Source organism: Bos indicus x Bos taurus, chromosome 23 (genome assembly GCF_003369695.1).
Source record: "Bos indicus x Bos taurus breed Angus x Brahman F1 hybrid chromosome 23, Bos_hybrid_MaternalHap_v2.0, whole genome shotgun sequence".
NCBI classification, from domain to species: Eukaryota; Metazoa; Chordata; class Mammalia; order Artiodactyla; family Bovidae; genus Bos; species Bos indicus x Bos taurus.
In genome coordinates, this window is record NC_040098.1 from 3078305 (window position 1) to 3150393 (window position 72089).

A 72089-nucleotide genomic window follows, 5' to 3' on the forward strand; every position below is an offset into this window, starting at 1 on the left:
CAAAATTTTTTTAAAATAAGTACTATAATAAAGGGAGTTTTTAAAACAACTAATGCTTTCATTTTGTTTCATTAGTTTTCGCTAATGTTTCAACTAATGTTGCACTTCATGGTTTTAGGTATCCTGTATCATTCATCTGGAGATACATATATATATATATATATATATATATATATATATATATATATCTCAGATCAGATCAGTCACTCAGTAGTGTCCGACTCTTTGTGACCCCATGAATCGCAGCACGCCAGGCCTCCCTGTCCATCACCAACTCCCGGAGTTCACCCAGACTCACGTCCATCGAGTCGGTGATGCCATCCAGCCATCTCATCATCTGTCGTCCCCTTCTCCTCCTGACCCCAATCCCTCCCAGCATCAGAGTCTTTTCCAATGAGTCAACTCTTCACATGAGGTGGCCAAAGTACTGGAGTTTCAGCTTTAGCATCATTCCTTCCAAAGAAATCCCAGGGCTGATCTCCTTCACAATGGACTGGTTGGATCTCCTTGCAGTTCAAGGGACTCTCAAGAGTCTTCTCCAACACCACAGTTCAAAGGCATCAATTCTTCAGCACTCAGCCCTCTTCACAGTCCAATTCTCACATCCATACATGATCCAGAATTTGAGGAAGAGCATCATATTAGAAGTTAGGAGGTCAGGATTCAAGCCTCATTAAGTTACCAGCTGGATGATCTGTACAGATTTGTGCCATTATCACAGCTGTCAAGGATGCACCCTCCCCATGGAAAAAGGGGCAATGGAGCCATAGTTTTCAACAGGATCAATTCCTCCCCCAAAGGGTATCTGAGAAAATTGGGGGTGGTTCAGTTGACATGATAATTGTAAGATGCTGTTGAAATGCTAGAGGCCTTGCAATTCTCAGGATAGTTCTACACCAGGAACATCCTGAAAGATTTTCAGTGCCCTACCAGACATTCACATAGGTGTAAACCTCTTTGTGTTTTTCTGATCTAGTCGTGTTTTGTATGATATTAATAATACATGCATTGGGTCATTTGCAGAGACGTGGTTGGACCTAGAGAGTGTTCATAAGTAAGTAAGCAAGAGAAAAATAAATATCATATATTGACGCATAAATGTGGAATCTAGAAATATGGTATAGATGATCTTGTTTGCAAAGCAGAAATAATGACAATATGTAGTGGACAAATATATGGATGCCAAGCGGGGAATGGGTTAAGGGTGGGAGGAATTGGGAGACTTGGATTGACACATATACATTATTGATACCATGTATAAAATAGGTGATTAATACGAACATAATACATAGCACAGGGGAGCTCCACTTAATGCACTGTGGAGACCAGACTGGGAATGAAGTTCAAAAAGAAAGGGATATATGTATATATATATGAATTTCCCAGGTGGCACTGGTGGTAAACAACCTCCTGTCAATGCAGGAGACCTAAGAGACTCAGGTTCAATCCCTGGGTCAGGAAGATCCCCTGGAGGAAGTCATGGCAACTCACTCCAGTATTCTTGCCTTGAGAATCCTATGGACAGAGGAGTCTGGCAGGCTAGAGTCCATAGGGTCACAACTGAAGTGGCTTAGCACATATGTATATCTACACCTGCTTCACCTTGCTGTACAGCAGAAACTAACACAACATTGCAAAGAAACTATACTCCAATAAAACTAATTTTAAAAACCCTTATAAACATTAATGATTCTCAGGTTAACAAGGAAATCAGAAGAACTCTAACCTGTGTATGCCTAAATGACAAATTAAATATAAAGACATGAAAATTATATCCAAATTTATAGCATAGTTATTAAGAAAACAGTAAGAATAAAAATAAATTTGAATGTAAAAAAAAACAATATGTGTGTGTGTCTGTGTGTATTGGGCATAGTTCTCTGAAAAACTTCTTAATCACATGTTTTTGTTTTAAATTAATTAATTTATTTTAATTGTAGGATAAGTACTTTACAATATTGTGATGGTTTTCACCATACATTGACATGAATCAGCCACAGGTGCCCACATGTCCCCCCATCCTGAAACCCCTCCCACCTCCCTCTCCTCCCCAGCCCTCTGGGTTGTTCCAGAGCAGCGGCTTTGAGTGCCCTGCTTCATGCATCGAACTTGCACTGTTCATCTGTTTTACATATGGTAAAATACATGTTTCAAGGCTATTTTCTCAAATCATCCCACCCTCACCTTCTGTGTCTAAAACTGTATCACTATGAGTTTGCTTTCATTATCTATTTTCTCTTTTGATCCCATTAGTTAATATGCCTGACTAATGGGATAAGTATAATTTTTTCTTGAATGTTGTGCATTAGGTTGAAAGTTTGTAGAGATGCTTATCATTGTTATTTTTCTCCAGAGAGGATTTATTTTAGCATTTGGCCATGTGTCCAAGGCTAGGGTGCAGGGGGAAAGCAGCTGTTTTCTCTAAGGCTGGCAGGTGGTTGGGGGGAGGCATTAGGACAGCATTCAGCTTAGGAAGAGTACCTACCAAGGCAACAATGTATGGAGCATGTTCAGAGGAGCCGGAAACAAGGGACAGATGCCCACACAGGCCCCCAGAAAGCATGTGGTCCATGTCAGAGAGATATATGAGTCTGGAGCTCCCTGGATGGGTGGGAGACTTCTGTTACACCTGCTAAGGCAGCCTGGGAAAGAACCACACATGACCAGTGGTGATATTAGATTCTAATGAACAACCAGGTTAAGACCCAACCTAATATTCTAGTTATCTCCATTCTGGTGAGTCTAAGGAGCCAGAAGCAACAGCTAACACATCTGTGGCACAGAGACACAGAATCTGTGAGGCAAAAGGTGGTGCCATTCCCAGGCCCCAGGCTGCAGGTTGTGGAATCTGGTTACCCCTGTGCTGGAGTTGAAGCGTATGAGGGTATAATCAGGGAGAAGATCCAGGTGGCTCCAGTGGTAAAGAACCTGTCTGCCAATGCAGGAGACATAAGACACTCAGGTTCGATACATGGGTCGGGAAGACCTCTGGAGAAGGACATGCCAACCAACTCCAGTATTCTTGCCTGGAAAATCCCATGGATAGAGAATCCCAGCAAGCTACAGTGCATAGGGGCTAAAGAGCCGGACATGACTGAATCTACTTAGCACACATGTGGAATGAAAGTTTTTATTTGGATTATGCAGGACTACTTAATACCTATAAAACAGACTATTTCATATTCCAAACCAGGTAAAAAGCAGATAAATTTGCCAGAGGTCTCATTTAGAGACTTGAAATGAGCACAAGCTATGTATATCTGAAGACAAAAATGGGGAAGGTAAAGGTATTTCCCGACCAGCTGGAACTTCAGTATTTTGAAATGATAGACAAGTCAAAGTTGCCCATGTTGTTCAATATATGAGACGAGTCAGTAAGCTTGGGAGTTGAAACGATATTGGCTGCATAAATAAGATTGGAAAATAATTGATACAGGATGAAAAATCTTCTCAGAACTAAAGTTTAAGTAGATTAAATATTTATTATCTCTCCTACATATTAAAAAATACAGAACGCTGTTCAGTTCAGTTCAGTTCAGTTGCTAAGTCATGTCCAACTCTTTGCTACCCCATGGACTGCAGCACACCAGGCATCCCTGTCCATCACCAGCTCCTGGAGTTTACCCAAACTCATGTCCATTGAGTCGGTGATGCCTTCTAACCATCTCATCTTCAGTCATCCCCTTCTCGTCCCTCCTTCAATCTTTCCCAGCATCAGGGTCTTTCCAAATGAATCAGCTCTTTGCATCATTGGCCAAAGAATTGGAGTTTCATTGGTCCTTCCAATGAACTTTCAGAACTGATTTCCTTTAGGATGGATTGGTTGCATCTCCTTGCAGTTAAAGGGACTCTCAAGAGTCTTCTCCAACACCACAGTTCAAAAACATCAATTCTTTGCCGCTCAGCTTTCTTTATAGTCCAACTCTCACATCCATACATGACTACTGGAAAAAACATAGCCTTGACTAGATGGACCTTTGTTGGATATTAATGTCTCTGCTTTTAAATATGCTGTCTAGGTTGGTCATAACTTTGCTTCCAAGGAGTAAGTGTTTTTTAATTTCATGGCTGCAGTCACCATCTGCAGTGATTTTGGAGTCCAAAAAAATAAAGTCTGACACTGTTTCCACTGTTTCTCCACCTGTTTGCCATGAAGTAATGGGACCAGATGCCATAATCTTTGTTTTCTGAACGTTGAGCTTTAAGCCAGCTTTTTCACTCTCCTCTTTCGTCAAGAAGCTCTGCAGTTCTTCTTTTGCTTTCTGCCATAAGGGTGATGTAATCTGTATATCTGATTTATTGATATTTCTTCCAGCAATCTTGATTCCAGCTTGTTCTTCTTCTAGCCCAGAGTTTCACATGATGTACTCTGCATATAAGTTAAGTAAGCAGGGTGACAATATACAGCCTTGATGTACTCCTTTTCCTCATTGGAACCAGTTTGTTGTTCCATGTCCAGTTCTAACTGTTGCTTCCTGATCTGCATACAGATTTCTCAAGAGGCAGGTCAGGTGGTCTGGTAATCCCATCTCTTTCAGAATTTTCCACAGTTTGTTGTGATCCACACAGTCAAAGGCTTTGGCATAGTCAATAAAGCAGAAATAGATGTTTTTCTGAAACTCTCTTGCTTTTTCAATGATCCAGCGGATGTCAGCAATTTGGTCTCTGGTTCCTCTGCCTTTTCTAAAACCAGCTTGAATATCTGGAAGTTCACAGTTCATGTATTGCTGAAGCCTGGCTTGGAGAATTTTGAGCATTACTTTACTGGTGTGTGAAATGAGTGAAAGTGTGTGGTAATTTGAGCATTCTTTGGCATTGCCTTTCTTTGGGATTGGAATGAACATGGACATTTTCCAGTCCTGTGGCCACTGCTGAGTTTTCCAAATTTGCTAGCATATTGAATGCAACACTTTCACAGCATCGTCTTTTAGGATTTGAAATAGCTCAACTGGAATCCATGACCTCCACTAGCTTTGTTCGTAGTGATGCTTCCTAAGGCCCACTTGACTTCACATTCCAGGATGTCTGGCTCTGGAGTGATCCATTTTGGTTATCTGGGTCATGAAGCTCTTTTTTGTACAGTTCTTCTGTGTATTCTTGCCACCTCTTCTTAATATCTTCTGTTTCTGTTAGCTCTGTACCACTTCTGTCCTTTACTGAACCCATCTTTGCATGTTCCGTTGGTATCTGTAATTTTCTTAAAGAGTTCTCCAGTCTTTCCCATTCTATTGTTTTCCTCTATTTCTTTGCACTGATCATTGAGGAAGGCTTTCTTATCTCTTCTTGCTATTCTCTGGAACTCTGCATTCAAATGGGTTTGTCTTTCCTTTCCTCCTTTGCTTTTTGCTTCTCTTATTTTCACGGCTATTTGTAAGGCCTCCTCAGACAGCCGTTTTGCTTTTTTGCATTTCTTTTTCTTGGGGATGGTCTTGATTGCTGTCTCCTATACAGTCTTACAAACCTCCATCCATAGTTCAACAGGTACTCTATCAGACCTAGTCCCTTAAATCTATTTCTCACTTCTACTGTATAATCATTAAGGATTTGATTTAGGTCATACCTGAATGGTCTAGTGGTTTTCCCTACTTTCTTCAATTTAAGTCTGAATTTGGCAATAAGGAGCTGATGATCTAAGCCTCAGTAGCTCCTGGTCTTGTTTTTGTTGACTGTATAGAGCTTCTCCATCTTTGGCTGCAAAGAATATAATCAATCTGATTTCGCTGTTGACCATCTTGTGATGTCCATGTGTAGAGTCTCCTCTTGTGTTGTTGGAAGAGGGTGTTTGCTATGACCAGTGCATTCTCCTGGCAGAACTCTATTAGCCTTTGCCCTGCTTCATTTTCTACTCCAAGGCCAATTACTCCAGGTTTTTCTGGACTTCCTACTTTTGCATTCCAGTTCCCTAAAATGATAAGGACATCTTTTCGGGGTGTTAATTCTAGAAGGTCTTGTAGGTCTTCATAGAACTGTTCAATTTCAGCTTCTTCAGTTACTGGTCAAGGCATAGACTTGGATTACCCAGTGCTTTTAACACTGCTCAAAAACTGTAAGAATAGCAAAATAGCATTAAAATTATAATTAAAATTATAATTACAAGAGAATCTTTCTTGTAATGCAAGGCAAAGCAAGGAAACAATTGTACGTTGAATGCTGAATTCTTCCAACCTTCAGAGGAATAGGAATTGTCAATGGCAACACTTTTGTAATAAAGACATAAATATCTCCTTTACATGGAGAGTCACAGAGTCAGAAACAACAAATCATGTGATAATATGACCTTAAAACACCTGTCTTGCTGCGCATACAAGACAGAAATTCTTATTGTCTCTGTCAAATAGGAAGCATTGGAATTATTTTGCTTCTATATTAGGTAATAAAACTTTTTAAAGTTCAAATATTCAGTGAAACACCAAGTGATATAGAACTTTCATATTAAGTCAAGAATTTTAAATCATGCATTCATCTGTTTAACTGAATAATAATTCAAAGTGCCATCACTGTCATAACATTTTTTAATTTAATTTTTACATTTTATATTGTAGTATAGAGTTAAGAGGGCTTCCCCAGTGGCTCAGTGGTAAAGAATCCACCTACAATGCAGGAATCACAGATAACAGTTTGATCCCTGGGTCGGGAAGATCCCCTGAAGGAGGGCACGACAACCCACTCCAGTATTCTTGCCTGGAGAATCCCATAGACAGAAAAGCCTGGCAGGCTACAGTCCATAGGATTACAAAGAGTTGGACACAACTGGAGCAACTTAGCACAGCACTGGGATAGAGATAGAAATAGCAGAACACCTTACCTGTCTCTGGAGAAACCTGTATGCAGCTCAAGAAGCAACACTTAAAATGAGACACGGAGCAAAAGACTGGTTGAAAATCAGGAAAAGAGTATTTCAAAGCTATATATTGTCACCCTGCTTATTTAACTTATATGCAGAGTACATCATGCAAAATGTCAGACTGTATGAAGCACAAGCTGGAATCAAGATTGCTGTGAAAAATATCAATAACCTCAGATATGCAGATGACACCACCCTTATGGCAGAAAGAGAAGAGGAACTAAAGAGTTTCTTGATGAATGTGAAAGAGGAAAGTGAAAAAGCTAGGTTAAAACTCAACCTTTAAAAAACTAAGATCATGAGTCCTGGTCCTATCACTTCATGGCAAATAGATGGGAAAACAATGGAAACAGTGACAGATTTTACTTTCTCGGGCTCCAAAATCACTGGAGATGATGACTGCAACCATGAAATTAAAGGATGTCTGCTCCTTGGAAGAAAAGTTATGACAAACCTAAACAGCATATTAAAAAGCAAAGCCATAACTTTGCTGAAAAAAAAGACTGTCTAGGCAAAGCTATGAAAGCTATGTTTTTTTTCCAGTAGTCATGTACAGATGTGAGAGTTGGCCCATAAAGAAGACTAAACAATGAAGAATTGATGCCTTCAAACTGTGGTGCTGGAGAAGACTCTTGAGAGTCCACTGAACAGCAAGGAGATCAAACCAGCCAATTCTAAAGGAAACCAACCCTGAATATTCACTGCAAAGACTGACGCTAAAGCTGAAGCTCCAATATTTTGGCCACCTAATGCGATGAGCCAACTTATTGGAAAAGACCCTGATGCTGGGAAAGATTGAGAAAGGAGGAGAAAGAGGTGACGGAGGATGAGACGGTTGGATGGCATCATCGACTCAATGGACATGAGTTTGATCAAACTCAGGGAGATAGCAAAGGACAGGGAAGCCTGGCACGCTGCAGTTCATGGGGTCACAAAGAGTCGGATATGACTGACAGTCTGAACAACAACAACAAATAGTTGACCACAATGTTGTATTAATTTCAGACGTGCAACAAAGTGATTCAGTTACACATATACATATATCTATTCTTTTTCAGATTCTTTTCCCATATAGGTTTTTACATAATATTAATGAGTTCCCTGTGCTATACAGTAGATCCTTGCAGCACTACTGACAACAGCCAAGACATGGAAACAACCTAAATGTCCACTGACTGATGAATAGATTAAGGAGATGTGGTGTATATATATATATATACACATACATACACATACTCACACATATATACATTTGCACATATATACATAAACACTTACAAATGTTGTACACACACACACACACACACACACACACATATGGGGCTTTCCTCATAGCGTAGTTGGTAAAGAAACCACCTGCAATGCAGGAGAACCCAGTTTGATTTCTGGGTCGGGAAGATCCACTGGAGAAGGAATAAGCTACCCACTCCAGTATTCTTGGGCTTCCCTTGTGGCTCAGCTAGTAAAGAATCCACCTGCAATTGACCTGGGTTCAATCACTGGGTTGGGAAGATCCCCTAGAGAAGGGAAAGGCCTGTGCATAGTTTCATCTCAGTTCCTGCCCACCAGTCCTCCGTGATCATGGTCAGGTTACTGCCTGAGATGTGCAGTCTAAGGATGGCAGTTGACTTTGAGAGGCTGGAAAAGCACCAACGAGACACTGGAAACAAATGAGATGGCTGCCAGCACCCTAAGAATGAAAAACTCAGGCTCCATCCCCATCAAGTAGTTGACTAAGAGGCCCAAGGTGATGGTTGAGAGAGTGAAGCTCTCAAGATGGGGGAGTAGAAGGATGTGGTGTGCTCATCTTCTCCTGTGAGAACTCCAAAATTAAAACCCATTGCTGAACAAGCATCAACAGGAGAATGTTGGATACCACCAAAATAAGATACCCCACAACAGAGGGCAAAGGGAAGCCCCAGCAAGATGGTAGGAGGGGCAAAATAGCATTTAGAATCAAACCCCATACCCGCCAAAGATGCTCAGGAGGCTCAAACAAAACCTTCTGTGCCTCAGGACACAGAGATCCTACAGAGACTGAGCCAGACCTGTGTTTGAGTCTCCTGCAGAGGCATGTGGAGAAGGAAATGGCAACCCACTCCAGTACTCTTGCCTAGAGAATTCTGTGGACAGAGGAGCCTGGTGGGCTGCTGTCTATGGGGTCGCACAGAGTCAGATATGATTGAAGCGACTTAGTATGCATGCATGCATTGGAGAAGGAAATGGCAACCCACTCCCATATTCTTGCCTGCAGAATCCCAGGGACAGAGGGGCCTGGTAGGCTGCCATCTATGGAGTTGCACAGAGTCGGACATGACTGAAGCGACTTAGCAGCAGCAGCAGCAGAAGCATGGGTCAGCAGTGGCCTGCCACAGGGACAGGGGCTCTGGCTGCAGCAGACTTGTGTCACACAGCCTCTTGGAGGAGGTCACCATTAACCCCACCATAGAGCTGCCAAGCCGATGACCCACAAACTGCAGAACAATTATACCAAATAAATCTTCACACTGTTAAGAAAGTTCTAGGACCCACAACAAATTTCCCAACCTGGGGATCTGGCAAAATGCCTGAGAACCCCCAGAGAATTTTATTTTGGAGGTCATTGGGATTTGATTACTGAACTTCCACAGGACTGGGGAAACAGACTTCTTTGCGGCACAAATAAAAGCCTGTGTGAACCAGGAGCTAGGAGAAAGCAGCAGTGACCCCAGAAGAGACTGATCAGACTTGCCTGTGAGTGTCCAGGAGTCTCCAGTGGAGGCATGTGTCAGCAATGGCCTGCTGCAGGGTTGGGGGCACTGAGTGTGGAAGTGCATGCATGGGACCATTTGAAGGAAGTCACCATTATCTTCATTACCTCCATCATAGTTCTGTCTCGGGTCAAACAACAGGGAGGGAACATAGCCCCACCCATCAACAGAAAATTGGATTAAAGATTTACTGATCATGGACCAGCCCATCAGAACAAGACCCAGTTTCCCCAAAGTCAGTCTCTCCCATCAGGAAGCTTCCATAAGCCTCTTATCCTTCTCCATCAGAGGGCAGAGAGAATGAAAACCACAATCACAGAAAACTAATCAAACTTATCACAAGGGACACAGCCTTGTCTAACTCAATGAAACTAGGAGCCATGCCATGTAGGGCCACTCAAGACAAATGGGTAACGGTGGAGAGTTCTGACAAAACATGGTCCACTGAAGATGGAAATGGCAAACCACTTCAGTATTCTTGCCTTGAGAACCCCATGAATAATATGAAAATTTAAAAAGATATGACACTGAAAGATAAGCTCCCAAGGTCGATAGGTGCCCATTTGCTACTGGAGATCAGTGGGAAAATAACACCAGAAGGAATGAAGAGACGGAACCAAAGCAAAACAGTGCCCAATTATGGATGTGACTGGTGAACTGATGATGGAAGTAAAATCTGATGCTGTAAAGAGCAATACTGCATAGGAAACTGGAATGTTAGGTCCATGAATTAGAAGTGGTCAAACAGGAGATGGCAAGAGTGAACATCAATATTTTTGCAACCAGTGAATGAAAATGGACTGGAATGGGTGAATTTAATTCAGATGACCATTATATCTACTAGTGTCAGCAAGAATCCCTTAGAGGAAATGGAGTTTCCCTCATAGTGAACAAAAGAGTCTGAAATGCAGTACTTGGGTGCAACCTCAAAAATGACAGAATGATCTCTGTTTTCAACACAAAGCATTCAATATCACATTAATCGAAGTCTATGCCACAATCAGTAACGCTGAAGAGCTGAAGTTGAATGGTTCTATGAAGACCTACAAGACCTTCTAGCACTAACACCCCAAAAAGATGTCCTTTTCATCATATGGGAATGAATGCAAAAGTAGGAAGTCAAGAGATACCTGGAGTAACAGGCAAATTTGGCCTTGGAGTACAGAATGAAGCAGGGCAAAGGCTAACAGACTTTTGCCAAGAAAACAAACTGGTTATAGCAAACACCCTCTTCCAACAACACAAGAGAAGTCTCTACATATGGACATCACCAGATGGTTAATACTAACATCAGATTGATTATATTCTTTGCAGCCAAAGATGGAGAAACTCTATACAGTCAGCAAACACACGACTGGGAGTTGACTGTTGCTCAGATCATGAACTCCTCATTGTCAAATTCAGACTTAAATTTAAGAAAGTAGGAAAAACCACTAGGCCATTCAGGTATGACCTTATGATTATTCAGTGGAAGTGACAAATAGATTACAGGGATTAGATCTGATAGACAGAGTGCTTGAAGAACTATGGACAGAGGTTCGTGACATTGTACAGGAGGCAGTGATCAAGACCATCCCCAAGAAAAACAAATGATAAAAGGCAAAATGGTTGCCTGAGGAGGCCTTACAAATAGCTGAGAAAAGAAAAGAAGCCAAAGGCAAAGGAGAAAAGGAAAGATATACCCATTTGAATGCAGAGTTCCAAAGAATAGCAAGGAGTTCCAAAGAATAGCAAGAAAGCCTTCCTCAGTGATCAATGCAAATAGAGGAAAACAGTAGAATGGGAAAGACTAGAGATCTCTTCAAGAAAATTAGAGATACCAAGGGAATATTTCATGAAAAGATGGGCTCCATAAAGGAAAGAAATGGTAGGGACCTAACAGAAGCAGAAGATATTAAGAAGAGGTGGCAAGAATACACAGAAGAACTATACAAAAAAGTTCTTCATGATCCAGATAACCAACATGGCGTGATCACTCACCTAGAGCCAGACATCCTAGAAGGTGAAGTTAAGTGATGCTTAGGAAGCATCACTACAAACAAAGCTAGTGTAGGGGATAGAATTCCAGTTGAGCTATTTCAAATCCTACGAGATGATACGTAAAGTGGTGCATTCAATAAGCTAGCAAATTTGGAAAATTCAGCAGTGGCCACAGTACTGCAAAGGTCAGTTTTCATTCCAATCCCAAAGAAGGGCAATGCCAAAGAATGTTCAAACTACCACACAATCACATTCATCTCACATGCTAGCAAAGTAATGATCAACATTCTCCGAGCCAGGCTTCAACAGTACGTGAACCGTGAATTTCCAGATGTTCAAGTTGGATTTAGAAAAGGCAGAGGAGCAGAGATCAAATTGTCAACATCCATTAGATGTTGAAAAAGCAAGAGAATTCCATAATAACATCTGCTGCTGCTGCTAAGTTGCTTCAGTCGTGTCCGACTCTGTGCGACCCCATAGACGGCAGCCCACTTTATTGATTACGCCAAAGACTTTGATTGTGTAAATCACAACAAACTGTTCAAAACGCTTAAAGAGATGGAAGTACCAGACCACCTTACCTGCCCCCTGAGAAATCTGTATGCAGACCAAGAAGCAACGGTTAGAACCGGACATGGAACAACAGATTGGTTCCCAGTTGGGAAATGAGTACGTCAAGGCTGTATATTGTCACCCTGCTTATTTAACTTACATGGAGAGTATATCTTGTGAAATGCTAGGCTGGATGAAACAAAAGCTGGAATCAAGATTGGAATCAAGGAGAAATGTCAATAACCTCGGATACACAAATGACACCATCCTCATGGCAGAAAGTGAAGAAGAACAAAAGAGCTTCTTGATGAATGTGAAAGAGTGGAGTGAAAAAGTTGGCTTAAATCTCAACATTCAAAAAACTAAGATCATGGCATCTGGTCCCATCAATTCCTGGCAAATAGAGGGGGAAACTATGGAAACAGTGGCAGACTTTATTTTCTTGGGCTCCAAAATCACTGCAGATGGTGACTGCAGCCATGAAATTAAAAGATGCTTGCTCCTTGGAAGAAAAGCTATGACCAACCTAGACAGCATACTAAAAAGCAGAGACATTACTTTGCTGACAAAGGTCTATCTAGTCAAAGCTATGGTTTTTCCAGTAGTCATGTATGTATGTGAAAGTGTACTATAAGAAAGCTGAGCAATGAAGAATTGATTATTTTGAACTGTGGTGTTGGAAAAGACTCTTGAAAGTCCCTTGAACTGCAAGAGTATCAAACCAGTCCATGCTAAAGGAAATCAGTCCCGAATATCATTGGAAAGACTGATGCTGAAGCTGATGCTATAATACCTTGGCCAACTAATGCAAAGTATTGACACATTGGAAAACACCTTGATGCTTGGAAAGATTGAAGGGAGTAGGAGAAATGGATGACAGAGGATGAGATGGTTGGATGGCATCAATGGACATGAGCAAGCTATGGGAGTTGGTGATGGACAAGAAGGCCTTACGTGCTCTAGTCCATGGAGTTGCAAAGAGTCGGACATGACTGATAGACTGAACTGATCCACTATATTACATATTTATACCTATATATATATACATATATATATACATATATACATATGTGTGCCTGAGTCCTAAGTTACTTCAGTAGCATCCCACTCTGAAACCCCATGGACTGTAACCCACCAGGCTACTGTACAGAAGAAATCAACACAATATTGTAAATCATATGCTAAGTCACTTTTGTTGTGTCCAACTCTGTGCGACCCCATAGATGGCAGCCCACCAGGTTCCCCCGTCCCTGGGATTCTCCAGGCAAGAACACTGCAGTGGGTTGCCATTTCCTTCTCCAATGCATGAAAGTGAAAAGTGAAAATGAAGTCGCTCAGTCGTGTCCAACTCCTAGCATATGCTCTAGTAAAAATTAATTTTAAAATTCTGTATTTCTCCTGTTTTATTACTGGTTCCATCTAGCTCTTACAAAGACATACTAGTTCACCATAGGTGCTGTAGTCCAGGGCTAATGACCATAAAGTCAAAGATTTCCAAGTGTCTGATGAGGTCGATGCACTCTGTACCCTTGAGTACACAGGGGTGTGATGAAATGTGGAGAAGGAATCTGTGGAAGAGCAGGACACTTCCTAACGGCATTTTATTGTATTTTAAAAGAATGTTACTTAATATGATAATCTCTAAGGCTATCCATGTTGCTGCAAAAGGCATTTCATTCTTTTTTTATGAAGTACTATTCTATTTAACATAATGAACATTAGTTCATTTTCTACATCTGTAACTCAAATGTCAAGATATTAAAGAGGAGGGAAATGACTAACAATAATCAACGAATTAAAATAAAAACAAATATATAAGGTCCTTGCTTCTTAACCACAGTGCAAAGCTTTGGGAAAATGTATTAGAGCATGAAAACCTTGATATAAACAGATTCTCTGAGCAACTTAAAACCCCATGACTCATTTCTCTATTTGAAAAAAAGTTTTTTATTATTAATTACTTTTTAAATAATAATGGGATTTGTGCTTAATATGCTAACATTAGCAAGAAATTACAAATAATTAAAGCTGAGGAAACCAAAAGGGTGATTGTATTCAAAGAGGTTTTGTTTTTATTTCAAATATACTGCATACTCTCTTTATTTGATGCCATGGAATATTTAGAATCATCAATTTTATAAGCTGGAAAGAAACATGAAAATAAGCTGGAGATTCTCCTTCAATCTTATTATTTGATAAATAGTAAAATTCAAGCCAAAGGTAAGATCTACTGGATCACACATTTAATGGCACTTATTCATTCATTTAATTGACTTATTCATCATATATTTGAGTGCCTATACAAGAAGATGGAGGAGCAGCCAAGCCGTATGGGACACAGGTACAAGGAGCCCATATAACCATAATAACAACTGTTATAATATAAGGTCAACTAGGATGTATACAACATCTTAAGTAGATCATAAAGCAAAGATGGGGAAAAAATTTCAGGAAAGACATTTGTAATGGATGGTGCAGGTTGAGAAGACTGGGAGGGAGCCTGAGCAGTGGGTGGAGCAGGAGATTAATTTGGCTCAGTTTGGTTGCATCACAAAGCTTCAACATGAAGCCAGGGAGCTAACTCTCCCTTCATGTTGGAGCTTTTTGATGTCTAGAGCACTGGAAAATAAAACATTGACTTGACTTTGTTTAAAAAAAAAAAAAAAAAATGAAGACCAGTGGAAGTTTGCGAAGCAAGGGAGAAATAGAAACACAATGAATGGTGCTTTACAAAAATTAGTCCAGCAGCAGAATAAGGGATAGTTTGGAGAGTCAAGTGGAATAATAGTGCAAGATAAGGTCCTTGGTTGGCACCTTAGTACCCCTGGCAAGTATCGTTCTCAGTGGCAAAGGGGAAACCAGGGTCGATGCTCTAACTGAAGGAGAGTCCAAAGGAGAAAGAGGGTCTGTGGGAGCAGTGAAGGCACAGATGGCCGAGCCCCTACATGAGCTCAGGTGTTCAGTCTCCAAAGCCCAGTTTCCTTTCCCCTAAATGATACTGCCTTTTCTGTGGTTAATTAAGAAATAATTAATTGCCTAATAGTAATCACAATTAATTTGTTCTTAGCTACAGATTAGAAGCTAGATCTTGTATATATTTAATGGTGTTTAATAATAGTAATTCTTGTATTTTTATTTAACAACAGTGATTTCATTTTATTAACACCAGTAATTTTAATATCATTTTCTATAAGAACAAGCATTTATATAGTGCTGATAATATCCTGAAAACTCTAATTATTCAAGATACTTTAATGTTCAATGCAATCTAATATTATCCCCATTTTAGAGACCAATAAGCTGAGGCCCAGGGAGATTAAGCAACCTTCCTAAGGACACACAGCCCATACCCGGGAGAGTTGGGCCCACAGCTTGGGGAGTCTGGATTTAGACTCTGTGCTGCCAACATTGTAGACACAGCTTCCCAACTCAAATCCTGCCCTTCCACTGGCTTTACGGCCTCAAGAAGTTGTGATGTTGCTCCCTTTACTCTAGCTAAGATGCAGAAAGTTCATTGGGCTTTTTTTTCCCCATCCTCTTTCTCTACAGGAAGTCTCCAGAGAGGCCCTCTCTTCAGATGCTGGGGTCTCCTCTGATTCGGGCCAGCACAGATGGACCAAGTCACTTCCCGCTGGCTGACCCATCACCGGTTTATCCATCTGTTTTTTTTTTTTTTTTTCCCTTCCAAGTTAGACATGCCAAAGTAGTAGAACAGTGATGGGCTAAGGGAATACAACTGGAGGTTGTTTCCAGAAATCCTCTTCCCTTCAAGTGATTAGTTATGCACCTTAAAAAAATATTTTTAAATACTTCATTCTCCTTTATCTCAACATAGTTGACTTCTAATGATTCACTCTGTTCTACTCTCGTATGTGCTCTACATCACAGTCACTTTTAATTTTATTCTCCTCTCTCCTTCCAACATTCAAAGATCTTTACTTAAAAGCAATGGAGTCAAATGCATTAATATCCTACCAATTTTGGAGTGAGTGCTACATGTTTAAAGTTTATTATATCCGCTTGTGGTTTGCATAGGAAAGATGGGGCTACCAAGCTTAGAAAGCTCATTAACAAAGATATATTATCTAAAATCTACTTAAAACCACACTGACATGATTGACTATGGATTATTCAATTTTACATATGGTATTTGTCAGGCAGCTTCTTAAATCATCTTGAAAGCTGGCCATAATTCCTTAATGGGGAAACACCTGGCCTTCCAGGGACAGGAGTAATTGCTTCTCTATCTTTCAAACCTCTGCACTACAACAGATTAAAATGAACTTTCAGAACAAGTTGCTCATAAGAGACTTATCAATAGTTGAGCTTTATTTGTATTTTTTTCCTGCAGTGCACAACAAGCTCAGAGTACTCACATTGGTGTGGTGATATGTGATTAATAGTGTGAGCAGTTTGCTAATCTCCTGTCCCTAATCTTCCTTTTCTTTAGAAAAGTTTTCCATTTAGCTATCTCACCCTGTTATCCTATAAACCAAAGTTTGAGGAGTCATGATGGTAGATTACACTTGTAAATGCTGTAAATACCAAAATCCATCCACGATACAACTATCAGCACTCATGGGGAGTGGAGACAAGTGACTAGAGCACCATCCCAGGTTCCATGCCTCCTGATAAATCCCCTGACGGCTGGTCAACTGCAAAACAGACCCACAAAGTGTAATGATGAGCAGTTTATAGAAATTTACCTTCAACAATTATTTAATCCAATCACCACCCAATGGAGAATATTTAATCACACTTGCTAACCTTCACATAAGAAGACTGCCCTGCAGCCCTGCCCACCTCTCCCAGTGCACACCCTTGACGTCTTGTTTAGCTGGCAGCAGAGGGGAAGCTGGTACTCTGTTTCTTACTCCAGTCCCCTGAGACCAACAATAGCATCAGTGTTGGCTGGTGAGAAGAAGGACTGCAGATGCAGGCCTGGCTATAGATAAGGCCATGGGAGTGGGCATCTCTGGGAAGAGATGCAATGCTGTCAGCTTTGCTCCTTGGACTAATCAGCTTGGCTCTCATCTCAGGAGACAATTGTAGATGCATAAAATCAGCATCATACATTGTCAATTCTGGTTAAGCATCATGTGCCTGTTAATCTTACCTCCTCAAACTTTTCTAGCATTGACTGAGTATGGAAAATTGTAAATGTCATTAATAGACATGGAGAGAACTAATCTTTTGGCAGATGTTGGTTCATGACATCAGGAGTTCTCAGACTGACATTAGAAACTAATCCCTGTATGCAGAGGGCCAAGTGAGGCAGCTACACTAGACTGATAGGTGACAAATTTAATAAGCAGGGAACTCACATACCAGGCTTGTCTTGGATGGTGGCAAGATGCGGTCTCAGCACACACCCTCCAGAATCATAAGAGTGTATACAGAGGCTTTAACTGGGTTCAGTTGCATACATGGTCCTGATGGTGTCAGCAACACAGAGCTCTCGAAGGTTGCATTATTGGGCAGCTCCTTGTGTGAGGACAGTGGGCTGAGCCTATGCTGTAAGGACAGGGAAGGGGGCATGACTTGATTGCCTGGGTTTAGCCCAAGGGTCCACCTGCAGCCATATCCTCTGAATGATAGATGACAGTTAAATGGATACCTGAAGAATGAGAAAAGAAAAGGAAACAAAGTCCATGATCACAGAGACTGGGGCAATAAACTCAAAGAACAGTGAAGAGAAAACTGGAAGTGTGACAAGCGCTGTTTTGTAGACTCACTGAGAGAAGAAGTTGAAAAAACTATTTTAAGCTGTGTATCTGTAAAACGTTTAAACCTGGGAAACTCCTGTATAGGTAGGATGTGCATATCATTGACTTTGAAAAAAAATGAGACACTATTAATAATTAGGAAACAAGCGTTACTGAGCTATGACCCTGGACCACCAAGATGAGTACTTATCTGACATGTCAGTTCAGTTCAGTTCAGTCGCTCAGTCGTGCCTGACTCTTTGTGAATCGCAGCACACCAGGCCTCCCTGTCCATCACCAACTCCTGGAGTTCACCCAGACTCATATCCATCGAGTCAGTGATGCCATCCAGCCATCTCATCCTCTGTCGTCCCCTTCTCCTCCTGACCCCAATCCCTCCCAGCATCAGAGTCATTTCCAATGAGTCAACTCTTCACATGAGGTGGCCAAAGTACTGGAGTTTCAGCTTTAGCATCATTCCTTCCAAAGAAATCCCAGGGCTGATCTCCTTCAGAATGGACTGGTTGGATCTCCTTGCAGTCCAAGGGACTCTCAAGAGTCTTCTCCAACACTACAGTTCAAACGCATCAATTCTTCAGTGCTCAGCTTTCTTCACAGTCCAACTCTCACATCCATACATGACCACAGGAAAAACCATAGCCTTGACTAGACGAGCCTTTGTTGGCAAAGTAATGTCTGCTTTTCAATATGCTATCTAGGTTGGTCATAACTTTTCTTCCAAGGAGTAAGTGTCTTTTAATTTCATGGCTGCAATCACCATGTGCAGTGATTTTGGAGCCCCAGAAAATAAAGTCTGACACTGTTTCCACTGTTTCCCCATCTATTTCCCATGAAGTGATGGGACCACATGTCATGATCTTCGTTTTCTGAATGTTGAGCTTTAAGCCAACTTTTTCACTCTCCTCTTTCACCTCATCAAGAGGCTTTTTAGTTCCTCTTCACTTTCTGCCATAAGAGTGGTGTCATCTGCATATCTGAGCTTATTGATATTTCTCCCGGCAATCTTGATTTCAGCTTGTGCTTCTTCCAGCCCAGCATTTCTCATGATGTACTCTGCATAGAAGTTAAATAAGCAGGGTGACAATATACAGCCTAGATGTACTCCTTTTCCTATTTGGAAACAGTCTGTTGTTCCATGTCCAGTTCTAACTGTTGCTTCCTGACCTGCATACAAATTTCTCAACAGGCAGGTCAGGTGGTCTGGTATTCCCATCTCTTTCAGAATTTTCAACAGTTTATTGTGATCCACACAGTCAAAGGCTTTGGCATAGTGAATAAAGCAGAAATAGATGTTTTTCTGGAACTCTCTTGCTTTTTCGATGATCCAGCAGATGTTGGCAATTTGGTCTCTGGTTCCTCTGCCTTTTCTAAAACCAAAGCTAGTGGAGGTGATGGAATTCCAGTTGAGCTGTTTCAAATCCTGAAAGATGATGCTTTGAAAGTGCTGCACTCAATATGCCAGAAAATTTGGAAAACTCAGCAGTGTCCACAGGACTGGAAAAGGTCAGTTTTCATCCCAATCCCAAAGAAAGGCAATGCCAAAGAATGCTCAAACTACCGCACAATTGCACTCATCTCACTCTCTAGTAAATTATATGACATGTAGCCACAGGGAATAGCTGAACACAGAAGTGAAGAAATATTACTCATATTTAGAAACACGACTTGTGTTGGAGTTGATTTAATCATTTTATACACACACACACACACACACACACACACACACATATAGGCTTTCCAGGTGGCAAGGACATGACAACCAGTATTCTTACCTAGAGAATCCCATGAACAGAAGAGCCAGGCAGGCTACAGTCCATTAGGTCGCAAAGAACTGGACATGACATCCTATTGCTTCTGTTTCTCTGGAGAATCTGACTGACACATGACTTGGTTGTCGTTCAGTTGCTAAGCTGTGTCTGACTCTTTGTGACCCCCCAGACTGTAGTATACCAGGCTCCTCTGTCCTCCCTAATATCTCTCAGTTTGCTCAAATTCATGTCCACTGAGAAGGGAATGGTACCCACCCCAGTATTCTCGCCTGGAGAAGTCCATGGACAAGAGGAGCCTGGTAAGTCACAGTCCACAGGGCTGCAAAGGACTGGACATGATTCAGAAACTAAGCACTTACACACTTACTCATTTTATTTAAGTCAGTGATGCTATCTAACCTTGTCATCCTCCTCTGCCATATTTTGCCTTCACTCTTTCCCAACATCAGGATCTTTCCCAATGAGTCAGATCTTATAATTACTCCTAAAGGAATAAATATAAGAGAAGCAAATAATATCTTGTCATTTCTATAGTCTATTCCTCTTATAAGGGACTTTCTCTTTCCTTCTGAAGTGGAAGAAACCTTCACTAAAGGTTACCATGACTTATCCACATAACTAAAGCCTTAGACTTAGTGAACATGGGAATGAGAAAAACAGATCAAGACAAATTCCCAAATAATTAAATTCTTATGTACCATACTTTCTACATAGACATTGGAGCATATGATTTCATCACTAAGTATGAACCACTTGAAAGCACCTCCCAGGTCCTTGGTTTCTGCCCCTGCTGCCCTCTCGGAACCTACACATCTCATGAGGCCAGGGGCAGGGCCTGAACCACTGGGGCACATTGGAGCCCTGGTCACCTCAGGAGAGTGGAAACCTGAAGAAATGAGAAGAAATGCGGATATACAGGCATCAAAATCATAGCAGCCAAATCTTGCTGTGAATTTAAAGGAAGGTCCAGGCTGAGGTAAAATCAGCATAAATAGCCTGAGTCAGCACCAAGGCAGCTCCTTTAGGAGGCTTGGCCAAATGAATAGAAGTGCAGAGCATGGGCTTTGGGACACTAGGAGCTCCACCTCTTCTTCACACACAAGGATATCCTTGCAATCATCTGGCAGGGATGAGGAATCTGAGGAGCGCAAGGGCCCGGAATCAGCCTGATCTAGGAGCAAATCCTGGTCACTTCCTTAAAATATAAAGTTTGTGTAAGACTATAGTTATTGTTTGCTCTTTTATCAAAGGCCATGGGTTAGCAGACATGGATGCTACTGAGTCCCTAACTCCTTAGGTTTGTTTTGGTTTCTATCTGCCCCATTACAGGAGAGAATGAAAGAACAAGGGACATGAGAGCACTGGGGTGTGGGTAAGCAGGAAGAAGGCGCATTAAAGGGAAAGACATGCAGAAAGCTAGTGAGAGAGGAAGATTAATTTCATTTGTTAGGAGCTGAAGCTATTTTCCTTGAGTCCAGCCCTATTTGCCAGAACACCCCATGGGAAACAAACTTGACTGACTGACCTGGGTACAAACTTTCCATGAACAAGGAGTCCTTGATGGAGTTGAGTAAAGACAGTGTTTCTGGTCTAGGAACAAATACAGCTGACAGTGAACTGCTGACCCTTGACCTTCATGCCTGGGTCTCTCTCACAAAGTCCTAAAATAGAGACTTGTGTATCAGGCTATCCTTATGAGAGGCTGGACCCTGCTTCTTTCTCTGCAGGATGAATACTCTGTCTGGCTTCAGGACATCCTCCATCCTAGGGTGCATTTTAATATTGATTATCATTATTGTAGGGCTTCCCTGGTGGCTCAGATGGTAAAGCGTCTGTCCGCAATGCGGGAGACCTGGGTTCAGTCCCTGGGTTGGGAAGGTCCTCTGGAGAAGGAAATAGCAACCCACTCCAGTATTCTTCCCTGGAAAATCCCATGGATGGAGCCTGGTAGGCTACAGTCCATGGGGTCGCAAAGAGTTGGACACAACTGAGTGACTTGACTTGACTTCACTTCACTTCATCATTATTGTATTTTATCATGTGCCAGCAAGGATGACAACTTTTGAAATTAATTTTTCCTCTTGAACTCTTAATGAAGATTTTTATTTACAGTAATACCCTCTGATTTTTGGCACACTCACTTCTTTAAATTGAAAAGTCAATCTGAATCTATCATTTTATGACCATAAGTGGTTTAATTTCCCTGAAGTGGAACACCACTTGCCTTAAATGTAAGGTTGAACATGCAAAGAGCTTAGAAAATTTAATTTAAAAGCTTTAGGTAAATGGTCTCTTCAATGAGCTATTTATATCCTGAACTGTCACTAAAGATAATCTGTCATACATTCACCCAATGTTTCATTTTATATCATGTTACATTAAATTTTCATGTGAAAATGATAAGCACTGCTACTGTCACTTCCCTTTCAAAAGTGTACCTAAGCCAAAAACAAAGTTTTCTTCTTGAGAAATCCTACTCAAAAGTAGACTTTCCTGTCAATATACCTCGTGGAAGCCAAGCCTGTTGATGAACCTAATGAGAGGGTAACAGGCAGGAAGGCCAGGGTCTCCAAATGGAGGAAATAGCCTGCAAGTGTCAGACATTTTTATCTCTCTTAAGCGGCAGAGGAAACAAACTAGCAATATTTTTTCCTTCTCTATACAAATTTAAAGGGAGGTTTCTCTTAAAATACTGTGTTGCCATAATGACACCTGGTTTCACCTGGAGTTAGCTATTCTTGAGCCTAGAGGTAACCAATGCCTTTTTCTTATGGAAATGTTTGTCTTAAGCTATGCTAATGTACTATGCCTTTACCCCAAACTCTGTCTCCAAGTCGTTCTGCCTCTTGGCCCAGAACCTACTTGACAAACCAGTATGGATATTGTTCTCCTAATCTATGTAAATGAAACTATTTGTATGGTGGTCTGCCCTTCTTCAAGATTCAAGTTAATCATTTAATGGCCCAGGATAAACCATTTGGTGCCAAGATTATCCCAAAATGCATCTTATGGGTGAGGGGCCTGGTGCCATTCTGAATTTTAAGACATTCCTTTCTTTCATTAACAGACTGCTAGTGACTATATAACATCCAGCTAAATACTAGCAGGGGGGTACTCTTTCTGTCCCCTTCTGATGCCTATGTCAGAAGCTTTCTCTATCTCTTTTATACTTTAATAAAACTTTATTACACAAAAGCTCTGAGCAATCAAGCCTCGTCTCTGGCCCCGGATTGAATTCTTCTCCTCCGGGGGCCAAGAATCCCGGTGTATTCACGTGATTCAACAACAACCTTTCACTAAGTGCACATCTATCAGAATTATTCTTTCAGGTAAGGACCTCAGTCTATCGTATTTAATATTTAGTCACTGATAATGGAGCCTCATAGTGTGTTATTCAGGAATCCATGGACTAGCTTCCCTAAAAATGCTCACCAGATGTATAAGCTTAATAAATTACTCACTGGGTTAACTTTTTCTTTTTACTGATCCTGTACTCTCCTTATCAGAGTTTCAAGAATTGCCTGTAACACTAACAAGTAATTTGGTAAATGAGTCTATATTCACCCATCCAATTCTTTAATCATACCCTTTCTTTCATGATTACATTTAAAAGTGAAATTATTTAAAATAAACTATGAATTAAAATTGACTATTGCTTCCACAGACTTCCCCAGTGGCTCAGTGGTAGAGAATCAGACTGCAATGCAGGAGCCACAGGATACGTGGGTTCAATCCCTGGATGGGGAAGATCCCCTGGAGGAGGGCATGGCAACCCATGCCAGTATTCTTGTTTGGATAAATCCATGAACAGAAGATCTTGGCAGATTGCAGTTCATGAGGTTGCAAAGAGTTGGACGCGACTGAAGCGACTTAGCACACACATTGCTTCTATAATAAGCCACGATGCCAATTATTTTTCCAAGATGAAAGGGAAATAATCCCCAAAATGTGTAGTCTCTGTCCTCATATAACTGGTACATGAACTTCCTCTAAAATTTAAGAAAAATATATAGTGTATTTATTACATCTATGAGTGACCTAGATGTTAGAGGATATCAAATCTGCTCACCCAAGTGGTTTCAAAGAAAGTGAGAGTGATGTGGGTTCAACAGAGGAGGAAGATCATGGCCATGGTTGGGTGTACGGAGTTCAAAGGGGCTCAAGGTTCATGGTCATAGGCAAAGCAGATGGGCTTTGTGAGGACCATGGTTCCATGGGAAATCCATGTCCTTGAGAAGCTCACCTCCTTGGGCACTGGCATGTGGAGTCCATGCCCATGTGTTTATCCACATGCTGCATAAACTTTTTAATAAGATCTGCATTCATGTGCACTCAGGTAGAAAAGCATTGCATGGCCCAGAATTACATAAGAAGCTTAATCTGAGCTCCTCACAGGTGCTACATATTTAAGTGAATACAGCAAAATTTAAAGTATCTTTTTGCTCAAAATATAAATGGGATGGGAATTATTTCATTTTATTTGACCAATTTGGATTGTAATTTAATAATTTCTGACCTGAAAGTGATGAGATATGGTAGAGGGGAAATTTGAAAATGAAAAAAAAAAGAAGAAGGAATGACTCAAACGGAAAGATATGAAAAGCAAAGATAAGATCAAATAAGGAAAATTGGTGTGTAGGAACGCCTATCTCAGGAGATTTGGTTCTGCTCCTAACTTGGGAATAATCGTTAAAAGACAAAGAGCTGTATGATTGTCAGTCACTAACATGGGGCTTGAATGAAATCAGCTTCCAAAAATCTTCCAATTCTAATAATCATATGACTCTAAAGGTGAAAAATATATCTATGAGTGTGTGTGTACATGTAATATAATGCTCATTATATATATGATGTGAAATATCTTAAAATATTATTATGGTTGTCTTTCTCTTTGGAAGCCTCAGAAAATTTAATAGAAAATCATAAAGGAAGGAAACATCAAGGACATATCATAAAGCCTCCCATTCGAAAGAACTGTTATGACTTCAATAACCACCAAATTTTCTCAACATGAACACCCACTGAACACGAGTCACCTTTAAAATCACCTATATATGACATATTACTCAATATTTCAGAGTTCTATTTATAGCAATGCCACAAATTGAATTTATAGTGTGACTTTTCAAAGTACTTTCATTTATTTTCTCATTTTCTTTCCCATGATAATTTGAGCTGGAAGCTGACTCATGGCTCCCATGATAATTCCTATGATAATTTCAGAAGATAAGGTTAATCATTATTCTTATTTTATAAATGGGAAAATAATACAGAATTTTAAGTGATTTTTCCATTCTAACCTTTATGGCAGAAAGCAAAGAGGAACTAAAGAGCCTCTTGATAAAGGTGAGAGAGGAGAGTGAAAAACTTCTTTAATATTAAACATTCAAGAAACAAAGACCATGTTATCCGGTCCCATCACTTCATAGCAAATAGATAGTAGGCAATGGAAACAGTGACAGATCTTATTTTCTTGGGTTCCAAAATCACTGCAGATGGTGACTGCAGCCATGAAATTAAAAGACACTTGCTCCTTGGAAGAAAAGTTATGACCAACCTAGACAGCATGCTAAAAAGCAGAGACATTACTTTGCCAACAAAGTCTGTCTAGTCAAAGCTATGGTTTTTCCAGTAGTCATGTATGTATGTGAGAGTTGTACTATAAGAAAGCTGAGCAGTGAAAAAATGATGCTTTTGAAATATGGTGTTGGAGAAAACTTTTGAGAGTCACTTGGACTACACGGAGATCAAACCAGTCAATGCTAAAGGAAGTCAGCCCTGAACATTCATTGGAAAGACTAATGCTGAAGCTGAAACTCCAATATTTTGGCCACCTGATGTGAAGAGCTGACTCATTAGAAAAGATTCTGATGCTGGGAAAGATTGAAGGTGGAGGAGAAAGGGATGACAGAGGACAAGATGGTTGGATGACATCACTGATTCAATGGACATGTATTTGAGCAAACAACAGGAGCTGGTGAAGGACAGGGAACCCTGGTGTGCTGCAGCCTATCTGGTTGCAGAGTCAGACACAACTGAGAGACTGAATAACAACAACCAACTAGTGCAAGATAAGAGTTAAACTTGGCTTCCAATTTATGGTGCAGTGCTCTGTTTTACAAACAATAATAAAATCTTAATATTTTTCTGTGGATTGTCATGCAATTAACTACATACAATTCTCACAGCATTAGTTGAAATGTTTATTTGATGTGTCTTAAGTTCACACAACAATTATGTATGAGATAAGATCTAAGCTTAATTATCTTATCATTATAAAAATAATGTTCAATTATTCCAGGAAGTATTTTATTTCCATGGTTGAATTAGGTTCAATCTATTAATGTTTCCATTTTGTGTTTACTAAAACTCTCTCTCCCAAATGAGTCAAACTGCCCTGCATGTAGACATGGAATATGCTATAGTAGTGAAGATGTGGACTCTGTAATCAGATGGCGTCATTTGCTAGTCAAGCATCCCTGGATTCATGATTGAAGTTTTCTTATTTATTTATTTATTTTTAAATTTTATTTTATTTTTAAACTTTACATAATTGTATTAGTTTTGCCAAATATCAAAATGAATCCGTCACAGGTATACATGTGCTCCCCATCCTGAACCCTCCTCCCTCCCCCCTCCCCATAGCATTTATATGTGGGGATAATTTTAGTACCTACTTCATAATGTTGCTCATACAAAGAAATTACTTAGAACAGTGTGTGGTAAATATAAAGTTCTTGATGAATTAGTCATGTCATGTCAGTTATCTACAGATGAACACTAGAAGGTAATATTTATGCATGTCATATGTAACCATAGTTGTTACCTGCCCAGGACAGGTCCTGTGATGAATGGGATGTAGCTATGGATTGCCCTTAAGAAGTAGGTCATATCTTCTTGTTATTTAATGAAATTTTGAACAGCTTAGCTTTGACAGAAGAGTCCCAATGCTCTCTAAAGATAAACTGCATCCATGGTAACAAGCAGGGTGCAGACAACTTAGAAATATGCCACACCCACATTTCTCCTGAGTCAGGAGTGTGAACAGCTCACTGTAGAGATGTTGGTGAATCGATATTAAAGGGAAATAACCTGTATTCTGTGAGGTGTTATAGATAAGCAAGATTCAGAACTGGCATCAAACATTTAAAGCCTAAACCTTGTTTGTGTGGTTTGGTGTTTTGTTTCTCTTAAACATAAGGGATAAGGAGATAAGAACTATTTTGTTGTTGTTCAGTCGCTAAGTCATGTCCAATTCTTTGCAACCCCATACACTATGGCATACCATGCTTCCCTGTCCTTCACCAGCTCCTGGAGTATTCTCAAACTCCTGTCCCTTGAGTCAGGGATACCATCCAACCAGCTCATCCTCTATCACCTCCTTCTCCTCCTGCCCTCAATCTTTTCCAGCAACAGGTTCTTTTCCAATGAATCAGCTCTTTGCACCAGGTGGCCAAAATGTTGTAGCTTTAGCTTCAGCATCAGTACTTCCAATGAATATTCAGGGTTGATTTTCTTCAGGATTGACTGGTTTGATTGACCTCCTTTCTGTCCAAGGCACTCTAAAGAGTCTTCTCCAGCGCCATCATTCAAAAGCATCAATTCTTTGGCACTCAGCCTTCTTTTTGGTCCAACACTCACATCCATTCATGACTACTTAAAAAAAGCACAGCTTTGACTATATGGAACTTTGTTGGTAAAGTAATGTTTCTGCTTTTTAATATGCTCTCTAGGTTTGTCAGCTTTTCTTCCAAGAAGCAAATCTTTTAATTTCATGCCTGTAGTCACCATCCACAGTGATTCTGAAGCCCAAGAAAATAAAGTCTTTCACTGTTTTCATTTTTCCCCATTTATTTGCCAAGAATGATTAACAAGTGCTCTGTTTATGATAACAAGAAGTGGATGGAATGAAATACTGGCTTGACTGAGTGTTGTTTACATTGTATATGGGCACAGTTTCAGACATACCTTTGTTGTTAGAATAGATGCTGGAAATCTGAAACTGTAGTCCATAACTTTCCTAAACATGTAATTATCATGTTGTAGCAAACAAGTTGTACAGGATTAAACTGCAAAAGAGGTGATAAATACTTCAGTTCACTTCAGTTCAGTTCAGTTCAGTCACTCAGTTGTGTCTGACTCTTTGTGACCCCATGAATCACAGCACGCCAGGCCTCCCTGTCCATCACCATCTCCTGAAGTTCACTCAAACTCATGTCCATCGAGTCGGTGATGCCATCCAGCCATCTCATCCTCTGTCATCCCCTTTTCCTCCTGCCCACAATCCCTCCCAGCATCACAGTCTTTTCCAATGAGTCAACTCTTCGCATGAGGTGGCCAAAGTACTGGAGTTTCAGCTTTAGTATCATTCCTTCCAAAGAAACCCCAGGGCTGATCTCCTTTAGAATGGACTGGTTGGATCTCCTTGCAGTCCAAGGGACTCTCAAGTGTCTTCTCCAACACCACAGTTCAAAAGTATCAATTCTTTGGTGTTCAGCTTTCTTCAAATTCCAACTCTCACATCCATACATGACCACTGGAAAAACCATAGGCTTGACTAGACAGACCTTTGTTGGCAAAGTAATGTCTCTGCTTTTGAATATGCTATCTAGATTGGTCATAACTTTCCTTCCAAGGAGTAAGCATCTTTTAATTTCATGGCTGCAGTCACCATCTGCAGTGATTTTGGAGCCCAAAAAAATAAAGTCTGAATATGCTGTATACAGTATTAAAAATTAATTATAATTAATTTTAATTATAAAATTAATTATATTTATATATCATACACACACATAAGAAAGGTAAAAGAATATATGTCCAAAAATGCACTGTATTTCCTTGGTGATGATACCATAGATGATATTTATTTGCTACTTCTTATTTTCCATATTAATCTGTCTTAATTTGATTATCAGAAAGCTTTAAATTGTTAATTTTTTTAATGTGTGGAAGAGAAACAACATAAGTGGCAAAAACATTTTCCTGCATAGATAAAATAAAAAATTGCTTTTAAATTCTACTTTTCTTGGAAAGGGATGAGGTTCTTGAATAACTGGTAACTAACATTTCGCAGATGAAAGTGAAAGAGGAGAGTGAAAAAGTTGGCTTAAAACTCAACATTCAGAAAACTAAGATCATGGCATCCAGTCCCATCACTTCATGGCAGATAGACGGGGAAACAGAGGAAACAGTGGCTGACTTTATTTTTCTGGGTTCCAAAATCACTGCAGATGGCGATTGCAGCAATGAAATTAAAAGACGCTTACTCCTTGGAAGGAAAGTTGTTACCAACTGATAGCATATTCAAAAGCAGAGACATGTATACCTGTGGCAGATTCATTTTGATATTTGGCAAAACTAATACAATTATGTAAAGTTTAAAAATAAAATAAAATTAAAAAAAATAAAATAAAATAGAAAAAAAAATAAAATAAAATAGAAAAAAAAAAAAAGCAGAGACATTACTTTGCCAACAAAGGTCCATCTAGTCAAGCCTATGGTTTTTCCAGTGGTCATGTATGGATGTGAGAGTTGGACTGTGAAGAAAGCTGAGCACCAAAGAACTGATGCTTTTGAACTGTGGTGTTGGAGAAGACTCTTGAGAGTCCCTTGGACTGCAAGGAGATACAACCAGTCCACCCTAAAGGAGATCAGTCCTGGGTGTTCATTGGAAGGACTGATGTTGAAGCTGAAACTCCAATACTTTGGCCACCTGATGTGAAGGGCTGACTTATTTGAAAAGATCCTGATTCTGGGAAAGACTGAAGGTGGGAGGGGAAGGGTAGGACAGAGGATGAGATGGTTGGATGGCATCATTGACTCGATGGACATGGGTTTGGGTGGACTCTGCGAGTTGGTGATGGACAGGAAGGCCTGGCGTGCTGTGGTTCATGGGGTCAGAAAGAGTCAGACACGACTGAGTGACTGAACTGAACTGAACTGAACCTTTCACATAATTTGTTCTTATTAACTCTATTCATTACTCATACAATAAGCTTTGTTTCCTTCAATTATCAATAAACTGATCTTGTTTGCTTATTAAGTGAGCAAAACCTAAGCAAATATTACATTTAAACTCTTTTCATATCATTTTTGACAGCTTCCAAAGTTCTCTAAGACTTGATCAAATAGCTTTAGTTTTATTTCTCTGAGTTCACAATTGTCAGCACTTTAGAAATAGTGATATGAATGTGTGTGTGTGTTGGGGGCTTCTCCAGCAGCACAGTGGTAAAGAATTTGCCTGCAAAGCTGGAGAGGCAAGTTTGATCTCTGGGTCGAGAAAATGGCCTGGAGTAGAGCCTGGCAGCCCACACCAGTATTCTTTCCTGGAGAATCCCATGGACAGAAGAGCATGATGGGCTACAATCCACATATAGTCAAACATAATTGAAGTGACTTAGCACACATGTGTTTGAATTACATATACTAATGATGTCTTTTAAATTTTATTTTTAATTGAAGGATATTTGGTTTGTAGTATTGCATTGGTTTCTATAAAACATCAGCATGAATCAGCCATAGGTTTACCCAAGTCCCCTCTCACTTGAACATCCCTCCACATCCCACACATCTAGGTTGTTACCAAGCCCAAGTTTGAGTTCCCTGAGTCATACAGAAGATTCCCATTGGCTATCTATTTTACATATGGTAATGTAAGTTTCCATGTTACTCTCTCCATACCTCCCACCCTTTCTGTCTTCCCCCATGCCCAGCCATGACCATAAGTCTGTTCTCAATGTCTGTGTCTCCATTAGTGTTAGTCATTCAGTCATGTCTGACTTTTTGTGACCCCATGAACTATAGCCCACCTGGCCCCTCTGTCCATAGAGCTCTCCAGGCAAGAATACTGGGGTGGGTTGCCATTTCCTTCTCCAGGGGATCTTCCCAAACCAGAGATCGAACACAGTTCTCCCACACTGCAGGCAGACTTTACCCACTGAGCCACGAGGGAACTGTTCTGCAAATAGGTTCATCAGTACCATCTTTCTAGATTCCATATATATGCATTAGTATACAACAACAGTTTTCTCTTTTTGGCTTACTTCACTCTGTATAGTAGGCTCCAGGTTCATCTATCTTATTAGGACTGACTTAAATGTGTTCCTTTTTATGGCCAAGTAATATTCCATTGTTTATATGTACCACAGCTTCTTTATCCATTCATCTGTTGATGGACATCTAGGTTGCTTTCCTGTCCTAGCAGTTGTAAATAGAGCTGCAGTGAACATTGGGTTCCATGTGTCTTTTTCAGTTTTGGTTTCCTCTGGTTATATGCCTACTAGTGGGATTGCTGGATCATATGGTGGTTTTATTCCTAGTTTTTTAAGGTATCTCCATACTGTTCTCCATAGTGGCCGTATCAATTTGCATTCCCACCAACAGTGCAACAGGGTTCCCTCTTCTCCACAGGCTCTCCAGCATTTATTGTTTGTAGATTTTTTGATAATGTCTATTCTTACTGGAAATCCTAAAGGAAATCAGTCCTGAATATTCATTGGAAGGACTGATGCTGAAGCTGAAGCTTCAGTACTTTGGCCACCTGATGCAAAGAGATTAATCACTGGAAAAAACCCTGATTCTGGGAAATATTGAAGGCAGAAGGAGATGACAGAGGATGAGATGGTTGGATGGTATCACTCACTCGATGGACAAGAGTTTGAGCAAGCTCTGGGAGTTGGTGATGGACAGGGAAGACTGTCCTGCAGGGACAGGGAAGACTGTGCTGCAGGGACAGGGAAGACTGTCCTGCAGGGACAGGGAAGACTGTGCTGCAGTCCATGGGGTCTCAAAGAGTCAGACACAGTTGAGTGACTGAACTGATTGTTACTGATGTGAAGTGATGTGTCATTGTAGTTTTGATTTGCATTTCTCTAATAATGAGTGATATTGAGCACCTTTGCATGTGTTTATTAGCCATCTGTATGTCTTCTTTGGAGAAATGTCTGTTTAGGTCTTCTGCCCACATTTTGATTGGGTTGTTTGTTTTTCTGGTATTGATTTGTAAAAGCTGCTTGTATATTTTTGAAATTAATCTTTTGTCAGTTTCATTTCGTATTATTTTTTTCCCATTCTGAGAGTTTTATTTTAACCCTGCTTATAGTTTCCCTTGCAGTGTAAAAGCTTTAAGTTTAATCAGGTTTATTTATTTATTTACTGTTTATTTTGTTTCTATTTCCATTACTCTAGGAGGTGGGTCATACAGGATCTTGCTGTGATTTATGTCAAAGGGCGTTCTGCTTATGTTTTCCTCTAGGAGTTTTATAGTTTCTGGTCTTAAATTTAGGTCTTTAATTCATTTTGAGTTTATCTTTGTGTATGGTGTTAGGAAGTGTTTTAATTTCAACCTTTTACATGTAGCTGTCCAGTTTTCCCAGCATCACTTATTGAAGAGACTATCTTTGCCCCGCTGTATATTCTTACCTCCATTGTCAAAAATAGGGTATCCATAGGTGCATGGGTTTTTCTCTGGGCTTTCTGTTTTGTTCCATTGGTCTAAATTTCAATTTTTGTGCCAATACCATACTGTCTTGATGACTATAGCTTTGTAGTATAGTCTCAAGGCAGGAAGGTTGATTCCTCCAACTCCATATTTCTTTCTCAAGATTGCTTTGGCTATTGGGGGCCTTTTGTGTTTCCGTATGAATTGTGAGATATTTGTCCTAGTTCTGTGAAAAATGCCATTGGTAATTTGATAGGGATTGCATTGAATCTGTAGACTACATTTGGTTGTATAGGCCATTTTCACAACACTGATTTTTCCAAGCCAGAAACATGGAATATCTCTCAGTTTCTTAATGTTGTCTTTGATTTCTTTCATCATTGTCTTATAGTTTTTGTATACAGCTCTTTTGTCTCCTTAGGTAGGTTTATTTCTAGATATTTTATTCTTTTTGTTGCAATGGTAAATAGGATTTTATTCCTTAATTTCTATTTTCCATATTTCATTGTTAGTGTATAGGAATGCAAGTGATTTCTGTGTATTTATTTTGTATCCTGTAACTGTGCTAAATTTACTGATTAGCTCTAGTAATTTTCTGATGGTATCTATAGGGTTGGCTCAGACATCAAAGCGTCTGCTTGCAATGCGGAAGACCCAGGTTTGATCCCTGGGTTGGGAAGATCCCCTGGAGAAGGAAATGGCAATCCACTCCAGTATTCTTGCCTGAGAAATCCCATGGACAGAGGAGCCTGGTGGCCTACAGTCCATGGGGTTGCAAAGAGTTGGACACAACTGACTTCACTATAGGGTTTTATACCAACAGTGAGAGTTTTACTTCTTATTTTCCAATCTGGATTCCTTTTATTTCTTTTTCTTCTGAATGCCAGAGCTAATACTTTCAAAACTATGCTGAATAATAGTGGTGAGTGTAGGCACACTTGTCACCTTGTTCCTATCTCAGAGGGAATGCTTTCAGTTTTTCACCATTGAAATAATGTTTGCTGTGGGTTTATCATATATGGCCTTTATTATGTTGGGGTAACTTCCTTCTATGCCCATTTTTTGAAGAGCTTTTATCATAAATGTGTGCTGAATTTTGTTGAAGGATTTTTCTGTACCTATTGAGATTATCATATCATTTTATATTTCAGTTTGTTAATATGGTGTATCACATTGACTGATTTGCATATACTGAAGAATCCAAGTATCCCTGGGATAAAACTGACTTGATCATGGTGTATGATCTTTTTAATGTGTTATTGAATCCTAGCAAGAATTTTGATGAGGACTTTTGAATCTACATTCATCAGTGGAAATGGCCTGCAATTTTCTTTTTTGTGTTGTCTTTGTCTGGTTTTGGTAGCAGGGTGATGGCAGCCTCATAGAATGAGTTTGGAAGTGTTCTTTCCTGTGCAATTTTTTGGAAGAGTTTTAGAAGGATAGGGATTAGCTTTAAATGTTTGATAGAATTCACCTGTGAAGATCTGGCCCTGGGCTTTTGTTTTTGGTAGTTTTTTAATCACAGTTTCAATTTCAGTGCTTCTAATTGGCTTATTTGTGATTTCTATTTCTTTCTGGTTCAGTCTTGGAAAATTGAACTTTATAAGAATCTATCCATTTATTTCAGGTTGTCCATTATATTGGCATATAGTTGCTTGCCATAGTCTATTGTGATCCTTTGTATTTCTCTGTTGTCTGTTGTAACCTCTCCTTTTTATTTTTAATTTTGTTGATTTCATTCTTCTCCCTTTATTTCTTAATGAGTCTGGCTAATGGTTTGTGAATTTTCTTTAACTTCTCAGTGAACCAAATTTTAGTTTTATTGATCTTTACTATTGTTTCCTTTTGGAGAAGGCAATGGCTCCCCACTCCAGTACTCTTGCCTGGAAAATCCCATGGATGGAGGAGCCTGGAAGGCTGCAGTCCATGGGGTTTCTGAGGGTCGGACACGACTGAGCGACTTCACTTTCACTTTTCACTTTCATGCATTGGAGAAGGAAATGGCAACCCCCTCCAGTGTTCTTGCCTGGAGAATCCCAGGGACGGGGGAGCCTGGTGGGCTGCCATCTATGGGGTCACACAGAGTCGGACACGACTGAAGCGACTTAGCAGCAGCAGTCTAATGTTTCATTTAAAGTTTGTGTTTCCTTATTAATTTTCTATTTTGATATCTCTCCATTGGTATAAATGGGGTGTTAAAGTCCCTTACTATTTTTGTGTTACTTTCAGTTTCTTCTCTTATGTCTGTTAACTTTCAGCTTATGTATTGACGTCCTCCTATGTTGGTTGCATAAATATTTATAATTGTTAAGTCTTCCTCTTGGATTGATCCCTTGATCATTATGTAGTGTCTTTCTTTTTCTCTTGTAATATTCATTTTAAAGTCTATTTTCTCTGAGATGAGAATTGCCACTCCAGCTTCTTTTGATTTCCAATTGCATGGCATATATATTTTTATCATTTTACTTTCAGTCTGTATGTGTCTCTAGGTCTGAAGTAGGTCTCTTGTAGACAGCATATGTATGGATCTTGTTTTTATATGCACGCAGCCAGTCTGTGACTTTTGGCTGAAGAATTTAATCTATTTACATTTAAAGTAATTGTTTATATATATGTTCCTATTGGTATTTTCTTAATTGTTTTGGGTTTCTTTTTGTAGCTTTTTCCTTTCTCTGTGCTTATTGATATATAAGTTTCTTTAGTATTTGTTGTAAAGCTTATTTGGCGGTGCTAAATTCTCTTAATATTGCTTGTCTATAAAACTTTTGACTTCTCCATCAATTTTGAATGAGATCCTTGCCAGGTAGAGTAATCTTGGTTGTAATTTTTTTTTTTTTTTCCAGTACTTTGAATATATCCTGCCATTCCCTCTGGCCTGCAGAGTTTCTGCTGAAAGATCAGCTGTTAACTGTATGGGTTTTCCCTTGTATGTTGCTTCTTGCTTTTCCCTTGTTGCTTTTAATATTCGTTCTTTGTGTTCAATCTCTGCTAGCTTGATTAGTATGTGTTTTGACAGGTTTTCCCTTGGGTTTATCCTGTATAGGACTCACTGTGCTCCTTGGAGTTGAGTATTTCCTTTCCCATGCTGAGGAAATTTTCAACTACAATCTCCTCAAAAACTTTCTCAGTGCCTTTCTTTTTCTCTTTTTCCTCTGGGATGCCTGTAACACCAAATGTTGGTGTGTTTAATATTGTCCCAGGAGTCTCTGAGGCTATCCTCAATTCTTTTCATTCTTTTTCCTTTATTGTGCTCTACAGTAATTATTATTGTGCTCTACAGTCATTAAATAGATTTAAGGGACTAGATCCGATGGAGTGCCTGATGAACTATGGACTGAGGTTCATGACATTGTACAGGAGACAGGGATCAAGACCATCCCCATGGAAAAAGAAATTCAAAAAAAGCAAAATGGCTGTCTGAAGAGGCCTTACAAATAGCTGTGAAAGAAGAGAAGTGAAAAGCAAAGGAGAAAAGGAAAGATATAAACATCTGAATGCAGAGTTACAAAGAATAGCAAGAAGAGATAAGAAAGCCTTCCTCAGTTATCAGTGCAAAGAAATAGAGGAAAACAACGGAATGGGAAAGACTAGAGATCTCTTCAAGAAAATTAGAGATACCAGGGAATATTTCATGCAAAGATGGGCTCAAAAAAGGACAGAAATGTTATGGACCTAACAGAAGCAGAAGATATTAATAAGAGGGGGCAAGAATACACAGAAGACCTGTACAAAAAAGAGCTTCATGACCAAGATAATCACGATGGTGTGATCACTGGCTTAGAGCCAGATATCCTGGAATGTGAAGCCAAGTGGGCCTTAGAAAGCATCACTACAAACAAAGCTAGTGGAGGTGATGGAATTCCAGTTGAGCTATTTCAAATCCTGAAAGATGATTCTGTGAAAAGTGCTGCACTGAATATACCAGCAAATTTGGAAAACTCAGCAGTGGCCACAGGACTGGAAAAGGTCAGTTTTCATTCCAATCTCAAAGAAAGGCAATGCCAAAGAACGCTCAAACTACCACACAATTGCACTCATCTCACATGCTAGTAAAGTAATGTTCAAAATTCTTCAAGCCAGGCTTCAGCAATATGTGAACTGTGAACTTCCTGATGTTCAAGCTGCTTTTAGAAAAGTCAGAGGAACCAGAGATCAAATTGCCAACATCCGCTGGATTATCAAAAAAGCAAGAGTTCCAGAAAAACATCTATTTCTGCTTTATTGACTATGCCAAAGCCTTTGACTGTGTGGATCACAATAAAGTGTGGAAAGAGATGGGAATACCAGACCACCTGACCTGCCTCTTGAGAAATCTGTATGCAGGTCAGGAAGCAACAGTTAGAACTGGACATGGAACAACAGACTGGTTCCAAATAGGAAAAGGAGTATGTCAAGGCTGTATATTGTCACCCTGCTCATTTAACTTATATGCAGAGTACATCATGAGAAACCCTGGGCTGGAAGAAGCACAAGCTGGAATCAAGATTGCCGGGAGAAATCTCAATAACCTCAGATATGCAGGTGACACCATCCTTATGGCAGAAAGTGAAGAGGAACTAAAAAGCCTCTTGATGAAAGTGAAAGAGGAGAGTGAAAAAGTTGGCTTAAAACTCAACATTCAGAAAATGAAGATCATGGAATCTGGTCCCATCACTTCATGGGAAATAGATGGGGAAACAGTGGAAACAGTGTCAGACTTTATTTTTGGGGGCTCCAAAATCACTGCAGATGGTGATTGCAGCCATGAAATTAAAAGACACTTACTCCTTGGAAGGAAAGTTATGACCAACCTACATAGCATATTCAAAAGCAGAGACATTACTTTGCCAACAGAGGTCCGTCTAGTCAAGGCTATGGTTTTTCCTGTGGTCATGTATGGATGTGAGAGTTGGACTGTGAAGAAGGCCGAGCGCCGAAGAATTGATGCTTTTGAACTGTGGTATTGGAGAAGACCCTTGAGAGTCCCTTGAACTGCAATGAGATCCAACCAGTCCATTCTGAAGGAGATCAGCCTTGGGATTTCTTTGGAAGGAATGATGCTAAAGCTGAAACTCCAGTACTTTGGCCACCTTATGCCAAGAGTTGAGTCATTGGGAAAGACTCTGATGTTGGGAGGGATTGGGGGCAGGAGGAGAAGGGGACGACAGAGGATGAGATGGCTGGATGGCATCACTGACTCGATGGACTTGAGTCTGGGTGAACTCCAGGAGTTGGTGACGGACAGGGAGGCCTGGCATGCAGCGATTCATGGGGTCGCAAATATTCGGACACGACTGAGCGACTGAACTGAACTGAACGTCAGTATTTCTACCATTCTATCTTCCAGCTCACTTATCCATTCTTCTGATTTTTTAAGCTATTATTGGCTCCTTCTAGAATATTTTTTAATTTCAGTAATTGTGTTAGTCATCTGTCTGTTCATTCTTTATTTGTTCTATATCCTTGGTAATTGTGTTGAGTTGGTTACTTCTTGCATTTTCTCCATTTTGAAGATTTGGAACATCTTTACTAACACTATTCTGAATTCTTTTTCAGATAGCTTGCCTATTTCCTCTTTGTTTTGTTGGTCTTTTGTGTTTCTAGGTTTTTCCTTTATTTGCATGATACTTCTCTGCCTTTTGTTTTTTTTGTTTGTTTGTTTAATTTATTATGTTTGAGATCTCCTTTTCTCAGGCTTTGAGGTCTAATTTCTTCTTCCTTTTGGTTGCGGCCTTTGGTGAGTAGGGTTGTTCCAGTGGTTTGTGTAGGCTTCTGTTGGGTGTGACTTGGGTGGTAGGAGGTAAGTTTTCTTTATACCCTCTGATGAGAAGGGCTGTATGATATGGTAATCCTTTTGCTGATTACTGGATTTATGTTTTTGTTTTGTCTGTTTTTTGGGTGTTCTGCTGGTAGCTTGGTAATGCTGGGTCTTGTATACAGGTGGAGGCCTTTGTGGGAGGTCTCACTAATTAAAACTCCCTGGGGTTAGGATTTTTCTGACAGTCTAGAGTCTTGTTGTCAGTGCTCTCACTCCAAAGGCTCAGGGCCCAATCTCTGGCCAGGGAGCTGAGATTCCACTGAGATTCTGGGTGGTTTGTTATGGCTCTAAAGGAAATTAAAACTAAAACAAGAAACATAATGCAAATCCTAGACAAATGCAAATACTAAAAAAATAATGGAATATATGTGTGTGTATACACACACACACACACACACACACACACACACACACAAAACCAAAACAGTCCAAAAAAAAAAAGTATGAAGAAGAGATTGACCTGGTGAGCAAAAAGAAACAAAATGATATCAACCAGTTAAAAACAAAACTAACTAAAGCATAAACTGGAAAACAAAGCCAAAGCAATGTGCCAACTGGGAAACAAAGCAACAAAAGCAAAATAGATTAATAAACATGGTGAGAAAAGACAAAATAAGAAAATAAAGAAAGAATAGAAACGTAAAGTTAAATAGAGGTAGATAAAGGAGATTTATATATGTTAAAGAATAACTTCAACAGGAAAAGCATAAGAACAGCAAACAAAAGAATACATGTAGAAAATAATAATAATATTCTTTTTTAATTAAGAAAGAACAAAAAGGAAAAGAAAGCAAAACTGCAAAAGACCAATGTAGAGGCAGATGTGTTTAAAGGAAATAAAAAGTGTGATAAAAGAAATTTCAAAAGTGTAAATAGATTTAATAGTACTAATGAAATCAACAACTATAGCAACAGAGAGGAGAAAGGGCAAAAAGGAAAAAAAATTCAAAAGCAACTACCAAACAAGTTAAAATATAAGAATAATAAATATTTTTCTTGAATCTAAGCTGAAGCATCTTTTCCCTCGCTGTGAGTCACAGTCCACCTTGTCTCCCTGGGACGCCCTGCAATACTGGGCTGGTCTCTGGACCTGTTGTGGGGACAGCTCAGACTCTAATATGGTCCACTCCTGCGTGTTCCTGCTTCTAATGTCCACATCTGCCAGTGTAAGTGCACTTTCTTTTTCAGGATCTCTCATTGTCCTTTTATGCATTCCATAGACACAAAGTCTGCCTAGTTGATCTTGTAGATTTAAGATGCAGCTTGTACTACTGGTGGGAAAATTTTGTGTTCTCTTCCTTAGTCACACTGCCCCTGGGTTTCAATTGTGGTTTTATCTCCACCTTTGTGTGTGAGTCATCCACAGGGGTTTTCTCCTGAGGTTGCCCTGGAGGACTTGGGTCTGTCTCAGGGAGGACCAGATGTGGAGGTCGTGCAGGGGATCACAGGGGCCCTGGCAGCACCAGGTACTCAGGGGAGCCAGAGGCTGGGACAGTAGGGAATATAGCTCTCTTAGGGTTTTTTCTAGCCTCTGTCTGCTCCATTACAGTGGGGATCATATGAGGGAGTGGCACAGGAACTTGGATCATGGAGTTCCTGGCAATGCCAGATATGGTACCGGCAGCAATTATCACAGGACGTTTGGCACTGTTAGAGTTTTTTCTAGCTTCTGGCAGCTCTGCCCCAGTGAGAATTGAGCATGGATGTGGCACAGTTGCTTGGATTGTGGAAACTGGCAGCACCAAGTGTACAGTTATACCAGCTGCCTCAGCTGCAGGAGCTAAGGTCTTGTTAGAGCCTTTTTCTAGCCTCTGGCAGTTGGCAATCAGAGAGCTTCTTTGGCTGATCCTTCTCGTTGCTTGGCCCATTCACGCACTTACACTTTCCCCAGGTTGGGCTCCTTCTCTGTTTCTCCGCATGTCAGGCACTTACAAGATGTCCCAGTTGGCATCCTTTTCTGTTTCTCGGTACATCAGGCACTTAAAGGGCCATCCTGGTGGAAGTCCTCTGCTGCTCAGTGCATCAGGTTCTGAAAGGGCCACCCTCTCTGAGGTCTTTCAGCTGTCCAGTGCTGACGTGTAGGGGGAGAGAGGCTGCAGAGATGGCTCCACTCCTGTGTATGACTCAGAAGTATCGCCCTGTCTCCATGCTTGCCTGCTTTCCTACACAAGCATTTCCCACTGCAATCTCCTCCCTCAGGTCTCCTCAGGCCATCTCCCCACAGTCAATAGCAGACCTTGCCCTGGGATTGCTCTCCAATCTCTTTGCTCCAGCTCCCTGCCCCTATGCTTTCTAGGGGACTTGCATCCCTGCCCAGGGTACGTATTGCTGCCCCGAGGATTGGCTACATGATTCTCATTCCATTCAGACTGTCACAGATCAGCTGCTTCACTCTCCAACAGCCTCAAATGCTTTACTTCTGTCCCAAACTGTTGCCCAGATGTGGGGATCTGAGCCCTGCTTCAGTTCCTCTACTCCTCAGGGTCAGATCCAGTCCTACTCACTCTCCTCTTTTTCCCCTTACTTTCTTCATCCTACCGAGTTTTGTGTGGTACTATATATTATTTTCTTGTGGTCAGGTGCTCCTGCCTACTCTCAGATGATATTCTGTAGGATCTTGTGTGTCTGGAGGTGTATTCCTGATGTATCCATGGAGAGAGATATACTCCACACCCACCTACTCCTCTGTCATCTTGTATCTCCTAATGACATCTTTTTTAAAGATTAAAATTAATTTCAAAAGAGTGCATGCCTATGTACATTCTTAATAAAATTACTTTTAATGAAGAAAAATAATACTTATTTTTTGTACTCTGTGCACAGTCGTTCAGTCATGTCTGACTCTTTGTGACCCCATGGACTGTAGCCCACACAGCCTCCTCTGTTCATGGAATTTTCCAAGCAAGAATACTGGAGTGAGTTGCCAATTCCTATTCCAGGGCATCTTCCCAATTCAAGGATCAAACGTGCATCTCTTTCATCTCCTGCATTGGCAGACAGGTTCTTTACCACTAGCACCACCTGGGAAAACATTTGGGTACTATAGTGGCTTCCTACAAAAATTGAGATGTACCATGAAAGGGAATATATTGAATGTAGTACCTGCAAGACTGTAAGAATGTATGCCTGCGGCAGATTCATTTTGATATATGGCAGAACCAATACAATATTGTAAAGTTTAAAAATAAAATAAAATTAAAAAAAATAAAATACATTTATGCTAAAAAAAAAAAATGGGGATCTTGAAACATGGAATTTTAAAAAAATTCCAAAATGTATGTGTGTGTATAAAATATATTTTCATCACAGAGTTAAAATATTTAATTAGAATTTGCTGTAATAGTGAATCATAGAGCAGGTGTTACAACAAATTCTAATTCAATATTTTAATTCTGTGATTCAAAAATTTTTTATTTGACATCTTAGGGAACTGAAGAATTAATAACTGTACAAGAGACATCAGCAGTGTTATCATCCTAAAAAATTAAGACTAAAATCTATCTTTAATATGCTTAATTTAAGGCATTCTATAAATATTTTTACATAAATGATCAGCATTTGTTAGCCACAAAGTAGGATTAAGGCAGATTTCACTGGAATCTTAAGTCTAAAACATAATCTTTACTTTTTGGAGTTGAAAATGTTATCTACTCATCTTGTTACATTTTACAAATACATTCTTTAATATGAAGCATTCATCTAAGTAACTGTATAGTCCTTGTATACAGATGGCTAATCATACTTGTGAAGAGTAGATAGATAGATAGTGATAGTGTTAGTCACTCAGTCATGTCCAGCTCTTTATGACCCCATGGTCTGTCCATGGAATTCTCCAGGCAAGAATACTGGAGTGGGTGGCCATTCCCTTCTCCAGGGGATAATTTTTACTTGGGAAATCAAACTCAGATCTCTTGCCTTACAGGCAGATTCTTTATCATCTGAGCTAACAGGGAAGCTATATATATAGATATATACATAGATATATATATACATACATACATATATATACATAATAATAATGTTTTATATATATACAAATATATATGGATTATATATATGGGTTTAATGAAGGAAAGATGCATAAAAATAATCCAGTTAAAAATCAACTACACTTATGTGGTGATGCCAAGAAGCAGCAAAAGAAAGACACTATTATACTGCATTTAAGTGCCAACACCTGAGAAATATAAATACATTTGAACATGAACATGTTTACCCTGTATTGACTCTGTGGGGTAAAAGCAAACTATCATGTCTATGAACTCTTTGGTGGGCAAGGAGATTAAAAAAAAAAAAAAAGGAGGGAATTTCAGGGACTCTAATATCATAGAAAAGTAAACAAAGGCTATTAATTTCAGAGAATGCCTTTGGGAACTCCTTTGGCCTTGTATGTTATTCTTAATGTAAGCTGCTCCATTTTTCTCCCCATGAGAGTTTAATTTTTCAGTTTGTAGCTTGGTATAAAGCATGCCTCATTAGCTTATGGGAGGTAGCTAGTCTTCATTAATTCAGTTCTCACATCATTTGCTTTGCACACATTCATAATTAGCTTCCAAATAACTTAGGTAACTTCAATAGATTTATGACTACAATTTTACTCTATGTTTGCTTTTTTTAACTCATTTTTGTCCTTTTTTGTTCTTCTATAGAAGTTAAAATTTAAAAGAATACAGCTACTTTAGGGAGTGATTTGATGTTAATGTTTGGCATTCAGTTGTCTTATAAGATTAATGCACAGTGATTTTTTGGTATTTTAGTGATTTTCTTACCTTGGAAACTGATTTAAAAAAAAAAAAAAAACAATTGATTTCTTAAAAACGCCTGTTGAAAAATAATTTCAACTATAAATTCAAACCAAGAAATATCCAAGCCTCCCACCCTCCCACCATTTCAGAATCCTATATTTATTACTTCAGTCTATATAGGATAGGTTAATGCTATATTCTGGAAATACTGTTTTCTTATGGGATTTATACTACATTCAAAAAATCAAGTACATAAGTTGATAATAATGCTGTGGTAGATTTAAAACAAACAAAAAATAATCACAGTGATTTGCAGCTTCTTCCATATAGAGATAGAATCTATTTCTCTTGCTTCTGAATCTGGGTTTAGTCATGTGCCTTCTTTGGCCAAAAATCTTTAGTGAACATTGGACAAGCAGAACCATGAAGAGAACTTACACATAGGAGTGTGCCCTTTCCTGTTGCTCTTGGAACTCTGAAGAGTCTGGGCTGGCCAACAAGAGCATAAAAGTCTGTGACTCAGTCACTCTGGCCACCCAGCCAACTGCCACCCTTGTGAGGAACACCATCTGGAACCAACCAGATCCCAGCTGACCTGACAGTTGACCAGAGCCATAGGAGTAAACTCAGGCCAGACCATCCAAAGAACTAGCCTGTTGACTCCAGCCCACACAGCTAACCTACAGAATTGTGAACGATTGAGCTAGTGGTTTTTTTAAGTCAAGTTTTGGAGTTATTTATAACACAGCAAAACCTATTAATATAGTTGAATTTTTTTAAGCATCAAAATAAATTTGTCTCACCTTGTTAATGACCATAATTTGAGAATGAGTTAATCCATGAAAAAAATGGTTAAAATAACTATGAAAACTGTCCTATGATACAACTTGAAAGAACCCACCACAAAACAACTAAAATATATTCATTACACACTTAAGTCAATACATAAGTATGGTAATAAATAGAGGGTCAGTAAACAACCAGATATGGCTGCTACACTTGAGCTGTTTACACTGGAAAACCTCGCTTCTACAGAAAAAGACCATCAGTAAGAAAGAACAGGGAGCGATACATTGCCACTCTGAACTCCATTCAGTGAAGTTCCTACTCTTCACCTATAGGTGAGTCTCTCAGGTCTTCACCAGAGCTTATGGGAGTTACCTTTATGCATTACACTAAATACTGGATCTTCTGGTTTCCCCCAAAAAAATCTGATTAAGACACCAAGTTGGAAAGAAAAATTCTTTTAGACAAACATGCTAACACCAAAAGGAAGAGCTGGTATGCACAATTGGATTGATGCAAAAATGTATAAATAACATAACCAATAAACAAACCATATGAGACCACCAGAAAGCCCCATGCTCCTCAGCAGTTCCCAGGGCACTGTACACACTGTGTACTGGTTCATGCTTCCTTTGATGACTTCAGTCTTCAAAATCTTTTTGAGTATATGCTGTTTAAAATGTCCACCCCAACAATAACAATTACAAAATCCAATTCAAAAACAGGCAATAGACTTGAGTAGACATTTCTCAAAAGATGATATAAAAATGTCCAATAAGCATTATAAAAATACTCACTGTCATGCTCATTAGAGAAACACAAATCAAAACCATAATGCAGTACCACTTCATACCCATTAGGAGCACTATTACCCCAAAATCAGAGAACAAGTGTTTTCAAGGACATGAAGAGCCTGGAACTCATGTGTATTGCTGGTGGGGATATAAAGCAGGGTAACCACCGTGAAAGATAGAATGGCAGGCCCTCAACAGATTAGTCATAGAATGATCCACAATTCTACTTTTGGGGAGACACACAAAAGAATTGAAAGCAGAGACTTGAAAAGTTACTTGAAGACAAATGTTTATAGCTGCGTTGTTCACCATAACCAAAATGCGTAAACAAACCAAAAGTCCATCAACAGATGAATGGATAAATGAAATGTGGTCTATGCCACAATGGAATATTATGCAGCCTTAAAAAGGAGTGAAATTCTGATACATCCTACAACATGGATGAGCCTCCAGGATATGTGCTAAAAGAAAGAAAGCCAGTCACGAAAGTATAATTATTGCATGATTCCACTTATATGAGGTACCTGCTAAGTCACTTCAGTAGTGTCTGACTCTGTGCGACCCCATAGACGGCATAGCCAAATTCACAGAGATAGAAAGTAGAATGGTCACCAGGGGCTGAAAGAAGAAAGAATAGGGTATGGAGTTTCAGCTGGGGATGATGAACATTTTCTGGAGATGAGTAGTGTTTATAGTTTCCTAACAATGTGAATGTGCTTAATGTCACCAAATTATACACTCAAAATGGTAAATGGTAAATTTTGTTATGTATATTTTACCATAATATAAAAAGTTGACATCAATTAGTTTGTTGTATACTAAAAAATAACAGATAAAGGAGTTCTAGAGACATAATATTGTGGCATTTTCATATAACTTGGATTGGAAGTTCCAAAGGCAAAGAAATTCCTGACAGGTCCCTGAAGTCTAGGTCAGGAAGAAGCATCCCTGATAATGGAAACAGTGCACCCAAAGGCAGAGATGCCAGAGCAAGAACAGGAACAGAAATCCTCCTTCCTGGAATAAGAGTATACACAGGAGGGCCATGAGGATGGGAAAAGTGCTCTTATTATAAAAAGACATAAAAGGTCAAAAAGAAGTTAGGACATGATATAATTTAAATGGGCTTCTCTGGTGGTTCAGTGGTAAAGTATCTACCTGCCAATGCGGGAGACGCAGGTTTGATTCCTGGGTTGGGAAGATCCTCTGGAGAAGTAATGGCAACCTACTCCAGTAATCTCATTGGGGAAGTCCCATGGACAGAGGAGCCTCATGGCTACAGTCCATGAGATCGCAAAAGAGTAAGACACAACTTAGAGACTAAACAACAGCATAATTTAAATATTTATCTACCTGCTGAAATCTTCTTTTGTTGATAAGGGTAATGATGTAATCTTTAAGAAAATAATCCTAAATGAAAAACAAAAATGAAAAGACAGCCCACAGATTAGGAGGAAATATTGGCAAATTATGTGACCAACAAGGGATTAATCTCCAAAATATTCAAACAATTCATGGAGCTCAATAACAGCAACAACAAAACAATCAGAAACTGAGCAGAAGACCTGAATAAACATTTCTCCAAAGAAGACATACAGATGACCAAAAAGTGGTCATAGAAAAGATGCTCAACCTCACTAACTATTAGAGAAATGCAAATGAAAACTGCAATGAGCTTCACCTCACACCATTCAGAATGGCCACCATTAAAAGTCCACAAATAATATATGCTGGAGAGGAGAGAAGGGAACCCACCTACACTGTTAGTGGGAATGTAAATTGGTGCACCCACTATTCAAAACAGTTCCTCAAAAAATGAAAAATAAAATTACCCAACTATCCAGAAATCCAGCTTTTATATAGACAAAACTTTAATTTAAAAAGATACATGCATCCTTATATTCATAACAGCACTATTTACAGCAGCCAAACCATGGAAACTATCAAAATGTGCATCACCTAATGAATGAATAAGGAAGATGTGGTACATACATACAATCGAATACTGTTGTTGTTTTTGTTCAGTCACTAAGTCATGCCTGACTCTTTGTGACCCCATGGACTGCAGTACACCAGGCTTTCCTGTTTTTCACTATCTCCTCAGAGCTACTATCCAGCCATAAAAATGATAAAACAATGAAATTTGAAGCAACATGGATGAATCTAAAGATTACCATACTAAGTGAAGTAAGTCATAAAATGAAAAATATTTGATATCACTAATATGTGGAATCTAAAATGTGACCCAAATGAACTTATCTATGAAACAGAAACAGATTCACAGACAGAGAACAGAGACCCTCTTGGTGGTTGCCGAAGAGAAGGTGGTGGAGGAGGGGTGGATTGGGAGTTTGGGACTAGCAGATGCAAACTATTATACATAGGAAGGATAAACATGTTTCTACTATACAGCACAGGGAACTATATTCAGTATCTTTTGATAAACCATAATGGAAGATACTATAAAAAAAGAAAGTATATACATATGTGTGTGTGTGTGTGTGTGTGTAGCTGAATCAGTTTTCTGTATAGCAGAAATGAACACAACATTGTAAAATCAACTATACATCAATAAAATAAATTTTTAAAAGAATTAAGACATGAAGACAATGTAATTATAAGCCTGAACACTGGGTAGAAAAGAGACTGTAGATCAGAATTTAAAGCCAAGACTTTGCTGTTCATAAGAACTGTGTCACAAGAAGGAAGGAAAATGCCCAGAAGCAGAGGCTGGGGGCCACCACCTCGGTCTTAATAACCAACATGAGGGCTTTCATCTAGACTTTACAGGTGACAAACCTGAGACTAAAGAAAATAAATGGCTTGTTCGTTATCTTTCAGTCACTAAGTGGAAAATATGCTGTTGCTTTAGTAATGAAAAGATGCAAATGAAATCAATAGCTCTTCAAAATACATTTTTGAACAAGAATGGAAATTCTTCTCAGCTATAAAACTTGAAGTTACTACAAAATAGGACAAAAGAATGACCTCTAAATTAAGTATATTAGCATTGAATCATGACGCATCATAGAACATTCATAATATTCCCCAGTCTAAGAGTTTTTTTAATTCTAAAGTAAAATAATATAGCACAGGACATGCTGAAACCCAGCCATCATCCAGCTAACCCATTTCCAGCCCTCAGTATCAGGCACCAAAGTAAAACATGCTTCAGTTCAACACTGAGTAAATAAAAATGCAATGGTAATCCTAATTTTATTATCAAAATACGTTATCTGATAATTTGATGTGTGATCTTAAATTCTGAATCTGAAAATCCAATATTTCTCCATAAATATAGAAACAAAGACAAAAATGCAATTTCTCTCAATAAATGTAAAAGCAGATTGTGTGTTAATCATGTTGACTAATTGCTTCTAAGCCACACATTCTCCCTCATTCCTCATCTAATTATGAAGCTCATTAATATGAACAAAGACAATTCAGAAGTTTCATAATGAACCCAGACTGCACAAACAAAATTGTGTTTGTGAATTTCAGTTGGGTATTTTTTTGCATGCGTTTGTTTGTAACTAGATATGCCTTTCTTTTAAAGAGGGTAATTATGGTGATTTTGAAACTCCATAGATAAAGATAATGTGGATGACCCCAGATCTCACCAGCCTGTGAAGAAAGAAGTTGCATGAACAGTAGACATGAGAAACTTACTAGATCACTGTCTCCACTGGCTCATGGAGAAAGGATCCCAGTCTCCAGGAGGGTCCCCTGATCTTCTGGGAACCCCTGAAAAGAAAAGCTTAACTCTGCTGTGCTGTCTGCTCTGGACCATTATTTCTAGGGCTTTCCTTTCTTCATGGAAACCTCCAGTCTTTGGTTCATGTGCCCTGGGAAATGACTGTGCACAGGTCAAAGTGCCACCTCCCTGTGTCCCCAAAGTAGCCAATCTCCCAGGAGGCAGAGCCACACTGATCGCTGCCTGAGGCTGAAAGAAGCCCTCTCCCACCCTCAGAGTATCCTGCTGCTGCTGCTAAGTCGCTTCAGTCGTGTCCGACTCTGTGCGACCCCGTAAACGGCAGCCCACCAGGCTCCCCCGTCCCTGGGATTCTCCAGGCAAGAACACTGGAGTGGGTTGCCATTTCCTTCTCCTTTGTGTGAAAGTGAAAAGTGAAAGGGAAGTTGCTCAGTTGTGTCTGACTCCTAGCTACCCCATGGACTACAGCCTACCAGGCTCCTCCATCCATGGGATTTTCCAGGCAAGAGTACTGGAGTGGGGTGCCATTGCCTTCTCCGTCAGAGTGTCCTAGTTCCCTTCTTACTTCTCCAGAAAGCAGCTCCATCAGCTCTATTAGGCTCAAAAGTCCAGAAACACTATATCCCTCCTGCTCCCAGCATTAGTCCTATTTCCCCTCTCATCCCCAGGTGCTTCTGCAATTTTAATAGTTCTTTCTGTTTTAGAATAAAACAAAATCTCTTAAGCATATCAATGTATGCTAATACATGTTCTTATGGGTCACAGCACACAGGCTCAGCAAACAATAAGATACTTATGTCCAACTGGAGCTCAACTATATCCACTTTAAATAGTCATGGACTGAAATTATGTTCATAATTCAAATGTAACAAAACAAATATTCAAACCATAAGCAGAAGCGTAGTTATATAATATGCTGGTGCATGCCAGCACCAAGGGTTTAAATATTAACCTAAAATACCTCTGTCTGTATGTATCCAATCCTATTAACTTAAAATGAACCACTATCTGAAGTCAACTGCAGGAGGACCACTGGTTATTTCAAAAGCATGGTCTGCAAATGATGAGCTGACATATTTTAATAACCATTTTTTATAATTCCCTGAATTTGGAACTCACCCTCTGCTTACTTAGTCGGCCTCATATAAATCCTCTTTTCTTTGGATCTGCTTTCTGAGTAAATGCTTGCTCCTTTATGTGTGAATCATAAAGCTTTTAGATGTGATTTCAAAAAGTCATTATTTCCCTTGCATGCTTTTTTAAGAGACCAAGATAATTTATTTAAAATAAAAAGAGGTATTTTACTATGAGACACATTACAAAATTATTGAAATGAGTTGCTATGTAAGTATACATATACCCATGTACATATATATTTATGTTAGCACAAGTTCATGTACCTCATGCACAGTGAGGCCAAACTCAAATATGAGTTTGGAGGAAAGAAAGGTTTATTGTAAGGTCCTGCAAGGAGATGGGTGGCTCATGTCCTAAAAAACTCTGAACTCCTTGAAGAGTTATGGCAAAGCACATTTAAAAGTCAGGTTGTGGAGAGGGTGGTTTGCAGGGTCAGCTTGTACAGAATTCTTTGATTGGCTGATGATCAGGTAACAGCGTGATGTCACAGGGGTTAACTTTATCAGTCCCTAGGCTCCAGGAGGCTTGGGGTTATATGTTCAAAATCATCATGTAGTTACACCTTCCATGTGGTAGGGGTTTCCATATCTGCAAAACAACTCAGGAAACATGCATCAAATACTATTATCTGGGTAGTTCGGAGAGGAGCTAAAGCAAATGATATGGGGGAAGACTTGAACCCAGAAGTCTCCATGGAGTCCTGCTTGGTTACATTTATATATTCAAATTTACCAGGGGTAAGGAAAGTTTTTCTTGACTGTGTGTTCTTCAACAGTAGAATTTACATGCAATTCTAAAATTAGTCGCTTTTGTCTCATTTGGATTAAAGGACTCAACTTCTGTAAATTCAAATATGCAGCATATTCACTAACTGGGTTCATTTTAGTATCCATATATATATATATATATATATATACACACACAAATATATATATATATTTGTTTCCTACAAAAGTTTAATAATTAGCCTCCAAATGTAAACTGTTCATAAAGAAAACATCTATAATGAAATAGTCTTCTAGGAAAAAACAGAAGTTATTTTTAAAGAAATATTAATAAGATTGCTAATAATAATAATAAGATAAATATTATAATTTAATAAAAGCAGACTGTGTGCCTATTTCATTTGCGATGAGTTTCAAGGAACCAGAAAAGAAGAATTATAGGACTTCTCAGAACCAAATGGAAATGGAGCTTATAGTTACGCTCTCATCAGAACTGACTAAAGTGCTGATTCTAAAAGAAAAAAAGAACTTCAATGACAGTTTATTAGGGAGTTTTTATCAGAGGTAGAAGTCGATACACTGCTTAAGGCACTGGAATAGACATCAGATAAGACAATGAAGTTTGTGGTTAAGAAAAAAATTAAAGAAATTTTAAACATATTTTAAAAAATTTCCGGATCCTCCTGGAAATCCTGAGCCAAGAGAAAATATTTGGGGAAAGTGACAGAAATGGCCCTCATGTGCCATCCCAGGAAAGAGAGAGGACACTTTCTGGGGTTGCCCTGGGGCACAGTGGTAAGTAGACAAAACCTCTTTTATTGTTGCCTTGAGTTAAGAAAACATTTTTCTTTTTCTTTTTTGTCTTTTGAGTCCTTCCCTGCTTTAACTGTTCCTGATCTACAGTCTGCATTGATAACCAAGTTTCTTCTTTTCAGAAGATTAATCTGTTTTGTAAACTACGTCCTGCACCTATTGCCCTCTAACTCTGCATGTCACACTCTGCATCTATTATGTTTTAACTTTATGCTAGCCACATCCTGATGCTTACTTAACTTTATGGTACTTTCTATGCAAACCACCCCTTGTAGTTTGTTTTCCCTCATTTTGTATTACAGAAAAAAAGTCACAGTGCAATCCACAGAAGACAATGGACTCAACTGCCAAGACTTGATGGCCAGACCCAAATTAACAGGCTACTTCTGACATCAGACAATTGACTGTTTCCAAATAATGCAAGAAGAATACAGGATCCCTACACCTTTGCTCATCTCCAAGTTCTGACTACGAGCCCCAACTATATGAGCCTCTTGATTCCCTATGGAAGGGAGACAGTTCTTGAGGCATGAGCTTACTGTACTCTCTTCTCTGCCAACTTGAGGACTAAAGCTATCTTTCTACTTCCTCCAAACTGTCTCCATATTTTCTTATTCAGCTCCGAATGGGCAGAGAAAGCCAAGATTGTGGTGGCAACACTACCACCAACAACTTCTACAACAGGACACAAATAATTTTTCTCATTTCACAAGCGAAAGTTAAGGTATTGCAACTGGGAAGGGTTAATTTTGAGTTTGTACTGGATCTGCTTCTGTGACTTTCTTATTTTGCCCCTTTGTTATTATAGGCATACATAATGACCTGCCTCAGGGAGCCTTGCCCAGCCCCCTCTGCCTGATCCCTGGGCTAGGGTACCTTCGTTTGGCTCAGAGGGAGAATAGTCTGACCCTGCTCACCTGTGAAGGTCTGTAAGGAAATGAAACTAACACATCCCACTGCCTGATGCTTGCCAGTCTAGGAGATATTGCAAGAATTAAATGGTCTCTTTGTTTCCTCACCTCCCTCCATCTCTGATCCATAAAAGAACTTGGCATCCATGCCCCAGGAAGATGGTTATTTTGAGGCACTAGCCTGCCATCTTCTCAGTCAGCGTGCATTCCAAAGAAAGTCACCTTCCTTGCCTCAACACTTTGTCTCGGATTTATTGTGCAGCAAGCAGAGCGAGCTTGGACTCCGTAATAGTATGAGTGACAAACAGAAGTTAATTGAAAGTGTAGCAGTCTCTTCTCAGTCTCCTGAAAAGAAGGCCAGAGGCTGACTTGCTTTCCTAATGGACATCCAGTCATCTTCAAAAATTGGCCCATCACTGGCCCCATCCCTGCTCTTCCAGCGGACAGCACTTGTTTCCTAAAGTCACCTTGTTCCTACTCTGAGCTTCTGATACTGAGCAGGACCCTGTGGAGCTCCTGGGAACAGAAGCCTTTCTGTGTCCACAATTTCTTTATGACAGGAAGTAGGCTTCATCTATCCTCCATGGCCATCCCTGAGTTCCAAGGAGCAGGTTCAAGCAGTTACTAATTAGGGAAGGGATGAAATGCAAGACAAGGTGGGAGCAGTCAAGAGAAACAACAGATCAGCCTTGGGGCAGGGTCCTGGTTCCCCCTAAAAGGATAGACACAACAATATCTTTGAACTATTTTGCAGATGCTGAATTCCCCACCAGGGGCAGGGATGCTGCCCACAAGCATGTAGACCCAAAACCAATTAGAACCAGTCTTGGGTGGCCATCGGCCTGCAGCTGTTTGGAGCAGGCCTTGGGTTCGGCCTGCTCCAGATATTGGGCTGGGTCACTGCGGTGAAAGCACCAGATTCTAACCACTGGACCAGTGGTCAGTGACAAGGGCCCTGGCCCTTCATCTTTGCAGAAAAGAATTTCCACAAAGACTGAAGGTAGAGCAGCAAGTAAGGGTTGTAAATAAGTGTTTGTTAAGAGGAAAAGAGTACAGTATGTATGGATAGACACATGGGCAGGCTCAGAGAGATAGACCCTGAGTTGTGCCCTCGTGGCAGCTTGAATCACTTTTATGGGGTATTTTGTTGGGGCCCATGTGAGGAAAGCAGGAGAGACTCCATCTTGAAGCCTATCATTCGTCTTAAAGACAGGATGTAAACTGGGCCTGAACCCTGCCCAAGAGTGAGAAAACCGTTGCTAATGAAAACCAGGTTTCTTGGAGACTTCCCTCCCTACAGATGGCAAATGGAGATTGTAGTTGAGGTCAGGCTGCCCCTGTTAGGTTAACCATGGAGATATCCCCCCTTGATGTGTAATCATTGTTCCCCCACAACACACACACCTTTAACCTTAATTGTTTGTTCTCCCAGCATGTACTTGTAGTAAAACTCAGTCATATACAACAAAGAGGTTGCTAACATGTAACCAGTCACGCAGTGGAGGATATAATACTGGACCTCTCAGAAACATCAGGGTCCTTGTTGGGAACTGATTCTCCTTTGGCCCACTGGCATAATAAACTGTACTCCACTGTCTTGAGTGTCCTCCAAGATGTGTTTTGTGACTCCAGATCCCACAACAACTTCTGGTTTTCCTTTGGCCAATCATGTTGATTTGCCTGGTTCACAGTTCCTATGTGATTATCTCAGGATCCTCCCATGTATGCACACACATCCCTTAGCCAATATGGATTTTACTGAAAAGGCATCTGCATAGAGCATCCCTTGACATTGCTTCCCTTCGGCCTCCAAGAAGCCTATCTGCACATGTGTGGTCAGGGGGGTCTCTTGACTTCGAGAACGAGAAATATGTGGTCTGGGCAGGGCCCAGCCTCCTCACCTTAATTGTCTTAGAGTTTTAGTCCACAGCAATGAATCTCCAATTGCTTTACCCTGGGGATACCTCCTTGCCTCAGAACCAGAAGATTAATGATGCTGATTCCCACATACTTCACCACCAACCAATCAGAAGAATATCCAGGAGCTGATCATGCCCTCTTTGAACAATTACTATAAAATTCTTCCAGGTTGGGACACACAGTTGTAAGGGTATTAGACTGCTGTGACCACATTTACCTGACAAAGCAATAAAGCTATTCTTTCATACTTCATCCAAAACTCTGTCTCTGAGATGTAATTCAGTATCAGGATACAGAGGCCAGATTCAGCTTCATGTCTGACCCTCCACATCCCTAAAGTCTTCCAAAAGGCTCTCTCACCACCTCAAAACCCTCTACTGCATGCCCCCATCCTTACATGCTGCCAGCCCATCTCATTCCCAGACCCAACCCCAGGGACTTCCCTTGGAACCCACTGGCCCAAACCACCAGGGAAAGCTGGACATCTTCCCCTCTTGCTGCCCTCAAAAAGAAGCACAGAGAAGCCAGGAGATAGACTTGTCCTCTTCGAGTGACTGGCTACCTTGTGAGAAAGCATCATGAAAAATTCACGTGGATTAAATTTCTCACCTCAGAATCAGCCTTCTGTACTGAATTGTAAAAGAAGTGCTCAGAAGGAACGATCAGTCTTTGGTTCCAGGAAATCCTTCTCTCTTCCAACTCCAGATATGCTTGATGATATCTGAAATCAGGGTGTGGTGAGGTCTTTGCTTCTTTTTTCTTTGGCTGTGCTGGGTCTTCATGCTGCCTGCAGGCTCTGTCTAGTTGCGGCGAGCGGGGGCTACGCTCTCGTTGTGGTGTGCAGGCTCCTCATTGTGGTGACTCTCTTGTTGTGGAGCTTGGGCTCCAGATGTGTAGGCTTCAGCAGTTGCAGCACATGGGCTCAGTAGTTGTGGCACAGGGGGTTAGTTGCCCCATGGCATGTGAAATCTTCCCAGCCCGAGGACTGAACCCATGCCGCCTGCATTGGCAGGCGAACTCCCAAACACTGGACGAAGAGGGAAGTCTAGGGTCTTTCTTTTGATAATCAAATGAATATACATGTGCTTGGTTTACTGAAATTGACTCAAAGTCTGGCAAATCATCCCACCCTCGCTTTCTCACACAAAGCCTGTGTCTCCTTTGCTGCCTTGGATATAGGATTGTTGTTATTGTCTTTCTAAATTCCATATATACATATTAATATATGGTATTTGTGTTTCTTTTTCTGACTTACTTCATTCCGTATAATAGACTCCAGTTTCATCCACCTCGTTAGAACTGACTCAAATGCATTCCTTTTAATAGCTGATTAATATCCCTTTGTGTATATGTACCACAACTTCCTTATCCACTCATCTGCCAATAGACAACTAGGTTGCTTCCATTTCCTAGCTACTGTAAACAGTGCTGCAATGAATATTGAGGTACATGTGTCTCTTTCACATGTACCTTGGTTTCCTTGGTGTGTAAGCCCAATAGTGGGATTGCTAGCTCATATGGCAGTTTGGTCTGATCAGTTTTTCTATTTCTTCCTGGTTCAGTTTTGGAAGATTATCCTTTTATAAGAATTTCTCCATTTCTTCCAAACTGTCCATTTTAATGGCATATACTTGCGCACAGTAGTCTCTTGGAGCTTTTGTATTTCTGTGGTGTTTGTTGTGATTTTTCCAATTTCATTTCTAAGTTTATTGATTTGATTATTCTCCCTGTTTTCTTGATGAGTCTGGCTAGTTGTTTGTCTATTTTGTTTATCTTTGCTGTAGTCTCCTTTGTTTCTTTTTCATTTATTTCTTCTCTAATTTTTATAATTTCGTTTCTTCTACTAACTTTGGGGATTTTTGTTCTTCTTTTTCTAGTTGCTTTAGGTGTAAAGTTAGGTTGTTTATTTGATGTTTCTCTTGTTTCTTGACGTAGGCTTGTATTACTATGAACCTTCCTCTTATCACTGCTTTTACTGAATCCCATAGGTTTTTGGTTGTCATGTTTTCATTATCATTTTTTCTATACATATTTTGATATCATTTTTGATTTCTTCCATGATCTGTTGGTTATTCAGAAGCATGTTGTTTAGCCTCCATATGTTTGTGTTTTTTATAGTTTTTTTTTTTTTTTTCCTGTCAGTTCAGTTCAGTCTCTCAGTCATGTCCAACTCTTTGCGACCCCATGAATTGCAGCACGCCAGGCCTCCTTGTCCATCACCAACTCCCAGAGTTCACCCAAACTCATGTCCATCAAGTCGGTCATGCCATCCAGCGATCTCATCCTCTGTCATCCCCTTCTTCTCCTGCCCCCAATCCCTCCCAGCATCAGGGTCTTTTCCAATGAGTCAACTCTTCACATGAGGTAGCCACAGTATTGGAGTTTCAGCCTCAGCATCAGTCCTTCTAATGAACACCCAGGACTGATCTCCTTTAGGATGGACTGGTTGGATCTCCTTGCAGTCCAAGGGACTCTCAAGAGTCTTCTCCAACACAACAGTTCAAAAGCATCAATTCTTCGGTGCTCAGCTTTCTTCACAGTCCAACTCTCACATCCATACATGACCACTAGAAAAACCATAGCCTTGACTAGACAGACATTTGTTGGCAAAGTAATAGCTCTGCTTTTTAATATGCTATCTAGGTTGGTCATAACTTTCCTTCCAAGGAGTAAGTGTTCATATCTAATCTTACAGCATTGTTATCAGAAAAGATGCTTGAAATGATTTCAATTTTTTAAAAATTTATCAAGGTTAGATTTGTGGCCCAGGATGTGGTCTATCCTGGAGAATGTTCCGTGTGCACTTGAGAAAAAGGTAAGCTCCATTGTTTTGGGGTGAAATGTCCTGTAGATATCAATTAGGTCTAACTGGTCCATTGCATCATTTAAAGCTTGTGTTTCCCTGTTCATTTTCTGTTTGGTTGATCTATCCATAGGTGTAAGTGGGGTATTAAAGTCCCCCACTATTATTGTTTTACTGTTAATTTCCCCTTTCATACTTATTAGCATTTGCATTATATATTGAGGTGCTCCTATGTTGGGTGCATATATATTTATAATTGTAGTATCTTCTTCTTGGACTGATCCCTTGATCATTATGTAGTGTTCTTCTCTGTCTCTGATCATGGTCTTTATTTCAAAGTCTATTCTATGTGATATAAGTATTGCTACTCACACTTTCTTTTGATCTCCATTTGCATGAAATATGTTTTCACAGCCCCTCACTTTCAGTCTGTATGTGTCTCTAGGTTTGAGGTCCATCTGATGTAGACAGTCTATATAGGGGTTTTGTTCTTGTAACCATTCAGACAGTCTTCATCTTTTTGTTGGAACATTTAGCCCATTTATATTTAAGGTAATTATTGTTAAGTATGATCCTATTATTATTTACTTAGTTGTTTTGGGTTCATTTTTATAAACCTTTTCTGTTTCCTGTCTAGAGAAGATCCTTTAGCATTTGTTGAAGAGGTGATTTGGTGGTGCTAAATTCTCCCAGCTTTTGCTTGTCTGTAAAACTTTTGATTTCTCTTTTATATCTCAATGAGATCTTTGCTGGGTAGAGTAATTGTGGTTGTAGGTTTTTCTATTTCTTCACTTTAAATATGTTCTGCCATTCCCTTCTGGCCTGAAGGGCTTCTATTGAAAGATCAGCTGTCATCCTTATGGGCATCTCCTTGTATGTTATTTGTTGCTTTTGCCTAGGTGCTTTTAATATTTGCTCTTTGTGTTTAATTTTTGTAAGTTTGATTAATATGTGTTCCACCTTTGGTTTATCCTGTTTGGGACTCCCTGGGTTTCATGGATGCACATGGCTATTTCCTTCCTCATTATATGGAAATTTTTGACTATTATTTCCTCAAATATTTTCTCATGCCCTTTCTTTTTGTCGTCTTCTTCTGGGACATTTATGACTTGAATGTTGGGACATTCAACATTGTCCCAAGGTCTCTGAGGTTGTCATTTTTTATTTTTTATTCTTTTTTCTACTCTGCTTCATTTCTTTCCACCATTCTATCTTCCACCTTACGTATCCTTACTTCTGCCTCAGTTATCCTACTGTTGGTTCCCTCCAGTGTTTTTAACCTCATTTATTGCATTGTTCATTATTGATTGACTCTCCTTTATTTCTTCTAGGTCCTTGTTAAACATTTCTTGCATCTTCTCAATCCATGTCTATTTATCTGTAACTCCATTCTGTTTTCAAGATTTTGGATCATCTGTTAAAGAGTCTGCCTGCAGTGTGGGAGATCAGGGTTCGATCCCTGTGTTGGGAAGATCCCCTGGAGAAGGAAATGGCAACCCACTCCAGTTTTCTTGCCTGGAGAATCTTAGGGACGGGGGAGCCTGGTGGGCTGCCATCTATGGGGTTGCACAGAGTCGGACACGACTTAAGCGACTTAGCAACAGCAGCAGCAGCAGCATGGGTTTGGTATGGGTTTGGGCAGCCCATCTTAATGCTCAGGGTTGCGTTCCTGTTTTGCTTAAGAAATAGTGTGATGTGTCTTGCACTAGAAACTGTTGGCTCTTGCATGGAGTTTGGTTTCAGTGTAGGCATGGAGACTTTTAGGTGGGCTCTTGTCTATTAATGTTCCCTGGGGTCAAGAGTTCTCTGATGTTCTAAGGTTCTGGAGATGAGCCTCCTGCCCTGGGTTTTGGTCGTCCTCTTACAGTAGCCTCAATACTTTTCTATCTACATAGCACAGAAGATAAAACACTTAGGCTCATGGTGAAATGATTCTCCACAGCCAGGAACACCCAGAGAGATTCACAGAGTTATACAGAGATGAGAAGAGGGAGAAGGGAGGTAGAGGTGACTAGGGAGAGTCAAAAAGGGATAGCAATCAAGTCAGCAATCAAATCCATAAGTGAAAATGGATACTGATTAGATTCTTAAAGGTACAAAACTGATTTTAAAAATATTAAAAAGCAAAGATGAAAAACCTAGAATAGAGGTTAGACTCTCAAAATTACAATATAAAAAGTACAAAACAAAATCAATCACAAAAATTAAAAATACTTATATATGGAATTTGTTTTTTAAAAAATAAGATTTTTTAAGAAAGGTAATAGTAGGCTATAAAAATGAAAAGTTAAACCATAAAGAACTAAAATTTTAGAAAATTAAAAAGTGATAATAGTAAAAATATATCTAGGAATTTCTCTGGATCTGTTTTGGGTAGTGTGGGGTTAGTTCAGTGTCAGATAGTCCCTTTTTCTGGCTTGTAATTATCCTCAAAACCTATAAGCTAAGCTAAGCTAAGCTAAGCTAAGTCGCTTCAGTCATGTCGGACTCTGTGCGACCCCATAGACGGCAGCCCCATCCCTGGGATTCTCCAAGCAAGAACACTGGAGTGGGTTGCCATTGCTTTCTCCAATACATGAAAGTAAAAAGTGAAAGTGAAGTTGCTCAGTCGTGTCTGACTCAGCGACGCCATGGACTACAGCCTACCAGGCTCCTCCATCCATGGGATTTTCCAGGCAAAATCTATAGCTCCCCCTCACATGCACAGTCTCTGCATTAACTGCAGGATCTTATTCTATTGCACTTGTCACTTCTGGGGCAGTTCCCACTTCTTTGCTTATTTGGCTTCCTCCTTTTGCAACTCTCTTCAGTGTCTAATTCCCACCCCGACACAAGGAGGCAAAGGTGGCCACTTATTCAGGCTCACCTGTTCAGTTGTGCTGTGGAGGAGGGACACTACAAACAAATAGCACTGGCATGTGTGGGGAGTACTCACCCTGGATGGGACACACTGGGTTTGCACAGCCCAAGGTGGTGTGTACTTCCCAGGTCCACACTGCTCAGGCTCCAGGGTTCTCTGCAAGGGCACTGTTCCAAGCGGGTCCTGCATTTTGTGCCTTTCCAAGGTCCAAGCCACTCAGGTGACTGGGTGCTTGGTGAGTGCACTGTGCATCTTATGCATGTCTCCCGTCCTGGCCACTCAGTTTCCCAGGTGCGCCATGAGAGCACAGTCCCAGGTGTGCCATGTGTCTCTGCTGGGGAGCTGATTTCAGGCTGTTACATACCTGGCTGATGTGAACCATCCAGGATCCCAGGAAGACACGGTTAGCAACTGGCAGCCTGCTCACAGTCTGGCTAAAGTTGTTATCTCTGGAGCCAAAATTGCATCAGCCCCTTGCCTTCTGCCTATGGCTGTCACACACATGTCTCTCTGCTTCCCAGGAGGGAGAGCCCTAAATGGCAGCCAGGTTGCTCTCTTTTGGTATTTGCTAGGGCTCCAGAGGCCACCATGTGGCATTCGAGCCTTCTTGTGGGAAAGGTCCTTTTTCCTTTGATCTCTCTGACCATCCCATGGTTTGGGTTGTTATGTCACATTAGTCCCCTCAGATTGTCCTCAGGGCATCCAAGCCCAGTCCTTAACCTAAGGACCAACGATGCAGCCCTCATCTCCCTGCCCAGCCCCCACTTGCTGCTGGTGGACAGGAGCCTCTGAGCCATTTCCCCACGGGTAATTGCAGTTAGGCATGTTCTGTGGGGGTTTTGTTTGTTTGCTTGTTTTTTCCAGTTATGTTTCTTGCTGAGATTCCAAAACTCTCCATTGACCTGACTGTGAGAGGGTTTCCTATTGTGTGGAAACTTCTCCTCCTTCATGACTCCCTCCCCAGGATGGGTCTCCATCCCTAAATCCTTTGTCTCTGTTTTCTTCTTTTATATTTTGTCCTACCTCATTTTGAAGAAATTGGACTGCCTTTCAGGGTGTCTGTTGTCCTCTGCCAGTGTTCAGAAGTTGTTCTGTGGAAGTTGCTCCACATTCAAATGATCTTTTGATGAATTTGTGGGGGGGATAGTGGTCTCTCATACTATTCCTCTGCCATCTTGAGACCACCCTCTCCACATGCATTCTTTTAAATCAAGTCTTAATCTCTAGAAACCTGAGACTTGGAGACAGGATGGAAGGTGATATATAAACTGAGATAAAGGTGAAATGATAAATTTGGGTTGCGAGACAAATTATTGTTGCATGATCTATTTGTAAATTTCCTGGTGGCTAGGTAAATACATATATACCCTTTTGAATTGTTCAATGAGCAAAGGGTATTCTTTAAAATTATCAATACACTTGCTTTTTCTTTTCTTGTATGAAAAGCTCAACTATTTGCTACTCATGCAAAAAGTATAGCCCTTAACATGTAGAATATTCTAATAAGACCTAAGACTTCCTTGGCAGCTCAGTAGTAAAGAATCTGCCTGCCAAGGCAGTAGACATGGGTTTGATCCCTGAGTCAGAATGACTCCTTGGAGAAGGAAATGACAACCCACTCCAGTATTCTTGCCTGGGAAATCCCATGAACAAAGGAGCCTGGTGGGCTACAGTCCATGGGGGTTGCAGAGTTGGACACAACTTAGCAACTGAATGATAACAATAAGACCTAGGATTTCAGCTCTGTAAGGCCTATCAAAATATTTCTTCTAGCACAATGGTTGTCCATATGGGGTGATTCCACCTCAGCAGAGGACATTTTTTCCTCAAATTTAAGAATCCTCATGAGTATTGGGTAAATGCTAGGAATGCTGTGCATTCACAGGACAGCTCCCACAAGAATTATCCACCCAAAATGTCAGTATGGATTTTGAGAAATCCTCCTCTAGCACAATGAGTGTCAAATAACTTGTGAATCTTCTTTCCCTTTTCTCTACCCATGTTCCTATCTTACTCCAAATCTATCCAATAGTCTTCATTTAGAATGTTATAATACAGAATCTTGCAGAAGGCAATGGCACCCCACTCCAGTACTCTTGCCTGGAAAATCCCATGGATGGAGGAGCCTGGTAGGCTGCAGTCCATGGGGTCACTAGGAGTCGGACACGACTGAGCAATTTCCCTTTCACTTTCATGCATTGGAGAAGGAAATGGCAACCCACTCCAGTGTTCTTGCCTGGAGAATCCCAGGGAAGGGGAAGCCTAGTGGGCTGCCATCTCTGGGGTCGCACAGAGTCAGACACGACTGAAGAGAGTTAGCAGCAGTAGCAGTAGCAGCAGTACAGAATCTAACATGGCTGCTTTGTACTAATTCAGTTAACCCGACCACTGTTATGGTCCCCACACTACCATACCAAGGGACACTGCTGGTTTTCAAACTTCAGGCCACCTGCAGCAGACCAGGTGGATCTGTGCAAAGAACATCAGCAGAAAGCAGAGCTGCCAAGAGGCCAGACACAACTTGCCAGAAGCTCATATTCTAGAACAACGAAGCTCTTTGAAAATAAAGTTAAACAAAAGTAAAAGTCTTGATTAAGATTTGTTCTTCTTAATAGACTGATTTTTAGAGCAAATTTGAGTTCACAACAAAGTTGAGAGGAAGGTACAGAAATTTCCCATATACTCCTGTCCCCACAAGTGAATACTACCCCCCTTTGTCAGCATCACTCAATGTACATTTGTTACAATTGATGAACCTACATTGATGCTTCATCATCACCCAGAGCCCATAGTTTATGGTAGGGTTCACTGTTGGTATTGTACATTCTACGGGTTTAAACAAAATTTAATGACATTTCTACACCATTATAGTATCAGACAGAATATTTTCACTGCCCTAAAAATCTTGGGGCTCCACATTCTTCATCCCTTGTCATCCTATTCCTAGAAACACGAATCTTTTTACTGTCTCCATAGTCCTGCTTTTTCTACAATGTCATATAGTCATAATTCTATAATGTGTAGCCTTTCCAGATTGTCTTCTTCTACTTGGTAATATACACTTAAGTTTCCTCCTTGTCTTTCCATGACTTGGTAGTTTATTTCTTTTGATCACTGAACACCATTCCATTTTGGGGATACACCACATTTTATATATCCATTCACATGCTGAAGGACATCACAACTAGATTGCTTCCAATTTGACAATTATGAATATTAACATTTGCTTTTTAAAAGAAAAATATTAATATGAAGTCTCTGAAAAGAACAGTCATTAGAAGTGGTGGAGAAGACAATGGCACCCCACTCCAGTACTCTTGCCTGGAGAATCCCATGGATGGAGGAGACTAGTGGGCTATAGTCCATGGGGTCATTAAGAGTCAGATACGACTGAGCGACTTCACTTTCATTTTTCACTTTCATGCATTGGAGAAGGAAATGGCAACCCACTCCAATGTTCTTGCCTGGAGAATCCCAGGGACGGTGGAACCTGGTGGGCTGCCATCTATGGGGTTGCACAGAGTCAGACACGACTGAAGCGACTTAGCAGCAGCAGCAACATTAGAAGTGGCATAGAAAGATATATTGGCTTTTATCTTGTCAAAGTATTTATCAAATACTATTGCATTTACTTGTTTTCTAATGCTTCCCTATTCAAACTACTAAGTATAGGGACCTCATAGTGTTTGCTTTTTTTTTTTTTTTTGAGGCAACTGCTTTTATTAATATTTTGGTTTATTCTTTGTACCATTTTTTCTGTTTTTTTCTTTTATTTTTTAACTTTACAATATTGTATTGGTTTTGCCATATATCAACATGAATCTGCCACAGGTATACACATGTTCCCCATCCTGAACCCTCTTCCTTCCTCCAAGAGGGAGAGGCTGGGATGATTTGGGAGAATGGCATTGAAACATGTATAATATCATATATGAAACGAGTGTTTGCTTTTGTATCCCAGTTCCTAGTGTGATACACAGCACATAGCAGGCTCTAAACAGCAGTTTGATGAGCCTATAAGTTAGGACTGAAGGATCAGGAGGCAAGCTATGTTTCCTAACTTTAGTACCACTTGGCTATATGACCTGGGGCAGTTGAAGTATTCTGAGTTTGTTTCATTGACTGGAAATAATTAGACTTGAAGAATGCTATTTTTAGATGCATTAAGTCATTTGAAATTGGCGATTCTTTCACTAGAAAAAGAAAAGACAAAGTCACTATCTTCTTTCCCATTTAAATTTGGAATACTCTCTTTGCCCCATCAATAAATGAAATCTGCATAAAAATTTCACATGAGAAATTAAATTAATTTTATATCTTGACAAGCATAAAAGAAGAATCGGTTAGGATGTACACTGAGAAGGTGGGAAAAATCCTGTAAAAGGCTAGAAAAAGAAAAGAATATTGTCTTTATTTCCAGGCTGAGGAAACAAGAAAAATGAGCAGGATGTTATCTCCTTGCTGAACCACCCACACAGGCAAACCATGAGACCACCCAAGAATGAAGAGAGCAGATTTTGCTCTGTGAAGGAGAGGGCCGGAGGAAGCAGGACCACTACAGGGCTTTAACACTCTCCACACTCTCCTCTTGCCCACCCTAATTCTGCCTCACTAGAGTGACTGCCACACCAGGCCACTCACTGAGAGACACAGGCCACAATCCTCAGGAACCAGGTCTGCTGCTGCTAAGTCACTTCAGTCGTGTCTGACTCTGTGCGACACCATAGATGGCAGCCCACCAGGCTCCCCCATCCCTGGGATTCTCCAGGCAAGAACACTGGAGTGGGTTGCCATTTCCTTCTCCAGTGCATGAAAGTGAAAAGTGAAAATGAAGTCGCTCAGTCGTGTCCGACTCTTATCAACACCATGGACTGCAGCCTTCCAGGCCCCTCCGTCCATGGGATTTTCCAGGCAAAAGTACTGGAGTGGGGTGCCATTGCCTTGGGGTTGGTCAAAAGGCTGAGAATTGTTATTAGATCAAGCTGGAGTAAAGAACAAAGTAAGCAATGACTAATATGCTTTTTGTTTTTTGTTCTTCTTTTTGCATTTAAAAAGACCTTCCCTGGTGGTCCAGTGGTTAAGAGTCCATGCTTCTATTACAGGGTCACAGGTTTGATCCCTGGTCACGGAACTAAAATGGTTCCCCATGCCTCAGAGCATGGCCAAAAAACCAAATGAATAAAAATAAATTGAAAAATAAGTAAATAAAAAGATGTTATTGGAGGAAGGGAATGATATTTCTCAGTTCAGTTCAGTTCAGTTGCTCAGTCGTGTCCGACTCTTTGTGACCCCATGAATCGCAGCACGCCAGGCCACCCTGTCCATCACCAACTCCTGGAGTTCACTCAGACTCACATCCATCGAGTCAGTGATGCCATCCAGCCCTCTCATCCTCTGTCGTCCCCTTCTCCTCCTGTCCCCAATCCCTCCCAGCATCAGAGTCTTTTCCAATGAGCCAACCCTTTGCATGAGGTGGCCAAAGTACTGGAGTTTCAGCTTCAGCATCATTCCTTCCAAAGAAATCGCTGATCTCCTTCAGAATGGACTGGTTGGATCTCCTTGCAGTGCAGGGACTCTCAAGAGTCTTCTCCAACACCACAGTTCAAAGGCATCAATTCTTCGGCACTCAGCCTTCTTCACAGTCCAACTCTCACATCCATACATGACCACTGGAAAAACCATAGCCTTGACAAGACAGACCTTTGTTGGCAAAGTAATGTCTCTGCTTTTCAATATGCTATCTAGGTTGGTCATAACTTTCCTTCCAAGGAGTAAGCGTCTTTTAATTTCATGGCTGCAGTCACCATCTGCAGTGATTTTGGAGCCCCAAAAAATAAAGTCTGACACTGTTTCCACTGTTTCCCCATCTATTTCCCATGAAGTGATGGGACCAGATGCCATGATCTTCATTTTCTGAATGTTGAGCTTTAAGCCAACTTTTTCACTCTCCTCTTTCACTTTCATCAAGAGGCTTTTGAGTTCCTCTTCACTTTTTGCCATAAGGGTGGTGTCATCTGCATATCTGAGGTTATTGATATTTCTCCCGGCAATCTTGATTCCAGCTTGTGTTTCTCAGAGCACTACAAATTGTACTTTAAATAGATTTCAAGATTTATGGCTGTGGTGGGAGGGTTTTAAAACACTAAGATGAGCTGGTGGAAAAGCCTTGCAGTATGCGAAGGAGGCAATTGATCAGTGAGGCTGGAGCACCTGTGTGTGTGAATTGCCTGCTGCTGAAGGTGGATGCCCTCCCCTCACAGAGACTGGGAGGGAGGGGCACAAGCTCCTTCAGCTGAGAAGACCTGATGGTTATGACACTGGCAACAGGATGAGAGAACTTTTACATCTCAAAGGAGTAGAGAAAAAAACTACAACTACAAGTTTTCAAACATAAATTCTCTAAGAAAGGGAGGATCTGAGATTTATAGACACAAAGAAGCCTGTCTGAAGTGTAGTCAGGCTGAAGGGAAATGTAAAGGTTATCTTGATCACACCTCAGTGAGTTTTATTAGTTTTCCAGATAAGAATCAAATAGATACTCAGGTTAGGTTTGAAATACTTAGAAAAACTCTCAAAACTTCCCCAGATTAATTTCAATGGAAATGTTACAAAACTGGGTGTCTGGACCTATGCTGGGTTCTTAGCCCAGGCTGAGACCCTTTGTCTCAGCCGAGGAAACTTCTCTGCTCATGTTCATGCAGCCAATAAGGAAACCCATGCTGAGACTGAAACAGCTCAAGCTTCATTCAGTGGCCAAAGAATGGAGAAGTGGGAACCTAGTTCACAAATCAACTAGATTCAGATAAGACACCCCACATGTAGGAGAGTCAGAGTAAAAGGGAGGGGTTTAGAAAAGTTGGGAGGGATTTTCATGACTTATTCAAGAACAGCATTGTGGTTTGGACCCAGAACAGATGAAATTCTCCTTTTCAGTCCTTGTCTGGGTTTTTCCGGTCAATTTTACGGCAACTGTCAAATGTCTGGTGCTAGTAGATATGTCAGCTAGCTATTACAATGAGCATGTAATGAGGCCCAAGGTCTACTGGAAGGCAACTCTTCTACCATCTTGGGCCTCACTGATTCTAACTACTTCTTGCTTTGCTCTTTGCAGCTTCCTCTTGAAATGTAGATACGAGTTAAAGATTTTCATTTGAGGGAGGGGCAGGGGTGTGATTCTGGGACTGGAACAGCCTGGGTAACAGAAAGTTTGCAAAATAACATAATGATATCAGTTTCACTTTCGTTTGTGCAATGTTCATGAATTTTCTCCTTATTGTGATAGGAAATAAATGTAACGTTTAAGTGAGATTTTGAAAAAAGAGAGAATCTAAATGTAGGATTTCCAGATAAAATACAAATCACACAGCACATACTTGGGTTCTGAAATTCACATTTAACTGAATATCATGTATTTCTAGCCACTAATCCTGGCCACCATGTTATGGAGATGGTGGAGTACTCTCTCCAACAGCCCACAGAAAGCTCCTAATTAAATATCTTAAAAATATTGCCTCAGTATTCTCATGGAGGAGAATTTTTAAATGAGTCAAGACAGAGAGGAGTCCTTAGTCTGTAAGCATGGCAAACTACCCAAATATCATTCATCATCACTCAGCCACCACAACAGTGAAGCCTGTGCTGCACCTGTGGCCCAGGTCTTTCAGCCACTGTTTGCCAGGAACCCTCTGCTGCCCAGGTGCCCTGATTTGTAGAAGTCACTTATTCTCTTTTAGCAAGTCATAATATAAACATTTCTTTTCAACCAGCTTCAAAGAACACAAGCAATCTACAAAGGACAGAATCAAACGCTGTCCAAATTGCAAAGCCCTAGATTCCAGACCCTGCCAGATTTCAGTTTTGTGAATATTTAATCAATCATTTGAATAATAGGGATCAGATGACCTGCTTGGCTTAGTTATCAAAGGGATCTGTTGTTATTCTGTAATGACAAAAGTGGGTCTGCATGACAATTTAACTGAAAAAGCCATTACTTTCAATTTTATCCTTAAAAAAACTGCCAGGTAATTAACTTCACAGCAGTTTGTGGGCAAACTCATACTACAGATAAATGAAACATTTGTTAATAATTGACTGTGAAAGCTGGTTAAATACTGTTGAGGTGATATAACCACTAACAGAAGAAGATAGAGCTGAATGACAGGAGACTCCAGGAAGTAGAAGTAATTACAGGAGTGTTTGATCTAAAAAGGCTAAAATATAAAAGCAAGTGGGAGATCAAAATAAATAAATAAATAAATAAAGGAAAAAGTATTATTACAATACCTGTATTTTCATTAGTTCCAACATAAATTCTCTTTTAAAAGACACTTATTCATTTACTCAGAAGTCTTTTGTTTGTGTGAAGACTCAAATAAGAGAACACACAGATGTGATAACAAACCAAAGGCCTATCACCACACATACTGAAATACTCAAGAATGCCAGTGATAGCTGTTCATTCAAAGCAAGCACATTATCTTCTCCCTCTTACTGTCTAAGTGCTAACGACAGTGATACTTTCCATTTACAGTGTGACTATCTTCTTTTCCTCATACACAACACTGTAAACAACTCTGGCCAATAAACAGTATCAGTTCAGAGGAATCTTGGATGATGAAAACCTTTCATTGACAAAGTATCTGCAATTCCTTTTATGCAGAACACAAAACAAAAGGCAGAATTAAGTTCCCCTTCCTTCCACGGATGTGTCTCTGCATCATACTACCCATGTTTCTGAGCAAAGTCAGAAAAGATTTCAAAGACTCACCTCACACTAAAGGTAATTTCTTAGCATTGATATTCATATGTTAAAACGATGTTTAACATTGCTTAACAAAGCAATGTTCACATTGCTTTGATCTGAAGATCGCTATATACATCAGATCTTCCCTACTGATAATTAAATACCTCTGAGAATAAATAGTAATTAAATGTCTACTTTTTTTGTAATATGGAGACCCAGATACTGAACTTGCTACTAAATTGCTATAGTTAAAACTCAAACAGAAAAGAAAATTTTCCCTTTCTGTCAATGGATTCTAAGTAGCAGATCACATTTGTTCTTGGGAATTATTTTTAATAAGTTCTTAAAAAGGAAAAAGTAATGGTATTGCAGAAAGGGACATTGGGGAAGGATATAGTCAGAAACAAAAATCTCCTTTACAAAAGAGTTCTGCTGCATCTACAGTGACATTAGAACATTAACAATCTGTTTTAAACTGGTCCATAATTTCTGGTGCATTTCTGAAATAATGGCTAATGTGTTTTTTAACTTGCAATTTTCAGAGCCATAAATCTTAAAATTCACTCTGAAAATATTGGGACTCTGTATTATAAAACTTGAGAAAAGAAATGCCTGATGTCTTTTCCATATGTTCTTGTTCAAAGACAAGCATTTCTCTGGATCTAAGAAGAAGGCATGATTTGGTCCATTAACAAAGAACCAAGGAAGGGGGAAAAAAGAAGGAAAAAAAAAAAAAAAGGCAAAGAGATGAGTACTTGGCTTCCATTCACCAAATTAACAGGTAAAACACTACAGTTTTCTGATTCAAATATTTTAATCATTCTGGATTCCTAGGTAATAAGAACAGCATGCTGCTGCTGCTGCTAAGTCGCTTCAGTCCTATCCGACTCTGTGCAACCCCATAGACGGAAGCCCACCAGGCTCCCTCGTCCCCAGGATTCTCCAGGCAAGAACACTGGAGTGGGTTGCCATTGTGAAAAGTGAAAAGTGGAAGTGAAGTCGCTCAGTCGTGTCCGACTTTTAGCGACCCCATGGACTGCAGCCTACCAGGCTCCTCCATCCATGGGATTTTCCAGGCAAGAGTACTGGAGTGGGAAGAACAACATATAGTTGGTTTGAGTCAAATTTAACCTAGTTATTTGCCATTCCCTGGTTGCTCGGATGGTAAAAAATCTGCCTGCAGTGCAGGAGACTGGGATTCAATCCCCGGATCAGGAAGATCCCCCAGAGGAGGAAATGGCAACCTGCTCCAGTATTCTTGCCTGGAAAATCACCTGGACAGAGGCACCTGGCAGGCTATGGTCCATAGAGTCGCAAAGAGTCAGACACGACTGAAGCGACTTAGCACAGTGCCCAAAGTGAGATAAATCATCTCATTCTTTAAGCCAAAACATAATTCAGGAAGGAAGATTTCAGATGAACAGCTTAAGGCCCAAATTCTAGAAAATATTTTATTATGAATAGTTTCAGAGCTTTCTCTTAAAGAACTCTAACAATATATTAATATATTATCACATATTCTTTAACTATTTAACTAGATTGAAATTCTTTTCACAAATCTGAAGCAATTCTGGCTGTGATTATGCCATTATATATATAAGCTTGGAAAAATCATATTGATTAAATTTAAGATAAATTTCTAAGATAAATGCTAAAAGTAAAATGCTTTGCAAATGACCAACTCTTCATTTCCAGTCCAATCAGTTGTCTTTAATTCAAATGGACTGACCTAAGCAACCTGTGACATCTTTGGCCTTGACCACAAGTAGAAACTACTTACCTCCCTGGGGAGTCAGGGCTCCCTTTGCTCTGAGCTCTTTCAGCCTCTGGGCTGATCGCTGCCTGAGAGCCCTGGGCATGACCTGCCACCTCTGTCCCCTGAGCCACAGTCACACACCAGACATGCCACAACGGGGGCCTCGTGTTGATGTTGTCACCACTATCAACCTGAGACAGCCTCCTACACACACACTGGCACACACATGCAGACAGACAAACACCCAGAGGTTCATGCAGTTCTATCCCTATAAAAGGCTCAAGTACATTTCCTGCCTATCCAGCAATGAGCTTTTCTCTCAAAATGGAGAAATCGGGTTTTATGATTGGTTATGGTAGTTCATCTAGTCAAGGCTATGGTTTTTCCTGTGGTCATGTATAGATGTGAGAGTTGGACTGTGAAGAAGGCTGAGTGCCGAAGAATTGATGCTTTTGAACTGTGGTGTTGGAGAAGACTCTTGAGAGTCCCTTGAACTACAAGGAGATCCAACCAGTCCATTCTGAAGGAGATCAGCCTGGGATTTCTTTGGAAGGAATGATGCTAAAGCTGAAACTCCAGTACTTTGGCCACCTCATGTGAAGAGTTGACTCATTGGAAAAGACTCTGATGCTGGGAGGGATTGGGGGCAGGAGAAGGGGACGACAGAGGATGAGATGCCTGGATGACACCACTGACTCGATGGATGTGAGTCTCAGTGAACTCCTGGAGTTGGTGATGGACAGGGAGGCCTGGTGTGCTGCGATTCATGGGGTCGCAAAGAGTCGGACACGACTGAGCGACTGATCTGATCTGATGGTAGTTAGATATCAGTGCCGAGGCCAGGGTCTCCCTGAGGGTCTGGTCCCACCTCTACTGCACGTCAGCACAGAAGTCCTCAGAATCAGCCCCGACACGTGTGCCTCTAACCAAATGCTCACACATAGTCAGGCCCTGGGACATGCCATTGTCTCGTGTAAGAGCTTCAGCTCTTGTCACTTTGCCAATATAAGAATCTTCGAATATATTTGTTGTTGTTGCTGTTTAGTTGCAGAGTGATATCTGACTCTTTTGCAACCCCATGGACTATATAGCCCACTAGGCCCCTCTGTCCATTGGATTTTCCATGCAGGAATAACTGGAGTGAGTTGCCGTTCCCTTCTCCAGGGGATCTTCCTGATCCAAGGATCAAACTCATGTCTCCTGCATTGGCAGACAGATTCTTTACTACTGAGCCACCAGGGAAGCCGTTCAAAAATATTTACCTTCACTTATAAATGATTTCCCGGAAAAATATTTTACCTCCAAATATGGTTATACTTTGAACCAAGGTTGAATAATATTACTTTCAACAAAAATTACTCAAATTATTGTTTCTTTTTTTTAATCTTTTTTAACATAAATTTATTTATTTATTTATTTTTTCTTTTTTTTTTTAAATTTTATTTTATTTTTAAACTTTACATAATTGTATTAGTTTTGCCAAATATCAAAATGAATCCATCACAGGTATACATGTGCTCCCCATCCTGAACCCTCCTCCCTCCTCCCTCCCCATACCATCCCTCTGGGTCGTCCCAGTGCACTAGCCCCAAGCATCCAGTATTGTGCATTGAACCTGGACTGGCATCTCGTTTCATACATGATATTTTACATGTTTCAATGCCATTCTCCCAAATCTTCCCACCCTCTCCCTCTCCCACAGAGTCCATAAGACTGTTCCATACATCAGCGTCACTTTTGCTATCTCGTACACAGGGTTATTGTTATCATCTTTCTAAATTCCATATATATGCGTTAGTATACTGTATTGGTGTTTTTGCTTCTGGCTTACTTCACTCTGTATAATAGGCTCCAGTTTCATCCACCTCATTAGAACTGATTCAAATGTATTCTTTTTAATGGCTGAGTAATACTCCATTGTGTATATGTACCACAGCTTTCTTATCCATTCATCTGCTGATGGACATCTAGGTTTTAATTGAAGGTTAATAAACTCCTTCAGTTACAAGTTATTTCAGATTACAGATGAACCCTTCAAATCAGTTTATATATAGAAACATCTATCATACATGTTAGTAATTCCAAAGCTTAGCTTTTCCTACAAACATATGAACATATATGCTAAGCTCAAATACCATCCCTTTGCATTTTTTTTAGATACAACTGGATTACAGTTTATGCACTGATTCTATGAAAGATGTTACCTTTCTAGAAAGTTTTCGTATGATTAAAATAATTTATAAAAACAGATTTTCCATTCCATTGTTTTGAGATATATTTTATACCAAATAATTGAAATAAATTTTGAGCTGTCACTGGGTTCAATAGACCAAGATCTTAATTATATTTCTTTCCCACCATAATATGCCTTCCATTAGACTACAACCTTTATAAGTCAGATATAATTTTATGTAACAAAGCTGATGACTATTTTTATGGCTTAGAATAGTTTTTAACTTGCCCAGGAAATAAACAGCTGATTTTTGTGTCTCAGTTCAGTCGCTCAGTAGTGTCCAACTCTTTGCGA